Source organism: Emys orbicularis, chromosome 13 (assembly GCF_028017835.1).
Source record: "Emys orbicularis isolate rEmyOrb1 chromosome 13, rEmyOrb1.hap1, whole genome shotgun sequence".
Taxonomy (NCBI): Eukaryota; Metazoa; Chordata; order Testudines; family Emydidae; genus Emys; species Emys orbicularis.
In genome coordinates, this window is record NC_088695.1 from 2056042 (window position 1) to 2112273 (window position 56232).

At 64.4% G+C, this 56232-nt stretch overlaps 2 protein-coding genes across 2 annotated transcripts; both read right to left on the minus strand.

The window, feature by feature from the left end:
* Positions 1-10836: 10836 nt before the first annotated feature.
* On the minus strand, positions 10837-16424 carry DDAH2 (DDAH family member 2, ADMA-independent). The gene is made up of 6 exons (XM_065416111.1): positions 16125-16424; positions 13906-14005; positions 13457-13530; positions 13131-13250; positions 11760-11903; positions 10837-10953 (listed from the first exon to the last, which is right to left on the minus strand). Exons 1-6 carry the CDS (start codon positions 16422-16424, stop codon positions 10837-10839), a joined length of 855 nt encoding a protein of 284 aa, XP_065272183.1.
* Positions 16425-28132: 11708 nt separating this feature from the next.
* On the minus strand, positions 28133-41720 carry CLIC1 (chloride intracellular channel 1). The gene is made up of 6 exons (XM_065415645.1): positions 41636-41720; positions 33923-34032; positions 31625-31750; positions 31127-31233; positions 29852-30033; positions 28133-28294 (listed from the first exon to the last, which is right to left on the minus strand). Exons 1-6 carry the CDS (start codon positions 41672-41674, stop codon positions 28133-28135), a joined length of 726 nt encoding a protein of 241 aa, XP_065271717.1. The 5' UTR covers positions 41675-41720.
* Between the last annotated feature and the right edge of the window lie 14512 nt (positions 41721-56232).

A 56232-nucleotide genomic window follows, 5' to 3' on the forward strand; every position in this document is an offset into this window, starting at 1 on the left:
GGACACACACACACACAGCCGGCAGGGACACACATACACAGACCCAGCAGGGACACACACACACACACAGACACACACAGACACACACAGACCAGCTAGGGACAGAAGGACAGAAACACACACACACACACACACACACACACACACACAGCTGGCAGGGACACACACACACACACACAGACCCAGCAGGGACACACACACACACACACACACACCCGGCAGGGACACACACACACACACAGACCCAGCAGGGACACACACACACACACAGAGAGCCGGCAGGGACACAAACACACACACACACACACACAGAGCCGGCAGGGACACACACACACACACACACAGACCTGGCAGGGACGGAAGGACGGACACACACACAGCCAGCAGGGATGGACACACACACACACACACAGCCGGCAGGGACCAGGGCCGTAGCAACAAAGAACGTGGCCCCCTCCGAACATATGTCTGGGCGGGGCCCCTTACAATGCAGAAACTGGAATGCGGTATTTATTTTGCCACTTTTAGGGGCCCCCTTCCTTGCGGGGCCCCCTCCGGTCGGAGGGTACGGAGGGCGCTCGCTACACCTCTGGCAGGGACACACACAACCACACACACACACAGACCCGGCAGGGACACACACACACAGACAGACAGCAGGGACACACACACGCGCACACAGAGCCGGCAAGGACACACACACGCCTTCCCCGCCCCCCTCCTTTCTCGGCTGGCGGGGGAGGGGGGGCATGTCGGGGGGGCTCCCCGTGACGTCACTGGAATTCCCTGCGGGTGGGGGGGGGAGAAAATTTCCGCGCGCGGCCGGTACGTCACTGGGGCCGGCGCGGGGCGCAGCCAGACGGACGCGGCCGGGGTACCAGACACACGGACGGGCTGGATCGGGCGGTGAGCGACCCCGGGGCCGGGCCGGGCGGCGGAGGGTGCAGGGATCGGGGAGGGCATGTGGGGCTGGATGGGCAGAGGGTGAGCGGAGAGACGGGGCTGGCCCGAGGGAGGGGGACGGATGGGGGTGGGGGTCTGTCGGGCTGGCTGGGGGGAGGGGGATGGATGGGGGGGTCTGTGGGACTGGCTGGGGAAGGGGGGAAGGATGGGGGGTCTGTGGGGCGGGAGGGTGGGGAGATCTTTGGGGCCGGGCGGACGGATGGGGGCTCTGGGGCTGGCTGGGGGGGGAGAGAGGGGGACGGATGGAGTGGATGGTGGGAGGGGGGGTCTGTGGGGCTGGCTGGGGGAAGGAGGGGGGCAGATGGAGGGTCTGTGGGGCTGGCTGGGGGAAGGGTGGTGGACAGATGGGGGGTCTGTGGGGCTGGCTGGGGGAAGGGGGGCAGATGGAGGGTCTGTAGGGCTGGCTGGGGGAAGGGTGGGGGGATCTGTGGGGCGGGAGGGTGGGGATAGGGGTGTCTGTGGGGCTGGCTGGGGGAAGAGGGGGCAGATGGGAGGTCTGTGGGGCTGGCTGGAGGGAGGGTGGGGGACAGATGGGGGATCTGTGGGGCTGGCTGGAGGGAGGGTGGGGGACAGATGGGGGAGTCTGTGGGGGGGCTGTGGGGCGGGGGCGGCGCGGCGCCCCCAGGGGAAAGGCCCCGGCCGGGGCGGGGGATCCCCGCGGGTCTCTCCGGGAACCCCTGGGGAATCCCCCGGGGGGACTCGGGCCTCGTGGACCCGGGGATTGAATGAATGGACAGGAAAAGTTCCGGCCTCCCAGCCAATCAGAGCGCGGCGGAGGGTCTAGACCCTCGCTACTCAGCCAATCAGCACAGGGACAGAGTTAAATCGGAGACGCCGTTGTCTCTGAGCCAATCAGAGCCTGGGGAATGGGAAATACCACCGCTCCTAGCCAGTCAGCTCCGGGAGTGGGATATACCACTGCCCCCTGACCAATCAGAGCTCAGGGAATGGGATAGACCACTGCCTCTCAGCCAATCAGCTCAGAGCAGGGGCAGGAGGGCGCGCCGGCTCTCACCAATCAGCACCGTGTAACCCCTTCCTGTCCGGCTCTTTCTCCCGGCAGGCATCCCCTCCCCCCACCGCGATGAGTTCAATAATCTTCAGCCCCTGGGGCAGCGCCAAGCTGATCCCGGCTCCCAGCCCCGCCCAGCAGGGGGAGCCAGAGGGGTCCCCAGGGGGGGCGCCCGGAGCCGCCGAGGGGGGAGCCCCGTGCGACTGGTGCGAGCAGCTGGAGTTCGGGCAGAGGAGGGACTGCGGGCACCACGTCTGCCAACAGTGCGAGGAGGACTCGAAGAGGTGGGGGGCCCTGGGGGGCAGGGGGAGGGGCAGGGGGACAGCAGGATAAGGGGGCGGGAGGCACCAGGGGGTGCTGGGCAGCAGGGAGCGGGGCGGGAGGCACGAGGGGGTGCTGGGCTGCGGGGAACAGGGGGGGCAGCAGGGTAAGGGGTGGGAGGCACCAGGGGGTGCTGCACCGCGGGGAGGGAGGCACCAGGGGGTGCTGGGCTGCGGGGAACAGGGGGGGGGGGCAGCAGGGTAAGGGGCAGGAGGCACCAGGGGGTGCTGCACTGCGGGGAATGGAGGGGGGCAGCAGGATAAGGGGCAGGAGGCACCAGGGGGTGCTGGGCAGCAGGGAGCGGGGCGGGAGGCACCAGGGGGTGCTGGGCTGCGGGGAACAGAGGGGGGGCAGCAGGGTAAGGGGCAGAGGGACAGCAGGGTAAGGGGTGGGAGGCACCAGGGGGTGCTGGGCAGCAGGGAGCAGGGCGGGAGGCACCAGGGGGTGCTGGGCTGCGGGGAACAGGGGGGGTAGCAGGGTAAGGGGCAGGGGGGCAGCAGGGTAAGGGGTGGGAGGCACCAGGGGGTGCTGCACTGCGGGGAGGGAGGCACCAGGGGGTGCTGGGCTGCGGGGAACAGGGGGGGGGCAGCAGGGTGGGCAGCAGGGTAAGGGGCAGGAGGCACCAGGGGGTGCTGCACTGCGGGGAATGGAGGGGGGGCAGCAGGATAAGGGGCGGGAGGCACCAGGGGGTGCTGGGCAGCAGGGAGCAGGGCGGGAGGCACCAGGGGGTGCTGCACCGTGGGGAATGGAGGGGGGGCAGCAGGATAAGGGGCGGGAGGCACCAGGGGGCGCTCTCCCGTGCCAGGCAGTGCTGATACCCTCACACCTTTTCTCTCCTGGGCTTTGCAGTGCCGGGATCCTGTACTGTGTTCAGTGTTTGCAGGACCAGGAAACGCAGCTGCTCAAGGACCTGGACCGGGTACGTCGATCTGGGGGGGATGATTCCAAATTCAACCCCAGCCTGGCTCAGGGGGGCGGGGGAAGGGGCCTGTCCCCTCTAGGGGGCACCAGCTCCCATCCAACCCCAGGGCGGGGACTGGCTGGCTCAGGGGGGCGGGGGAAGGGGCCTGTCCCCTCTAGGGAGCGCCTTGGAGCCCCTCTAACCATTCCCCCCACCCCACTCCCGGGGACTGGCCTCCCCCATACACGCACTGCCCCGTGTCCCCGGAGGAGCTGGTTTCTTGACCATACAGTGCCCTGAGCTGCCACGTGCGGGTAAGTCCGCAGGCAGGCAGAAGGACGTGTGGCGCTAGTGCTTGGGCAAAAGCTAGTCCCCCCCTCAAAGCACTGTCCTAGCACGAGGCGGATGGAGATTTGGGGACTAGTATTTCATAGAATATCAGGGTTGGAAGGGACCTCAGGAGGTATCTAGTCCAACCCCCTGCTCAAAGCAGGACCAATTCCCAACTAAATCATCCCAGACAGGGCTTTGTCAAGCCTGACCTTAAAAACCTCTAAGGAAGGAGATTCCACCACCTCCCTAGGTAACCCATTCCAGTGCTTCACCACCCTCCTAGTGAAAAAGTTTTTCCTAATATCCAACCTAAACCTCCCCCACTGCAACTTGAGACCATTACTCCTTGTTCTATCATCTGGTACCACTGAGAACAGTCTAGATCCATCCTCTTTGGAACCCCCTTTCAGGTAGTTGAAAGCAGCTATCAAATCCCCCTTATTCTTCTCTTCTGCAGACTAAACAATCCCAGTTCCCTCAGCCTCTCCTCATAAGTCATGTGCTCCAGCCCCCTCATCATTTTTGTTGCCCTCCCCTGGACTCTTTCCAATTTCTCCACATCCTTCTTGTAGTGTGGGGCCCAAAACTGGACACAGTACTCCAGATGAGGCCTCACCAATGTCGAATAGAGGGGAACGATCACGTCCCTCGATCTGCTGGCAATGCCCCTACTTATACAGCCCAGAATGTAGTTAGCCTTCTTGGCAACAAGAGCACACTGTTGACTCATATCCAGCTTCTCGTCCACTGTAACCCCTAGGTCTTTTTCTGCAGAACGGCTGCCTAGCCACTCAGTCCCTAGTCTGTAGCAGTGCATGGGATTCTTCTGTGCTAAGTGCAGGACTCTGCACTTGTCCTTGTTGAACCTCATCAGGTTTCTTTTGGCCCAATCCTCTAATTTGTCTAGGTCCCTCTGTATCCGATCCCTACCCTCCAGCGTATCTACCACTCCTCCCAGTTTAGTGTCATCTGCAAACTTGCTGAGAGTGCAGTCCACGCCATCCTCCAGATCATTAATGAAGATATTGAACAAAACCGGCCCCAGGACCGACCCCTGGAGCACTCCACTTGAAACCGGCTGCCAACTAGACATGGAGCCGTTGATCACTACCCATTGATCCCGACGATCTAGCCAGCTTTCTATCCACCTTATAGTCCATTCATCCAGCCCATACTACTTTAACTTGCCAGCAAGAATACTGTGGGAGACCGTATCAAAAGCTTTGCTAAAGTCAAGGAATAACACATCCACTGCTTTCCCCTCATCCCCAGGGCCAGTTATCTCCTCATAGAAGGCAATTAGGTTAGTCAGGCATGACTTGCCCTTGGTGAATCCATGCTGACTGTTCCTGATCACTTTCCTCTCCTCTAAGTGCTTCAGAATTGATTCCTTGAGGACCTGCTCCATGATTTTTCCAGGGACTGAGGTGAGGCTGACTGGCCTGTAGTTCCCCGGATCCTCCTTCTTCCCTTTTTTAAAGATGGGCACTACATTAGCCTTTCTCCAGTCATCCGGGACCTCCCCCGATCGCCATGAGTTTTCAAAGATAATGGCCAATGGCTCTGCAATCACATCCGCCAACTCCTTTAGCACCCTCAGATGCAGCGCATCCGGCCCCATGGACTTGTGCTTGTCCAGCTTTTCTAAATAGTCCCGAACCACTTCTTTCTCCACAGAGGGCTGGTCACCTCCTCCCCATACTGTGCTGCCCAGTGCAGCAGTCTGCGAGCTGACCTTGTTTGTGAAGACAGAGGCAAAAAAATCATTGAGTACATTAGCTTTTTCCACATCCTCTGTTACTAGGTTGCCTCCCTCATTCAGTAAGGGGTCCACACTTTCCTTGACTTTCTTCTTGTCGCTAACATACCTGAAGAAACCCTTCTTGTTACTCTTAACATCTCCTGTTAGCTGCAACTCCAAGTGCGATTTGGCCTTCCTGATTTCACTCCTGCATGCCTGAGCAATATTTTTATACTCCTCCCTGGTCATTTGTCCAATCTTCCACTTCTTGTAAGCTTCTTTTTTGCGTTTAAGGTCAGCAAGGATTTCACTGTTAAGCCAAGCTGGTCGCCTGCCATATTTACTGTTCTTTCTTTTTCCAGGGGCGCTGTGGGGCAGGGAGCAGGGTGGGAGGCTCAGCAGGGGGCGCTGGCCCCATGGCAGTACTGGGGGGCCCGTGGGCTCAGCTCTCTCCTCTCACTCCTATCAGGTGCACATGGTGGAGGAGAGCGAGTCCCTGCCGGGCCCGTCCCGCCGGTGCCTCGGGGTGCAGGGGCCGCAGGAGGCTCGGGGGCGGCTGGACCAGCGGCTGGCCGAGGTGGAGGCTCAGCAGAAGACCTTGCAGAACATCGTGACGGTGCTGAGCCGGGAGATGGGCCGGCGCGAGGGGGCCAGAGGCTCGGCCAACAGGGGCTCGCCCAACGTCCTGGGGGAAGCCATGGCCCGCATCCTGTACCTGGAGGAGAAGGTCAGCGCTTGCCCCACAGCTGTGGGGGGGCGGGGTCAGAGCCCCCCCTTGCCAGCTCACCGTTGACCTCTGACCTCTCCCATTTGGCCCCTGCTCCCAGAGTTGACCTATGACCCCGGCTTGGACCAAGGATTTGACGTTCGAGTCATGAGCCCTGAGATTCAGCCTCCGGCCCCATGGTTTAGCCATGAACTTTCAGGGTTGACCTATGACCCCACTGCTCTCGACTTTGACCTCTGACCCCTCACCTTGGTCCCATGGTTGCCCCCAAGAGCTTTCAGAGTTGACCTGTGACTTCATGGTGACCTGTGAGTTCTCACCTTTGACCCCTTGCATTGGACCCGTGGTTGGCCCACGTGCTCTCAACTTTGATCTCTGACCCCTACCATTCGATCCAGGGTCCAAAAGTAGACCAAAGACCTTTCAGAGTTGCCCTACAACGTCCCCTATTGGCTACCACCTTTCACCTGCTCCCCCGTGGTTCAGCTTGGGCCCATGAAGCCTGAACCTTGACCTTAGCCACGTTGTCCTATCTCCTCCCTTGTGATATATTGCCCCCTGCCCATGAGCATCCCAGCCACCGACTTGACCCCAGACCTCAACCCCCGCCAACTTCTCAGTCCCCTTCCTTCCAGGTGGCCAAGCAGGACACGCTCCTGGCCCTCAAGGACGTGATGATCAGCAACCTGGGGGCCCGGGTCGAGGCCCTGGAGCACACCTCCTACAACGGGCAATTTCTCTGGAGGCTCCCTGACGTGAGGCGAAAGATGCAGCAAGCCCTGTCCAAACAGACACCTGCCGTCTACTCTGCCCGTGAGTGCCATTGCCGGGGAGCAGAAGGAAATCCCCCAGCATGCACCACACCTTGGCCACAGCAATATCATGTGGCAGAGAGTTCCCCAGCCCAACACCATGTGTGGGTCAGTGCAAGAGATAGTAAATCCCCCATAATGCACTTCAACAGGGATGCATCACCCTGGAGGATATCCTGGCTGTGCTAATATCCAGCAGCAGGGAGTTCCACAGGTTAATGCCAGCCTACAGCAAGGAAAACAGCGGCAGATGTTCAGAAATCCTCCGCAATGCTCTCCATGGAGGCAACATGCCTTCTGGGAATATTTTAGATACATAAAGATCCAATAGCAGACAGTCCTGCAGGCAAAACACCAAGACCAGATGGCGATGTTGAGGTCTGTGACCCTATAATGCCCCTCACCAGACAGCAAAGCCCCACAACTGGAATGTCCTCAGCACAATGATTTCCTGTTGTGGGGAGTTCCAGAGGTTAACAGTGGGCAGAGTATAGCCTAAATCCCACATAATGCACCTCAACGGGCATTATCCCCCAGAACACTTTGGGCATGGTGAAATCTAGTGGCAGGTAGTTCCACAGGTGAACACTATTCAAAGTCATTAGCTCTACGGCAGACAACCAGGCAACAGTAGTAGGAAGTAATAAATCCCCTCTGATGTGTGAGGCTTGGTCTACACTAAACCCCCAAATCGAACTAAGGTACGCAACTTCAGCTACGTGAATAACGTAGCTCAAGTTCGAAGTACCTTAGTTCGAACTTACCTCGGTCCACACGCGGCAGGCAGGCTCCCCCGTCGACTCCGCGGTACTCCTCTCGTCTAGCTGGAGTACCGCAGTCGACGGCGAGCACTTCCTGGTTCGACTTATCGCGTCCAGACAAGACGCGATAAGTCGAACCCAGAACTTCGATTGCCAGCCGCCGAACTAGCGGCTGGGTGTAGACATACCCTCAGTCTGCCTGGAACAGCCCTCGGCACAACAATGTCATGGGGCCTGGAGTCCCACAGGTTAACAGTGTCCCCAGGTCAGTGCACTTAGTGGAACATGGGGGAGGGAAGCAGAAATTCCCCCACCACGCAATTGTCTCCTGTGAAATAGCTTGGTGGGGTAATATCATGGGGCAGGAGTTCCACAGGCACACGCGTTTGTCAGTGGGAGAGGCAGATATCAGTCATCTCTCTCTCTCTGTGCCTCCGTCAGCCTTTTACACCGGCCGCTACGGCTACAAACTCTGCCTCAAGATTTACCTCAACGGGGACGGCACCGGGGCCGGGACGCACATCTCTCTCTTCTTGGTGCTGATGAGGGGCGAATACGATTTCTGGCTCAACTGGCCTTTCCATCTCAAGGTGAGAGGGGCATGGGACACAGGGCCTTTCCCCTCTAGGGGGCGCTGGCTCCCATCCGGCCCCAGGGCACGCGCCTGGCTGGACCTCTAACGACCTTTAATCTTTCAATCTGCTCCCCAGGTCACCTTCACGCTCCTGGATCAAGTCGGCGAGCGTCACTTCTCGAACTCTTTCCGGCCGTCGCCAGCCTCCTCTTCCTTCCAGCGGCCCGTGAGCAAGTGCAACATAGCCAGCGGCATCCCCGAATTCTTCCCCCTGTGCCAGCTCCACGCCCCGGGAGCCACCTACATCCACGAGGACACCTTAGCCTTCGAGGCCGTGATCGGCGACACCAACCTCTAGGGTGTGGCAGTTCGCCCTGTGGCCCACGGGACTGGGGCGTGGGCCTCACTCGGGCCTAGAGACATAGCCGACAGCTTGGACTCCCAGGTTGGTGTCTTTCAAGATGGCCGCCCGCACTGCCTCTCCCCTGCCAAGCTTTCGCCCGAGGTGGCTGCCCACAACACATCTCCCCCCGAAGCATTCGCCCAAGATGGCCGCCCACAGCAGCCGTCCACAACGCATCTCCCCCCCCCCCAAGCCTTCACCCAAGATGGCCACCCACAGCAGCCGTCCACAACGCATCTCCCCCCACCAAGCCTTCACCCAAGATGGCTGCCAACACCTCGCTTCCCCTCCGATGGCTTCAGCGAAGAAGCTGGCCATGAAAAATGGAGGTTGACCCTTCTTGGTAACCACCATGGAAGAGGTTTTCGAACAAGATGACCCTTAAGTCTCTTCCAAGATGGCCACCCATGAATATGTTCTACTTCCTTTGAAAGCTTGGTCCGAGACGGTGACCACAAATAATGGAGGGTGAGCCCTTGGGACAGCCATCTTGGAAGAGACGAAGGTGGAGGGAGACCCTTAAGTGTCGTCCAAGATGGCTGACCATGGGGACCATTGTGGCAGCCGTCTTGGCAGCTGTTCTGACAGTGGAAGAGCCCCATAAACACAAAGCCCCCCCAGTATGGAGCTCGCCTTCAGTGCCTGCAAGTACCTCCAGTGGGGAGACAATTCCCCCCACACCTCAGAGACCAGCTGCACTGCCATTCCCGGGGGGCTTGTTCCCCAGCTCTTATTTTCGTAGACCCTACACAAAGTCATACTGAACGCGACCTCAGGAGCAACGTGCCAAGCAGCTCTGGGCTTTTCAGGAGTCCGATGATCCCGCTGGGACGGGGAGCAGGATGGCCAGAAACGGGGCATTTTTGTATTCAATACCCCAAAGCAGATTGGAATATTTAAGAGGGAAAATATTTGTAACTAAATTAAACTCTTATTTATTTAGTTGACATTAAATCTATTTATGAATCGCAGCAGCTGCTCTCCAGGGTTGGCATTTTGCGCCGCCCCCCCAAAAAATAAACTTAAAGTGGGTCCAGTGGAGAGAATTGAAATTGAAGTGTGATGTTTCCCCTCTAGGGGACTGGCTGGCTCAGGGGGTAGGCAACAGGGTATGGGTGCCCCCCTAATTGAGACATAACTCAGAGGGAGCTAAATTGGTTCAAATCTTTATTGTGTCAAGGATCTCAGAGGCAGTGAGAAGCTAAACACCCCCTCCCTCTGGATCAACACCCTGGCTCTGCCCTAGGGGACGCTCCTACTCCACATCACAGGGGGCTCCTAGAAGCCCCCCAACTACTCTAACACACACACAAGGCACCCCTGTCTTTGGGGGGGCAGTCACCCTTACATAGCTAAAGGTCTGGGATCCCCAGCTGCCCCACAGCAGACCTATCCAGCCTGGTATCCCAGCGCTCCCACCAACGATCAGCTCCAAGGACCCACAGTTGTTACAGCTAACAGGGGAAGGGGTCGTGCTATTGGGGTGTGGCAGTGGGGAGTGAGTTGTGTTTCAAGGGGGTGAGAGGAGTTACCCCCAAAACACCAGCACCATAGATTAGTGGATGAATGGCGGGGGGGGGGCCGCAGGGGGACTGGAAGATCCTAACCACAGTGAAATGTCCCCCCTAATTCAGGGATCTCAGGTATCGGGGTCCTCCCATGCCCTGGCTTCAATATTGGGGTCCCCATTGCATGGTATAACATGCCGGTGTCCCCCAAACCTCCCCCCCATGGTGATATGATAAATCAGGGTCCCCAAACCCTCAACTATCCCAGCAGGACATAGCTGGGTTCCCCAAACCCCCATATGGGGATGGGCTCTAAGACCTCCCTCCCCAGGCCACCCACTAACTATAGATGGGTCGCACCCGCTGTTGCCCCTCCCGGAGAAGGAACCAAGGGACCCCCAACAATTTGGGGGGCCCCACCCAATGGGCCTTCCACCCTCTTCTGCTAATGGGGTACCCAGACCCCCTGCTCTCCACCTCCCAAGAAGGCAGGACCCCATTATTTTCAGGGTCCACAACACGTGATGTGGGAGGTTCCAAATATGCCCCCGGGCTGGGTCTCAGGGGAGGCTTCTGGGGGATCGGGGGACCCCACTTTCCAGGCAGGTTGGGGGGCAATAGGGGGAAGGGTGATTGCCACTTCCCAAATGGGGGGCAGCAAGTTGAGGGGCGCCCTGAGGTTTGGGGGTGCAGGGCATAGGCTGGGTAAGACATGGGGCGCACAGGGAGGATGGGGGGGTCAGGGGCTCCCCCACGTAGCTGGGGGGGGAGCTGGAGGCACTAGCGGTCGAGCTTCTTGTTGATGAGAAGGGAGCAGGAGCTGAGGGCCCCCCCCAGCTTGGCCACCTCGCTGCAGGCGGCGGGGATCAGGGTGAGGTCGGACAGCTTCTGGAACGGCTGCAGGGAGACACATGGGTCAGCACGGGGGAGCAAGGCATTGTGGGTAAGGAGGAGCCATTTCCATGCCACTCCCTTTGCATTGACAGCCCCACCCACTCCTAGCCCTGCCCTCCTACCGCAAACCCCGCCTCCAGATTGCCAAGCCCTGCCCCCATTCACTCCACACCACTGATCCCCTATCCCCCACCCACCCACTCCTAGCCCCACCCCCAGTTCCGCATGCCCCGCCCTCCTATCCCAACCACCACCCCCAGGTCTCCAAATTCCAGATCGCCCATGCCTCGCCCCATCCACTCCTAGCCCCGCCCCCACCTACTCCTAACCTTGTCCCCAGGACCCAGTCACAAATTCCCACGCCCACTCCTACCCCAAACTCCGCCCCCAAATCCCCCTGCCCTGCCCCCACTTACTCCTAGCCCTGCCCCTAGAGCCACATGCCACGCCTGCACTCACTCCTAGCCACGCCCCCACCCACCTCAAGCCTTGCCCCAGAATCAACTCCCCTCCCCCGTGAACCCCACCCAGTCCAACCCCGAGCCCAGCCCAAGAAAGCCCCACCCCTTGCCTCACCCCCTCCCAGCCTGCAGCTGCAAACTCCACCCCCAACCACCACCCCAAAACCCTGCCCCCACCCTTGCTACTGGCCTAAGCCCCACCCCCATCCAAGCCCCGCCCAGGGACCCCAAACCACGCCCCATCCACCCCCCACAGGGCCTTAAGGCAGCCCATGAACCCTCCATTCAACAAAGCCTTTAGCCCCGCCCCCAGTGCCCAAGAGCTCCGCCCCCACCCCGCCCCCTCACCTGTAGGCTGTTGGGGAACTCCTCGGGGCTGCGGTGAAGCAGGGCACTGCCCTTGGGCCCCAGGCGCACGTAGACGCAGTTCCCGGCGGGGTCGTCCGGCACCGTCAGTGTGTCATAGTGGTGATCGGTCAGCTGCTCCATGGTCTGGGGACGGGGGGAACGGGGGTGAGAGCAGGGCCTGGCGGCCCCCCTCCGCCACACAGTCCTTAGATCAGTGCCCTGAGCCCACCCAGCCCGGTCCCCACCGCTACCACCACCACTCAGACCCCTGGCCCCACCCAGCCTGGTATCCTAGCACTGCCACCACTGCTCCGCCCCCTGGACCCACCCAGCCCAGTATCCTACTGCTACCACCACAGCTCAGCCCCCCTGGGCCCACCCAGCCCGGTATCCTACTCCTACCACCACAGCTCAGCCCCCCTGGGCCCACCCAGCCTGGTATCCTAGCGCTGCCACCACAGCTCAGCCCCCCTGGGCCCACCCAGCCTGGTATCCTACTCCTACCACCACAGCTCAGCCCCCCTGGTCCCACCCAGCCTGGTATCCTAGCGCTGCCACCACAGCTCAGCCCCCCTGGGCCCACCCAGCCTGGTATCCTACTCCTGCCACCACAGCTCAGCCCCCCTGGGCCCACCCAGCCCGGTATCCTACTCCTGCCACCAAGGCTCAGCCCCCCTGGGCCCACCCAGCCCGCTATCCTAGCGCTGCCACCACAGCTCAGCCCCCCTGGGCCCACCCAGCCTGGTATCCTACTCCTACCACCACAGCTCAGCCCCCCTGGTCCCACCCAGCCTGGTATCCTAGCGCTGCCACCACAGCTCAGCCCCCCTGGGCCCACCCAGCCTGGTATCCTACTCCTGCCACCACAGCTCAGCCCCCCTGGGCCTACCCAGCCCGGTATCCTACTCCTGCCACCAAGGCTCAGCCCCCCTGGGCCCACCCAGCCCGCTATCCTAGCGCTGCCACCACAGCTCAGCCCCCTGGGCCCACCCAGTCCGGTATCCTACTCCTGCCACCACAGCTCAGCCCCCCTGGGCTCACCCAGCCCGGTATCCTACTCCTGCCACCACAGCTCAGCCCCCCCTGGGCCCACCCAGCCCGCTATCCTAGCGCTGCCACCACTGCTCCGCCCCCTGGACCCACCCAGCCCAGTATCCTACTCCTGCCACCACAGCTCAGCCCCCCTGGGCCCACCCAGCCTGGTATCCTAGCGCTGCCACCACAGCTCAGCCCCCCTGGGCCCACCCAGCCCGGTATCCTACTCCTGCCACCACATCTCAGCCCCCCTGGGCCCACCCAGCCCGGTATCCTAGCGCTGCCACCACAGCTCAGCCCCCCTGGGCCCACCCAGCCCGGTATAGGCTCCGTTACCCTCATGGCTTTCTTGGCAGCCTCACTGCTTCCGATGGCGACTGTGTCTGGCCCAGCCATGCTACAGAAACTCTTCAGATGGGAGGAGCCCGCCACGGGGACCGTAGAGACAGCAAAATCCTGGCACCCGGGGAAGGGTGAGAAAAAAAACAAGCCTGGACCCCAGCTCTGCCGGTGCCCCTCACTCCTGACCCTCAGCCCCCTGCCAGCCCAGCTCTGCCGGTGCCCCTCACTCCCGACCCGCAGCCCTGGGAAAAGGGAGAGTTGGGGGGTGGGAGCCAGGACGCCTGGGTTCTATCCCTGACCCTGCCAAAATTCCAGCTCACCCGAAAAGCATCCGCCACCGCCTCCGCCCCTCGGTGATTGGTCCATTTGGAGATGCCCACAAAGAACTCTCGACCTGTAAGGAGACAGGAAGGGGCGGGACAAGACTCATTAACCCTCGAGATGCCAGGGCCAAATTAGCTCCCGTTGCTTTGGCTTCACTCAGATGCACCCAAGCTGGAGCTGGCCCCTCGGGTGCCCCATCAGCCCCACCTCCCCTTGCCCCCCCCAAACCAACCTCCCAGTGCAGTCGGGAATTGATCAATGCCCTTTAAATGAAGGCAGGAGCGGGGCGGGGCAGGGAGCCAGGACTCCTGGGTTCTATCCCCAGCTCCGGGAAGTGAACGAGGATACAGGAAGACAGTTTGCTCCACACCGCCCCCTGCTGGTTCACACCCAGGGTACATGCCATGGCTACTTGCCCTCCCGCCGCCAGGGGTGGGGCACTCGCCTGTGAAGAGCACGTCGCTGCCGTCCAAGGTGGCCCCGTCATCCGTCACCTCCACCACCCGCATCTTCAGCTCCTCCAGGACCTTCTTGATGCTGCTGATCTGGATCGGGCCCCCCACCCCCAACAACAGAGATTAACTCTTTCAGGGGATTCCCCTGCACTCCCCACATTCCACTGGCCCGTCCCTTAGCAACCCCATGAGACGAACTACCAGACAGATTTCAGGGCCTACACTCAAGGAGAGAGAGATTGGGAGGGTTCCAAAATGGCGACCAAAACCCCCTTGCCGGCACCCCCCAGTTGAAACCCTTGTCCTCCCCAACCAACCCTGCCAACATGTGCTCTTTGACCCCATCCAATGGCTCCCAATCTAGGCCTCTGGCACCACTACTACTACTACTACGTGGTAGGCTTCAGCGGCCTACACCCAACATCAAGAAGAAATTGTGAAGGTCCAGAAATGGCTGCCAACACCCCCTCCCTGGTGACCCCAGCTGACACGCTCGCCCTACCCCAACGACGCAGGCCCTTTGACCCCACCTCACGGCTCCCAACCGAGGCCTCAAACTTCACTACTTCTAGGCAGGCTTCAGTGGCCTACACCCAACACCAATCAGAGATTGTGGGGGTTCAGAAAGTCAACATCCCCTCTTCCACGTCCCCGACCTACCCCGCCCGTGTGCGCCCTCATCCCGTGGCATTCAGCTCGCGCCTCCAGAGTTGCTACTACCAGGCAAGGTTCAGCAACACGGGCTGGGCTCAGGAGGGTGGGAAATGGGACATTGGGTTTTTTCCCCTCTAGGGGGCGCCGGCTCCCATTCGGCCCCAGGGCAGGGACTGGCTGCTCAGGGGGGCAGGGAATGGGGCAGGGGCCTGTCCCCTCTAGGGGACTTCCACGGGGCCCAGGGAAAATCAGCCCCCGCCGTCCCATGGACTAGGAGCCGCTCCAGCCACTGCCGTGACATTTCGCCAGCTCGCTGCCTCGTCCGCTGCGACAAGCTAAAGAAAACGTGGCCCTCGAGTCCTCAGCAGCCCATCCAGCCGCTTTGCACGTTATTGCCACCGGGGGGCGCAACCGCCCCCCACCCCCCAGCAACTCGCTCAGCCAGGGCCAGAGGGAACCCAAGAGACGGGGACACAAAGGGGACGAGGGGGGGGGGGGGGAAGAACGTGCCAGGATAGCCCCTCGGTCTGGGCCGTGTTTGGAGAAACCTCCCTGGGGCTTCTCCGAAAATAGATAGAGCTGAGCCGGGGTTTATCCAGCCGGGAATTCAGGGAACAGAGCCCGGGACTGGAGTAGCCAGGAGTTCCCCCCTCCCCCCCGCCACTCCCCCTGCCCCGCTCCCCACAGCGCCCCCTGCTGGGAGAGGCCAGGGCTGGAGTAGCTGGGAGCTCTCCCAACACACACACCCTGTGTTTCTGGTAAAGGGTCGTTAGCGTGGCTGAGAACAAATTGATAACAAATTATGTTAACGTGGGTATTCAGCCAACAAGGTCCACACCGATCCCAGCCTAAGAGCTGTTCATCAGAATCAAAAGGTAGGGGGCACCGGCTCCCCCCGGCCCCAGGGCAGGGACCGGCTAGCTCAGGGGGGCAGGGAATGGGACACGGGGCCTGTCCCCTCTAGGGGGCGCCGGCTCCCCCCGGCCCCAGGGCAGGGACCGGCTAGCTCAGGGGGGCAGGGAATGGGACACGGGGCCTGTCCCCTCTAGGGGGCGCCGGCTCCCCCCGGCCCCAGGGCAGGGACCAGCTAGCTCAGGGGGGCAGGGAATGGGACACGGGGCCTGTCCCCTCTAGGGGGCGCTGGCTCCCCCCCAGCCCCAGGGCAGGGACTGGCTGCGGAGGGGGGGGGGGGGGTCCCGAAAGGTCTCAGGAGGCATAAGGGAGGGGTTTGCATCACCGATGAGGTCATGCTGGGATGAGCAGTTGCCTCGGTAACTAGGGTCAGGTGGCCAACTCTCCTCTGGGGCGGGCGGGGAGGGAAGGACTAGTCCCAGGGTCTCCCTGGAGGAAGCAGATGGAGAATTAGCCTCCTCCCCAACCCCACTACAATAACTGATGGCTTAACGAACGGAGCACTGGCACTGCTAGACCCTGCTCCCCTCCCAGAGCTGGGGAGAGAACCCAGGAGTCCTGGCTCCCAGCCCGCCCCTTGCTCTAACCACCAGCCCCCACTCCCCTCCCAGAGCCAGGGAAGGAACCCAGGCATCCTGGTTACCTCTCCCCGCCGCGCCGGCTCCCAGGGCCGGGTGACGAGCGCCGTATCGCCCTGGATCACGGCCGCGTCCTCCACCAGCACGGAGCGGGGCAGCCCCTCGTCGGCCACCAACTCGATCACCTGCAGCCCCAGCTTCTGCCGCAGGATCCCGGTGTAGACCCCGTACTGCCGGTGCGCCTTGGCCAGGTCCACTGGCTCTGCCGGGCCCGCCCCGTCCCCGGCGGGCTGGGCGCCCAGCGAGTCCGGGACGCTGCGGACGATGGCGTGGGTGTATCTGCCGAAGGAGGAGGGACCGGCCATGGCTGGGAGCTCGCCCCTGCCCCAAGCGGGGCAATCTCCACGCCAGGCGCAGAGACCGATCGATCCCCGCGGAGGGCAAGAGAAACTCGGCTCACTTGTCTCCCCGCACGGGTCTCTGATCGGCCGGCGGATCTCCCCTCTCACCGGCCAATCAACGACTCGACCAAAGGCAGATCCTTCGGAGCAGCAGCGTTCCTGTTCTCCCTGAAACCGACCAGTTTCCCACTCAATGAGTCCGTTTCCTCTGATCAATTTCACGCCCTGGGCACCAACTCCCCAATCAGCTGATCAATTCCATCCATCTTCCGGTCAATATCGCATCCCTCCCCCAATCCGTTCTGCTTCCTGGCAAGCCCCGATTATCCAATCGAGAGCGTCTCCAGCCCCAGATCTCCGATCAATTTCTTCCCCCTTCTCTCTTCCTGACCTATGGCCACCTGCCAATCAATTTCCCCTGGGGACTGCTTCTCCCACCAGCTGATCCATTACCCCAATCGATCGCTCTTTAGCATTAACGACCCAAGCAAGCAATCAGCCACGCAATTTCTCCTCGGCTCAGTGCCCCCGCTCGGCCCCGCGTTGATCCATTTCTTCCGAGAGCCAATTTCCCCGTTAACTTCCTCCCGGGCACGACATTGGTCAGTCAACTTCCCTTTGGAACCAATTTGTTTCCTCCAGCACCAGATCGATGCGGTTTCTTCCTCGGTTAAATCTGACTGCCAATCCGCGGGTCAAATCCCGAGCGAGGGGAGTGGGTTGGAGCGGGGGCAGCTGGGAATCAGGACACCTGGGTTATATCAAGTTCTCTGCTCAAACAATCTTCATCCCAGAGTCCCTGACGCCAGGGGAAATTCTTTGCCTCTTTGTAAATCTTGCTTGCTCCAGACGGTATAAAAATAAAAATTCCCTCCCCCTTTCCAGGAATTTGGGGAGAAAAAAAGCTATTTATTGCGTCCACACAAACGAGAGTCGATCCGCCAGGACCTATGAGAAGAGAGAGACGCGCGCGGTTAGGGTCGGGGTCGGTTTTCTCAGCTCCATCCATCCCCTCGAAAAAACACTGAGGGGGTTTGTCCCCCCGAAACCCAGCCCCTCCAAAGTCAGTCTGAATTCAGCCCCTCAATAATGCAGGGCACACACGTCTGTTTTCTTCAGTCACCTCGTAGTCCCTGCCTGGCGCATGAGCCCCCAAATCTGTCCCAATGAATGTCACCCCCCAGATCCATCCCCCGAGTCCTGTCCCCCTCTAAGACCCCCCAAATCTGTCCCCATTAAACTCAGAAATACACCCCTCCACCAAGTCGTACCCCAAAGATCTGCTCTGAGTTCTGTTGCTCATGAACGGGACCCCCCCGCCGAAACAGGGCTCAGAGTCACCCTAAAAATCTGTCTCCCCAAACTGTCCATGACAAAGAGCCACACAAATCAGCCGGAATTCTGCACACCCCAAAAATCTGCCCCCAGGTCACCCCAGAGTCAGTCCCATGCTAACAGGGACCCCAAAAACTCATCCCCTTGGAAGTCACACAAACCATCTGCCCTGTGCCCCAAATCTCTATCTGCCACCAGTCCCCCCAAATGCTACCCCCCCCCCCGGGTAACTCACATCCCAAGCGCCCTGCTAGACTCTGCCCCCGTGAGAGCTTTGAGCCCAGATCAAACATCTTGGTAGTATCCTGGGTTCTCTCCCTAGCTCTGGGAGGGGAGTCGGATCTGGTGGTTGTGGGGGTTGGGGGGCTGGGAGCCAGGACTCCTGGGTTCTACCCCCAGCTCTGGCAGGGGAGTGGGGTCTGGTGGTTAGAGCAGGGAGGGCTGGGAGCCAGGACTCCTGGGTTCTATTCCAGGCCCTTCTGCAAATCTCTCCTGTCCCTGAGTCTCTGTTTCTCCCCCCCCTCTCGGGTCTGTCTTATCTTCAGGACAGCGACTGGCTGTGACTTGTTTGTGCCGCCAACACACAATGGGGCCCATGTCCAGCTGGAAAGAGAACTCAGGAGTCCAGAGATGGGGGTGGGGAGGAAAAGGGGGCTGGGAGCCAGGACTCCTGGGTTCTCTCCCCAGCTCTGGGAGGGGAGTGGGGGCTACTGGTTAGAGCAGAGGGGGCTGGGAGCCCGGACTCCTGGGTTCTCTCCCCAGCTCTGGGAGGGGAGTGGGGGCTGGTGGTTAGAGCAGAGGGGGTTGGGAGCCAGGACTCCTGGGTTCTCTCCCCAGTTATGGGAGGGGAGTGGGGTCCAGTGGGCTAGAGCAGAGGAGGTTGGGAGCCAGGACTCCTGGGTTCTCTCCCTGGCTCTGAGAGGGGAGTGGGGTCTGGTGGTCAGAGCAGGGGGGCTGGGAGCCAGGACTCCTGGGTTCTCTCCCTGGCTCTGGGAGGAGAGTGGGGTCTGGTGGTCAGAGCGGGGGGGGTCTGGAACCAGGACTCCTGGGTTCTAATGTAAATTGCGGTCTCAGTGGGGGCAGGGAGCAGCGCCCAGTGTGACGGGGGTAGGGCAGCGTGATGCCCGATGTGGGGGGGCGGGTCTGGGTGGTGTCCGGCACAACAGGGACCCCAATGTCCGGGGGGGGTCATTGCAGCACCTGGCACAATGGGGGCCCCCCCATCTCTCCTCTGAGACCAGCCTTAATTAATAATCAGTAGTCGGGACGCTAATTGTCCCATATGCCCTGTGTATGGAGGGGGCAGGACCCTGTCAATGGCACTGGTTCCCCGCCTGCCCCCCCCCCCCGATCTCCCCGGCCCGTTCCCCGCCTGCCCCCCCCGCCCCGATCTCCCTGGCCCGTTCCCCGCCTGCCCCCCCCCCCCCGCCCCGATCTCCCTGGCCCGTTCCCCGCCTGCCCCCACCCAGGGCCTGGGGAGCCGGGCAGGGGCTGGGCCCAGATTCGCTCAGGGCAAAAATATGCAACAGCTGGTTCCTTTTAACTGTGTATCCGGAGGGGAGAAGGCGGGGCGGTGGAGGAGAAAACACACACCCCCAGAGACACAACCTGACACACACACACCCGAGAGAGACACAACCTGACACACACGAGAGACACAACCTGACACACACACACACAAGACACACAGCCTGCGAAACACACAACCCCCCCTGCCAGCCGTACACCCCCCTGCACCTCACAAGGCCTCCACGCACACAACCCAGGGAAGAGAGAGACGCACACACACAACTGCGCTGGGCCCTGGAGACACACCCAGAACCCCATACACACACACACAACCCAATCTGCTTTCACCCAGCCGCAACCCGAGACAACACAAACTTCCAGGGCCCCGCTCCTCCCCCAGGCAGGCAGAGGGACACCCCCGACCCAGGACAGATGAATCCGTCCCCCAGCAGAGAAAACAGGCTTGGAACAGCCCAGGGAGCGAAGGAATAACTCCTCCCCCCCGCCCGCCCCCTGCACATGTTCGCAGCAGGGAAATCCAGGAGACCTTGGGGGGGGGGGTCCCCTCTTCTCCCCCCAGACTGTCCCAGCCCAGCTCCGAGGCCTTGTGATCCCTCCCCCAGGCAGCTGCTCCAGGTCCTTCCTGCCCCCCCCCCGCCCCCCAAAGCGGCCACCAGGATGTTGTTTGGGGCGGATATGTCCCCTAGGCCCATAAATAATAAATCTGGCTCCTTCCACAGCTCCTCGGGGGGGCCCTTCTGCTTCCTCAACTTCCCAGCTCCCAGCCAGGCCTGCTCCGACCCGCCACACCCAGGGAGAGAACCCAGGAGTCCGGGCTCCCAGCACACCCCTGCTCCAACCAACCACACCCAGCCCTCTCCTAGAACCTGGCAGAGAACCCAGGAGTCCGGGCTCCCAGTCCCCCTGCTCCCACACACCACAGCCCAACCCTCACCCGGAGCCGGAGAGAGAACCCAGGAGTCCGGGCGGCCAGTCCCCCCCACCACCACACCCAGCCGTCTCCTAGAGCCGGACAGAGAACCCAGGAGTCCGGGCTCCCAATCCCCCCTGCTCCAACCCACCACACCCAGCCCCCATCCAGAGCCAGAGAGAGAACCCAGGAGTCCTGGCTCCTAGCCCCCTTGCTCCCCATCCAATACCCTCCCTCCGTCTCCAAACAACCCAGCGACCTCCTCTGGGTCACCTCCAAATCCTGCAACACCCCCACAGCCGTTCCCAGCTCCGCCCGCTGCCTGAGGCTCACCCCCAATCTCAGCCCCCCCCAGTATCCCCGCTCATCTCAGCCCTCCCTAAACAGCACCCCATAACGGCTGGCCCCGGCAGAGAGCCCCACAGCCCCCCAAAATCCTCAGGACCCCCACAGTCACCCCACAACCCCCTGTAAGATCTGCCCCAAACCACAGGCGATGCCCCCAGCCCCCCTTCTTTGGGCCAGAGCACCCCAGTAACTCTGCCCCCCCCCCGAATCCACCCCCAACCCCGCCCCTCTGTCCGCCAACCCACCCTCGGCAGCGCCCCCACCTCAGCCCCCCTGAAACCACCCCAGTCTCCCCATAGATCGGCCCCCTCTCAATTCCCCCCCCCCGGGTCCTCCCCACATCCCCTCCCATCCCCCACCCACAGAATACAGCCTCTCCCCCCGCCCCCCATACCGACCCCCAGGGCTCCACCCTTAACCCAGACCCCCGGGCCCCGCCCAGCGCCCCCCGGCAACTCCCAAAGAGTCAATCTCAGCCCCCCCCCGGGTCCCCTCAGCCCGTAGCCCCCCTCCAAGGATCCCCCCAAAATCCACCCCCCCTGTGCGCTCTTACCTCCCAGCGGGGTCCGGGGGGCGCTGGGTTTGGGGGGGCCTCTCTCGCCGGGGGCCCCCGCCCCAGAATGCCCCGGGGCTGCTGCGGGGGCGGTTTCCTGCCAGCGACCCCCCCTGATCCGGCTGCGCCAAGCGGGGGGGACCCCGGGACGCGTCCGCCTCGCCCGCCACCGAGCGCAGCAGCCGCCCAGCCAGCGCCAGCCCAGCGCATTGTCTGGCCGGGAGGCGGGGCTAGGCAGGCCCCGCCGTCCGGCCCCGCCCACTCGGTCCCCAGGCTCCGCCCACTCGGTCCCCAGGGCCTTAAAAGGGGCGTGACTGGGCCCTTACTGGGCTTGATGGACCTGGGGCTTTACTGGGGACGCCGGAGCCGGACTGGGGGGCAGACCCCCAACCCACGGGCAGCAGCCGGCCAGGGGAGCGCTGGGCCGGGAGTCGCAAGGCCGAGGATGTGGCCAGAGGGGCTGGGCGAGCTGGGAGTCAGGGCCCCTCCTGCCCCTCCTGGGGGCACCATGGGGCTGGGGGGGCTGCTCCCGGCCCTGCTCCTCCTGCCCCTGGCGCTGGGGCTGCTGGCGCTGGGGCTGCTGGCGCTGCTGGGTCTCCAGCTGCTACTCCTGGTGCCCACCCTGCGGGCGCTGCTGGGCCTGGGCCTGCTGCTGGCCGAGGGGGCCCTGGCCCTGGCCTGGCTGCTCCTGCTCCGGCACCGCCCCCAGCTCGGGCTGCTTCTGCTGGGCCTGGCGCTGGGGGGCCGCTGGGCAGCGAGGGCAGGGGCTGCGGGTCGGGAGTGAGGGGCACCCTGCCCTGGGCTCCCCCCAGCCCTGCTGGGGCCCCTCACTCCTGACCCACAGCCCCTGCCAGCCCTGCCCCCCCCCCAGCCCTGCTGGGGCCCCTCACTCCTGACCCACAGCCCCTGCTAGCCCAGCCCTGCCCCCTCAGCTCTGCCGGTGCCCCTCACTCCCGACCCACAGCCCCTGCTAGCCCAGCCCTGCACCCCCAGCCTTGCGGGTGCCCCTCACTCCCGACCCTCAGCCCCTGCCGGCCCAGCCCTGCACCCCCAGCCTTGCGGGTGCCCCTCACTCCCGACCCGCAGCCCCTGCCGGCCCGGCCCTGTGATTCCATCAGTTCTGAACACAAGGAAACGTCTAACGGAGATTAATGGCGGAGGGCAGCCGGGGGACACACTGGAAGCCGGACAGACAGACACACGGATTCTCTCTCAAATTTCTCTCCCAGTTCTGAGGCTCCTCCCATCCGACAAAACCGAGTGCCTTTATCTTAGCTACCTGGAAATCTGCTATGGGCCAGTGCTAGCCATTCTAGGCCAGTAGTAGCCAATCCCTTAGGCTTCCTGGTGGTTTCCTTAGAAATAACTAACCTCCACTCACCAAAATAGTGTGCCCCTCCCCCGGGCCCTTCTGTGCCGTAGCCCAGCACCCGGGAGAGGTGAGAGCTCCTTGGGTCATGGTGCTGTGGCGTTAACTCTGGAGCCTACTGACGGCAATGACAGATGGCAGCGCTCTTAGATGGTTCAGCACAAACATCTGGGGAGAAGCTTGGGCTGGTGTGTCTCTCTCTGCTGCCCCCTCGTGGCTGGTGTGTCTGTGCGCACACTTGGGTCCCTGCTCCCCAGACGGCTGGTTGTGTCCGTCTCTGAGCTTGTTTGGCTCCAGGCCTGTTGTGCGTTTGTTGTGGTGCTGTCTGCGGTTTGGCTGCCCTGCCGTCTGGGGCTCCTCTCCCGGGGGCGGGGTGCGTCTGTGCATCCGTCTGTCTGTGTGAGACGTGTGTTGTCTCCTCGCACGCACCATCTGTGCCTGGCCCCCGTTGTCTGTTCACGGCAGCCGCGGCTGCCACCTTCCCCCTCGGGCGGCGCAGCCGCCCTGGGTGCGCGGCTGGCTCTGGGGGGTGGGGCTGGTGGGGCTGGGTGTGTGTGTGTGTGTCTGTTCACCTCCTGGCTGTGCTGGGGCGCGGGGGGGCTCCGGGCATGGCTGGCTCTGGGGGGTGTCGCTGGTGGGTCTGGGTGTGGGTGTGGGGGGGTGTTCACCTCCTGGCTGTGCTGGGGCGTGGGGGGGCGGGCTCCGGGGCACAGGGCCGGGCTTACTCGTGTGTGGAGGGGGAGCCCCCGGCCGGGGGAGCCCGTTCCCCGCGTGTCGGTGTCGCGCTGCAGGGGGCAGAGCTGGGGGGTCCCTGGGTTGTGGGTGTGAGGCAGGTCCCTCCCCCCACACTGCAGGTCTCATCCCTGCCAGCAGGGGGCAGAAGAGACACTTACACCACCACCCCCAGGTCATTTAGAGCCAGCTCAGTGCCAGGGTTCAGTATGGCCGGGGGGGGAGGGCAGTAACCCTCTGCCCCTGGGGGGTGGGGCTGGTCATCACACCAGCTTGGGGGGCTGAGATCACAGACCCCATGTACCCCCCAACCCCCCCCCCCCCCCCTACGGGCCCTGCTGCCTGAGCCGAAACACACAGGAAAAAATCACCAGACAGACCCAGACACGGCCCCAGCTCTGCCGGTGCCCCTCACTGCTGACCCACAGCCCCCTGGTATCCCCCCCAGCTCTGCTCCCCCCAGCTCTGCCGGTGCCCCTCACTGCTGACCCACAGCCCCTTGGTATCCCCCCCAGCTCTGCTCCCCCCAGCTCTGCTGGTGCCCCTCACTCCTGACCCACAGCCCCCTGGTATCCCCCGCAGTTCTGCCCCCCCCAGCTCTGCCGGTGCCCCTCACTCCTGACCCACAGCCCCTGCTAACCCAGCCCGGGTGATATCATTGGGGACGGGGGTTCCCCATGGGGCCTCTTTTCCTGTAGGGTGATAAATGGATGAACGGCCCCTCCCCCACTTTACGCTTCCTTCAACCCCGCACCCCCCCCCCCTGCCAGCCCCCAGGGGAAATAGCTCATCTGTGACTCGCCTTCCTCGGCTAATTTCCAGCTCAGCAGATGGGGACCCCCCCGCCTCCTCGCCCCCCCCCACCCCGTGACCGTCAGGAGGGAAAAGGAAAAATAATTAAAACAGACACAGCTGTGGGGGTGCCCCTCACTCCCGACCCGCAGCCCCTGCTAGCCCAGCTCTGCCCTCCCAGCTCTGCCGGTGCCCCTCACTCCCAACCCACAGCTGCAATTACAGGATACTGAACAAGGTTGAGCGCACGTGGCAAACTCTCCTGGCCCACTTGGTGAGCGTGTGTCATGTCCCCTCTAGTGCACGCTGTCCAAGGAGGATCGTGGCGGTGACGGAGCTGGCGAGCGACAGGGCGAGGCCAACACGTCTCCGGGCTCCGGAGGGACATCGCTGAATTGCTGAGGGTTCAGAGAAGACGAGTCCAGGCCTAGAAAAACCTGCCTCAGCGCAAGAGGCTCCCGGCCCGTGATCGATTTCACGCCGCGCAGGGAAGGTGACGGACTGGTGGGAAATGTGAGAACGGGCTAAATCGACCCGGCGTCAGGCCCTGGGCCCCGCGTTAGCTAGGAGGACGGACGACAGCAGTGTCATCGGCCTTTCACTCGGCCGTGCCCAGCCTGCTGCCCCGCCTAGGGCTGGCAATCGAATTGCAGCGTTAATTGGCGGGTGCTGGGCTTTCATTAGCAGCATGACAGCGGGGGAGGGAGCGATCGGGTGCCCCTGCCCCACCCCGGGCTGGGACCCACAGGCATTCGGAGCAGGGAGGGACGAGGAGGTGGACAGACGCCGGACGGACAGAGCCATGAACGCAGCCCTGGGCTTGGCCTTGCTGGGCGGGTTGCTCGTTTTGCCAGCCGGTGAGCGGGTCAGGTCTCAGCTCCAGACATCTGGGGAAAACTCAGTGGGGGCTGCAGGTCGGGAGTGAGGGGCACCGGCAGAGCTCGGGGGGGGGGGCAGGGCTGGGCTAGCAGGGGCTGTGGGTCGGGAGTGAGGGGCACCGGCGGGGCTGGGGGGGCAGGGCTGGGCTAGCAGAGGCTGCGGGTCGGGAGTGAGGGGCACCGGGAGAGCTGGGGGGAGCCCAGGGCTGGGCTAGCAGGGGCTGCGGGTCGGGAGTGAGGGGCACCGGCAGAGCTGGGGGGAGCCCAGGGCTGGGCTGGCAGGGGCTGCGGGTCGGGAGTGAGGGGCACCGGCAGAGCTGGGGGGAGCCCAGGGCTGGGCTAGCAGGGGCTGCGGGTCGGGAGTGAGGGGCACCGGCAGAGCTGGGGGGAGCCCAGGGCTGGGCTGGCAGGGGCTGCAGGTCGGGAGTGAGGGGCACCGGCAGATCTGGGGGGGGGCAGGGCTGGGGTAGCAGGGGCTGCAGGTCGGGAGTGAGGGGCACCGGCAGAGCTGGGGGAGGCAGGGCTGGGCTAGCAGAGGCTGTGGGTCGGGAGTGAGGGGCACCGGCAGGGCTGGGGGGGCAGGGCTGGGCTAGCAGGGGCTGCGGGTCGGGAGTGAGGGGCACCGGCAGGGCTGGGGGGGCAGGGCTGGGCTAGCAGAGGCTGCGGGTCGGGAGTGAGGGGCACCGGGAGAGCTGGGGGGGAGCCCAGGGCTGGGCTAGCAGGGGCTGCAGGTCGGGAGTGAGGGGCACCGGCAGAGTGGGGGGGGGGGGGCAGGGCTGGACTAGCAGGGGGCTGCGGGTCGGGAGTGAGGGGCACCGGCAGGGCTGGGGGGGCAGGGCTGGGCTAGCAGAGGCTGCGGGTCGGGAGTGAGGGGCACCGGGAGAGCTGGGGGGAGCCCAGGGCTGGGCTAGCAGGGGCTGCAGGTCGGGAGTGAGGGGCACCGGCAGAGTGGGGGGGGGGGGGCAGGGCTGGACTAGCAGGGGGCTGCGGGTCGGGAGGGGCACCGGCAGGGCTGGGGGGGGCAGGGCTGGGCTAGCAGGGGCTGCGGGTCGGGAGTGAGGGGCACCGGCAGGGCTGGGGGGGGCAGGGCTGGGCTAGCAGGGGCTGCAGGTCGGGAGTGAGGGGCACCGGCAGAGCTGGGGGGGAGCCCAGGGCTGGGCTAGCAGGGGCTGCAGGTCGGGAGTGAGGGGCACCGGCAGAGCTGGGGGGGGACAGAACTGGGGTAGCAGGGGCTGCGGGTCGGGAGTGAGGGGCACCGGCAGGGCTGGGGGGATGTCAGGGGGCTGCAGGTCGGGAGTGAGGGGCACCGGCAGAGCTGGGGGGGGACAGAACTGGGGTAGCAGGGGCTGCGGGTCGGGAGTGAGGGGCACCGGCAGGGCTGGGGGGATGTCAGGGGGCTGCAGGTCGGGAGTGAGGGGCACCGGCAGGGCTGGGGGGATGTCAGGGGGCTGCAGGTCGGGAGTGAGGGGCACCCCCCAGTCCCATTAATAGTTTCTTTAGTCACATGCTCTCAGGGCTGCTCCCTTTCAGGTGGGTTGCGCTGCCCCCTGGTGGCCGCTCTCGCCAATTGCAGTCACTGCACACAGACTGGACACCTGGGTCCCAGTCCCCCGCCCGGACATCTGGGTTCACTCATCCTCTCCCTCCCCTCTAGGGGAGGCCTTGCACTGCTACACCTGCCTGTTCCCCACCATCGCGCCCCTGGACTGCCTGAAGTTCGTCACCCCCTGCGCCCCGACGCAGCGCTGCCTCAGCTCCGTCGCCATGGGCCGCCGAGGTCAGTCTGGCCGGGGGGAGCGGGACACAGCACGGCCTGTGGAACTCCCTGCTACTGGATTTCAGCAGCACAGCAGGGAGCCAGGGGGCTGAGCCGGGGTTACTGGGACGGTTGATGGTGGTAGCGGTGGGATCCTGGCCACGAGGGATGGGAAGGGGTGGGGGGCTGCACTTGGTCTCTGTCTCATCCCTCCCTCCCCTGCCCCTCAGGTGCCCTGGAGCTGGTCGTCTATGAGAAGAGCTGTGGGGAGGCCAAGCTCTGCGGGGCCCGGGGGACACGCTGGCTGCTGGGGGCCAATTTCACCTACTCCACAGTCTGCTGCTCCAGTGACCTCTGCAACGGAGGGGCCCACCCGGCCTGGGGGGTGCTGGGGATCGCCCTGCCCCTCGCCCTGCTGCTCTGAGACCCCCCAGAGCCACTGCCCGGGGCCTCAACCCCTGACCTGGCTCTCAGAGCCCCCCACCCAGCTCCGGGACCCCTCCGGTCCTCCAGCAGCTCTGAGACCTTCTCTCTAACCCCCGCCCACCATCCCAGCTCCTTCTCAGCCCCACTGCCGGGGCTCTGCCCCCTTCCAAAACCCATGGAGAGCCCCCGCCCTCCTCCCAGCCCACCCCACAGCACCTGGGAACCCTCCTCTTCCCCCTCTGTGTCCCCCCCCCGCATTGAAAGCCCCATGATGCCCCCTCCAAGACACTGACTCCTCCCTTTGAAGATGTGTGCCATCTCCCCCCCCCCCCCCCCCCCCGAATTGTGCTTGGGAAATAAAGAGTTAAAAGCCGCCCCGTGGGGGTGACTGATTGGGGGGGGGTGTGAAACTGGGGGAGGGGCTACAGAGCACTGGAATTGGTGGGGAAAGTGGGATCAAGTTAGTGATGGTTTCAAGGCTCCCCCTGGTGGCTCTGCCCCACCTCCTAGCGCTAGCCAGGTGGGGCATCGAAATGTCCTGCTACCTCGAGCCATGTGACCGCTGCCAACCAATCAGAACCTCTGAACCCCCCCACCACCACCACCACCGCTTCAAGATTCCTACCCCCAGCGCCGGTCCTGGTCTCTCCCTGCAACGCAGGTGCTGGGAGGGAAGCAGGGTTCCTAGGGGTGAGCGCCCTGCGCTGCCGTCCCGGACCCCTGGGTCTCATTCTTGGTCTCCAGCTCCCTAGGGGTGAACGCCCTCCATTGCAGTCCCGGACACCTGGGTCCTATTCCCCATCCCCCTCTCCAGCTTCCTAGGGGTGAGCGCCCTGCACTGCCGTCCCGGACGCCTGGGTCCCATCCCCTCCCCCCGACTCTCATAACTTCACCAAGGGGAGTTTTAAAGGTTTATTTAATGGGTTTAACATTTCCGCATGAATCCACCCCCCCCCCAGACCGAGTACAGCCCCCCAGAAATCAGCCCCCCCCTCCGGGCTCTGCAGCCCCCATGCTGGGGGGGCCCCGCCGGCCCCCCAGGGCTATTTCAGGGCTTTGGCCACCGTCTCGTAGGCGAGTTCGATCTCCTCGGCGTCGGGGCAGGTGCTGGCGAATTCCTCGCGGGCATAGGCGTTTCGCAGGTACCGGTGGATCCCCTCCAGCGCCTCCGGGATGGTGAATCCCCGATACTTCTTACACACGACCTGGGGGGGGGGGGGCACGGGGGTCAGGCCCACAGAGCGCCTGGCACTGATGGGGCCACAGCCCGACCCACCGACCTGCAGCTAGATCCACGGCCCGACCCACAGCCTGACCCACAGCCCCGCAGCTCCACGGCCCGACGCATGGCCCCACTGCCTGACCCACAGCTCCACGGCCTGACCCACAGCCCTACAGCTAGATGCACGGCCCCATGGCCCAACCCACAGCCTGACCCATGGCCTGACCCACGGCCCCACAACTCCACGGCCTCACCTACGGCCCTATAGATAAACCCACAGCCCCGCAGCTAGATTCATGGCACCACAGCCTAACCCACAGCCAGCCCCATGGCTCCACAGCCTGACCCATACTCCTATAGCTAGATCCATAGATCCACGGCCTGACCCATGGCCCCACAGCTAGATCCATGCCCCACGGCCTGACCCACAGCCCCACGGCCTGACCCATGGCCCTATAGCTAAACCCATGGCCTGACCCACGGCCCCACAGCTAGATCCATGCCCCACGGCCTGACCCACAGCCCTACAGCCTGACCCATGGCCCTACCGCTAAACCCATGGCCTGACCCACGGCTCCACAGCTAGATCCACGGCCGGCCCCACAGATATAGAGGTTGGTAAAAGATCGAGAAAGCACCAGCCAGGCCCACCCGTCCCGCGCTCACCGGCCGCTCCCAGATTCTCAGCCGGGAGCCGGAGCCCCCAAGAGCAACAGAGCCGGGGAGAGAGAAACACCGACACCGAGCGAGAGACCGAAAAACAGCCCCAGAGAGAGCCCGGCAGCAGGATCCCGAGCTACCGAGCAGGGCCCTGGGGCCAGAGGAGAGCGCCCCCCGCTGCCCCCCACCCCCCAGCACAGCGCCCCCCGCTGCCTCCCACCCCGCTCAGCACCGTGCCCCCCGCTGCCCCCACCCCACAGCACAGCGCCCCCTGCTGCCCCCCACCCTGCTCAGCACCGTGCCCCCTGCTGCCCCCCACCCCGCTCAGCACAGCGCCCCCTGCTGCCCCCCACCCTGCTCAGCACCGTGCCCCCTGCTGCCCCCCACCCCGCTCAGCACAGCGCCCCCTGCTGCCCCCACCCTGCTCAGCACCATGCCCCCTGCTGCCCCCCACCCCGCAGCACAGCGCCCCCTGCTGCCCCCGCTCCCCACAGCACAGCGCCCCCTGCTTCTCCCACCCCACAGCACAGCGCCCCCTGCTGCCCCCGCTCCCCACAGCACCACGCCCCCTGCTGCCCCCACCCCGCAGCACCGCGCCCCCCGCTGCCCCCCACCCCCAGCACAGCACCCCCCCGCTGCCCTCCACCCTGCTCAGCACAGCGCCCCCCGCTAGCCCCCCGCAGCACAGCGCCCCCCGCTAGCCCCCCGCAGCACAGCGCCCCCCCGCTGCCCCCACCCCGCAGCACAGCGCCCCCCGCTGTCCCCCACCCCACAGCACAGCGCCCCCCGCTGTCCCCCACCCCGCAGCACAGCGCCCCTGGCGCCGGCCGTGGCTGGGAGCGGCGCCCCCTGGTGGCCGGCCCCGGCCCTGCGCCCCCACCTGGACGATGTGCAGCTTGGGCAGCAGGTTGCAGTCGGCCAGCGTCAGCTCGTCCCCGTCCAGGAACTTGCGGCTCGAGCGGGTCTCGTCCTCGGCGCTCGTCTCGTCCACCTCGTCCGGCAGCGGCGTCATCAGGTAATTGTCCAGCACCTTGAGCGCCTTCAGCAGCCCCTTCTCCAGCACTGGGGGGGGAGGCAGCCAATGAGACGCATGGGCAGATGGAGGCCAGCCAATCAGAAGAGAGGGTGAAGGAAGCGGGGCAGAAAGAGAGAGGCGGCCAATGAGAACAGAGCAGAGATGGAGGACAGCCAATCGGAAGGGAAGGTCATGGGAGTGGGGCAGTCAGAAGGGCAACCAATGGGAATCCAGCCAGTCACAAGAGGGTAAAGGAGGGGAAGCCAATGAGAATAAATAAGGAGATATGTGGCAGCCAATCAAAAGGGGGAGAAGCTCATGGGAGCAGAGAGGCAACCAATCAAAATCCAGGGAAGCCAGCCAATGAGTGTCAAGGCGAGATCGGAAGCAGCCAGTCAGAGGAGAAGGTAACCCAGGAAGGCCAGGGAAGTAGCCAATGAGAATCTAGTGCAGATGAGGGGGGCACCAATCAGAAGAGAGGGTAATGGAGGCAACCAATGAAAATCAAAGCAAGATCAGGGCGAACCAATGGCAGACAGGAGCAGCCAATGAGAACCAAGGGGAGACAGGAGCGACCAATGAGAGGCGACAGAGGGATTGCAGCAACAGAGAGAAGGAGGCAATTAGAATGAGGAGGGAACACAAGGGGCAGCCAATGAGAGGACAGAGCTGGAACCAATCAGAACCAAGGGGAGAGGAGCTGGCAAAGGGACACAACCAATCAGAACGGAGAGGAGACAGATACCGCCAAGAGAGGGAGCCAATGAGAAGCAGGGGGTGATTTGAGGTGGGAGAGACACAGGGGAAGAGACACAGAGGGGCCGACCAATGACAAGGGGCAGCCAAGAGAAAGAGCCAATGAGAACAAGAGAGCAATAAGTAGCAGCAGAGAGACAGCCAATGAGAATGGAGGGGCAGAGGGTGTTGACTGAGAGGCGGCCAATGGGAACAAAGTGGAGTCAGAGGGGCAGCCAAGGAGGAGATGGAGGTTGGTGAAGGTTTGCCCACGAGGCAGCCAATGGAAAGACAGAGAGCGACCTGGGGCAGCCAATGAGAAGTGAGGGGTTTCCCCGCCCCCTCCCGCAGGGGGATTCCCCCCCGCCCCTCCCCCCGCCCCAGGGATCCCCCTCCCCCACTCACCGGGGTCCTGCGCCGGGTTCGAGTTCTTGATGTAGGCGGAGAACTTGGCGAAGATGTCTAGCCCGGCCGTGTTGGACTCGGGGTTACGGGCAGCCAACCTGGGGTACCTGGGGGGGGCAGTGAGAGATGCAGGCATGTGGGGTCCCCCCCTCCTTTATCATCCACCCCCCAGACACTCCCTCCTCACACACCCCAGCCCCTGCCACACCTCCCCTCCAGCCTCCAAAACCTGCCCTCATACCCTGCCCTAGTGACCCCCACACCCAGAGGATCCAGCTCCCCCACCCCCCCCCAAACCAGGAAACACACCCCTCCCCCACCCGGAGGTCTCAGATCCCCCCATTTCAGTGAACTGGTGGGCGGAGCTGCCCACGGGCGTGGCTGAGGATTGGTCCTTCCCCGGTGGCCGGCAGAACTCCCTGCCACATGACGGGGTCCCATCCCGCACTTCCCCCGCACACGCCCCCTGCCACCCCGGACCGGGTCCTTGGCACGTACTTGGGGGGGCACAGCACCTCCTCCAGGAACTCCTCGATCTTGTTGGTGTCGGTCCGGACCTCGGTCCCATACATCAGGAAGGGGAGCTGCCCACCCGGGCAAAGCTTCTGAACCGTCTCAGTCCTCCTGCAATGAGAGAGGGGGGCTGCAGGTCGGGAGTGAGGGGCACCCGCAGAGCTGGGGGGAGCCCAGGGCTGGGCTGGCTGGGGCTGCGGGTCGGGAGTGAGGGGCACCGGCAGAGCTAGGGGGGGCAGGGCTGGGCTGGCGGGGGCTGCGGGTCGGGTGTGAGGGGCACCGGCAGAGCGGGGGGGGGCAGGGCTGGGCTAGCAGGGGCTGCGGGTCGGGAGTGAGGGGCACCGGGGGAGGTGGGGGGGGCAGGGCCGGGCTGGCAGGGGCTGCGGGTCGGGAGTGAGGGGCACCGGCAGAGTGGGGGGGGGCAGGGCTGGGCTGGCGGGGGCTGCGGGTCGGGAGTGAGGGGCACCGGCAGGGCTGGGCTGGCAGGGGCTGCGGGTCGGGAGTGAGGGGCACCGGCAGGGCTGGGCTAGCAGGGGCTGTGGGTCGGGAGTGAGGGGCACCGGCAGAGCTGGGGGGGGCAGGGCTGGGCTAGCAGGGGCTGCGGGTCGGGAGTGAGGGGCACCGGCAGGGCTGGGCTAGCAGGGGCTGTGGGTCGGGAGTGAGGGGCACCGGCAGAGCTGGGGGGGGCAGGGCTGGGCTAGCAGGGGCTGCGGGTCGGGAGTGAGGGGCACCGGCAGAGCTGGGGGGGGCAGGGCTGGGCTAGCAGGGGCTGCGGGTCGGGAGTGAGGGGCACCGGGGGAGGTGGGGGGGGGCAGGGCCGGGCTGGCAGGGGCTGCGGGTCGGGAGTGAGGGGCACCGGCAGAGTGGGGGGGGGCAGGGCTGGGCTGGCGGGGGCTGCGGGTCGGGAGTGAGGGGCACCGGCAGGGCTGGGCTGGCAGGGGCTGCGGGTCGGGAGTGAGGGGCACCGGCAGGGCTGGGCTAGCAGGGGCTGTGGGTCGGGAGTGAGGGGCACCGGCAGAGCTGGGGGGGGCAGGGCTGGGCTAGCAGGGGCTGCGGGTCGGGAGTGAGGGGCACCGGCAGGGCTGGGCTAGCAGGGGCTGTGGGTCGGGAGTGAGGGGCACCGGCAGAGCTGGGGGGGGCAGGGCTGGGCTAGCAGGGGCTGCGGGTCGGGAGTGAGGGGCACCGGCAGAGCTGGGGGGGGCAGGGCTGGGCTAGCAGGGGCTGCGGGTCGGGAGTGAGGGGCACCGGCAGAGCTGGGGGGGGCAGGGCTGGGCTAGCAGGGGCTGTGGGTCGGGAGTGAGGGGCACCGGCAGAGCTGGGGGGGGCAGGGCTGGGCTAGCAGGGGCTGCGGGTCGGGAGTGAGGGGCACCGGCAGGGCTGGGCTGGCAGGGGCTGCGGGTCGGGAGTGAGGGGCACCGGCAGAGCTGGGGGGGGGGCAGGGCTGGGCTAGCAGGGGCTGTGGGTCGGGAGTGAGGGGCACCGGCAGAGCTGGGGGGGGCAGGGCTGGGCTAGCAGGGGCTGCGGGTCGGGAGTGAGGGGCACCGGCAGGGCTGGGCTGGCAGGGGCTGCGGGTCGGGAGTGAGGGGCACCGGCAGAGCTGGGGGGGGGGCAGGGCTGGGCTAGCAGGGGCTGCGGGTCGGGAGTGAGGGGCACCGGCAGGGCTGGGCTGGCAGGGGCTGCGGGTCGGGAGTGAGGGGCACCGGCAGAGCTGGGGGGGGGGGCAGGGCTGGGCTGGCAGGGGCTGCGGGTCGGGAGTGAGGGGCACCGGCAGAGTGGGGGGGGGGCAGGGCTGGGCTGGCAGGGGCTGCGGGTCGGGAGTGAGGGGCACCGGCAGAGCTGGGGGGGGCAGGGCTGGGCTGGCAGGGGCTGCGGGTCGGGAGTGAGGGGCACCGGCAGAGCTGGGGGGGGCAGGGCTGGGCTGGCAGGGGCTGCGGGTCGGGAGTGAGGGGCACCGGCAGAGCTGGGGGGGGCAGGGCTGGGCTGGCAGGGGCTGCGGGTCGGGAGTGAGGGGCACCGGCAGAGCTGGGGGGAGCCCAGGGCTGGGCTGGCAGGGGCTGTGGGTCGGGAGTGAGGGGCACCGGCAGAGCGGGGGGGGGCAGGGCTGGGCTGGCGGGGGCTGCGGGTCGGGAGTGAGGGGCACCGGCAGAGCTGGGGGGGGCAGGGCTGGGCTAGCAGGGGCTGCGGGTCGGGAGTGAGGGGCACCGGCAGAGCTGGGGGGGGGCAGGGCTGGGCTAGCAGGGGCTGCGGGTCGGGAGTGAGGGGCACCGGCTGCGTCTCACCCACCGTTTCGTGTCCACCGTGGTGACGTTGAAGGTGACGCCTTTGAGCCAAAGCACCATGAACAGCCGCTGGGAGAAGGGGCAGTTCCCGATCTTGGCCCCATCGCTGCCGGCCTGGCACAGAGCAGAGGGGTCTCAGCAACCGCCCAGTGCCCGGTCCCACCTCCCCCAGAGCGTCCATCTGCCTGCCCCCGGCCTGCCCTGGAGCTGCCCCCGCCCCCCCCCCCTCCCGCCACATGGTGCAGGGCTGCCCAGCCTCCCTCCCCCCCGTGTTGTCTAGGCTGCAATACCAGCAGCCACCACCAGGGGGCGCCCCCAGCTATAACGCCTGATAGGTTTCCTGCTGCCATACCCCCCTTGGCCACCAGATGGCGCCCCATTGCTAGACAGACCCCATGGGGGTGTGGCTACCATACCAGCCTTGACCACCAGATGGCGCTCTAGGCCTGCCCTATAGGGACCCTGCAGCGGACTCCCCTTTTGCAACTCCCCATAGCCCCCCTCAGCTCCCCCAGGGGCTGCGCTCTGCCCCCCACCCCCTCCTGCTCGGTACCATGGGGGCGGGGTGGGGACTGGATCTCAAGGGATATGGGGGGGAGGCGCACCCCATGGGTTGGGGGGAGTCGCTGATTGACAGGCCCTCTCCTGACAGTGCCTTGGGGGCCGATGGGGGGCCTGGGGGAGGTGTCGGGAGGGGGAAGCAGCAGGAAAGGGAAGGGCCTGTGGGGTGAGGTAGGGTCTGCGGGGGGGCAGGGGGGAAGGAAGGAGGGTGTCTGGGGGAACAGGGGGTGGGGGTGCGGAAGGAGGGATGTTTGGGGGTGGGAGAGGATGGGGTGGGGGCAGAGAGGAGAGTGTGTCTTTGGGGGGCAGGGGTGAGGGCAGGGAGGAGGGGATGTGTATGGGGGTGTGGGGGGCAGGGAGGCGGAGGTGTTTGTGGCAGAAGGGGATGGGGTGGGGGCAGAGAGGAGGTGATGTCTATGGAGGGCAGGGGGGCAGGGAGGCGGGGGTGTCTGGGGCCGGAGGGGGTGTATAGGGGCGGGGCAGGAGGGGGTGTTGGGGGCTGGTAGGAGTGTGAGGTTTGGGGCAGGAGGAGGGGCACAGATCTCTGGCTGTTGGGGAGGGAGTTGGCTGGGGGGCAGCACCGCAAGGGTTAAGCCCCCCCACCCCCTCCAGTTCAGGGGGTCACAGGACACTCTGCGCACCCCCTCCCCCCACACACACACCCCCAACGCAGGGGTCACAGAGCGTGGCCCTGGGAACAGGATCCCGGCTCCCCAGCCAGATCCTGCTGCCCATTGCCAGCACCCACCAGGCCCCCAGCCAGTTGCCATAAAGACGCCCGGCAACCAGCCCCCTCCACCAGGTGACAGGCAGAGCCAGTTGCTGGGCAGCTGCTTCACACCCGCCCTTTCTACCAGCACCCACAACTGGTGCCTTTGGATACACAACCTGACACACACACAACTACCCCCACAAAGGGTGGCTACAGTGACACAAGGCCCCGCTCCTCTCAACTGGGCCACACCCACAGCCGGTTGCTGTAGAAACAGGTCACACCCACACACAAGGTGACTTGCCTGACCGGTTGCCATGGAGAAACAACACACTCCATCCAGTGATGGTTATTACAGAGACGCAGCCGGCCCTCCCTGCCACAACAGCCGTAACCGGCAAACCCGGACATCTGGGTTCTCTCCCTGGCTCTGGGAGGGGAGTGTGGTCTAGTGGTTAGAGGGGGGGGGCTGGGCCAGGACTCCTGGGTTCTATTTTTTGAGTGACTACCTGTCTCTGGATGACGGATGGGACACGGGGCCTTCCCCATCTTGGGGCCACCAGCTCTGACCCAGCCCCTGGGCAGGGGCCCAGCTGACTGGGTGCGGGGGGGGGGGCACAGCGGGGGGGATCCGACTTGGGCTGGGTTTATGGGTTTACCTTGAGCCGGGGAGGGGGAGGCAGCCGGTGGCTTTGAGGACGATTCATCCCTAGCCAAGTCCCAGAAGAAAAATGTTAATGCTGGGCAGGGAGTAGCAGGGGGTTGGGAGTCAGGGGCACCGGCAGAGCTGGGGGGGGGGGCAGTGCTGTGATATCAGGGGGCTGCGGGTCAGGATTGAGGGGCACCAGTAGAGCTGTGTGTCTGTCATATGCCCTATACCGTGAAATGCTGCAGTGATTCCCCTTTGACTATCCCCTCCCTGCTGTCCCCCGTGGGTCCAAGCCCCCAGCATCCACCCTCACCCAGTCCTCAAACAACCAGAGCCCCGAGATAACGCCCGGCACCCACATTCCCACCTCCAATCCGTCCCCCCTCCTCCTGGGCCGGCAGGCCCCATCCCTGCCCGACACTGTCTGAGAAAAGGAAATGCAGGGCCTGTCCCTTTAAAACCAGCCCCCCTTTCGTGTAACGCCCTCCTGGTCCTTACCCCAGCCCCGGAGAGACATTCCAGCCCCAGGGACTCCAGGACGGTTTTATAGGGAGACTCGCCCTTCCCAGGTGCAATCTGGCCAGGCGGAGCCAGGAAACGTTGAGTCAACCTGAGGCAGGTTCTTTACTGCACTGTGTTTGGAGCCCACTCACCCCTGTCCCTGCAGTGATGTCACCCCAGAAAGTTCTTTCATTCACATTACTCCACCCCCTTGGGTTAATTAGTTCCTTCCTCTAACTTCAGTGTCCCCCCCACCCCGGTCATGGAACTGCTGCGGGGAGCCGGGTGGGGGTCAGCAGGGGGCGCTGGGCTGCGGGGGTCAGGACGGGGGCTCAGCAGGGGGTGCTAGACTGCAGGGAGCAGGGCAGGGGGCTGAGCAGGGGGCGCTGGGCTGCGGGAAGCAGGGTGGGGGGAGCAGGGGGCACTGGGCTGTGGGGAGCGGGGTGGGGGTCAGCAGGGGGCAGGGCAGGGGGCTCGGCTGGGGCCTTTCCAGAATCAGCCCCCCCCCCCCCCCGCACCAGGTGCTGCACAGACACATAAGGAGAGAGGCAGGCCCTGTCCTGACGAGTTTACTCTCTACCTAGAGAAACCAGAGAGAAATCAGGATCCCCATTCAACAGATGGAAAAACTGAGGCACAAGAGATCAAGTGACTTGCCCAGGTCCCCCCTCCTAGGACTGGGGAGAGAACCCAGGAGTCCTGGCTCCCCACCCCCCTGCTCTAACCCACTGGACCCCACTCCCCTCCCAGTGCCAGGGACAGAACCCAGGAGTCCTGGCTCCCCCCTCCAACCCAGCAGACCTCACTCCCCTCCCACATCGGAGTCCTGTTCTGCCATAACTAAAGTTACACTAATTTGCAGCTGCGCTGAAGTCCCAGGCGCCGCACCCCAGGGAGTGGGTGAGCCCAGCCCAGGGAAACCAGCCCTCAGCCCTGTTTGGATTTTAAACAGACAAAGAAAATCTGGTCTGGGAACCTGCTGCAGGGGAAAACAACAGGAGACAAGGAGGGGTAGCTAGGAAGGAAACCAGACACAGGAAGGACCATGCACAGCTGAAGATGGAACCCAGGAGTCCTGGCTCCCAGCCCCCCTGCTCTAATCACCAGCCCCCACTCCGCTCCCAGAGCCAGGGAGAGAACCCAGGAGTCCTGGCTCCCAGCACCCCCTGCTCTAACCACTATCCCCCACTCCGCTCCCAGAGCCAGGGAGTGAACCCAGGCGTCCTGCCTCTCAACCTTCCTGCTCTAATCACTAGCCCCCCCCCCCCCCCCGTCCCCTCCCCTGGGAGAGAACCCAAGAGTCCTGTTTTGTATCCCTGCCCCACCCTGATCCAGACACACACACGGAAGAAAGAGATAGAAAGAGGGGAACAGAGCAGACACAGAAAGAAAGAAAGAAAGAAAGAAAGAAAGAAAGAAAGAAAGAAAGAAAGAAAGAAAGAAAGAAAGAAAGAAAGAAAGAAAGAAAAAGAAAGAAAGAAAGAAAGAAAGAAAGTCGAAGGAGGAGATGCAGATCAAAGTGGAGCAGAAGGAAAGGTCGTGGCTGCGTTACTCAACTACTGGGGCGTACGAAGCTCGTACAAAGTTTGGATTAAGATCTCCCAGGGGTGAGATTTGAGGGGGGGCTTCCTCCTAGGGAGGGAGAGAAAAGAGGAGTGGGAAAGACCTGTGAAAGAGACAGATGGTTTAACCGAGCCCATACCCAATCACAGCCCAGTTAAACTGGCCAGAGAGAGAGAGAGAACAAAAGACAAGCAGAGAAGGAGGGAAGGAGAGCGAAACAGAAGAGGAAAGGGACAGAGCCCCTGGCTGTGTAAACAGAAGCAGCCCCAGTTTGATTGTCCAAGGGGATCTTCAAACCAGTTGAAAAGTTTTCCTCCATTGACCTTTTCCCCAAATCAAATGTTTCAAACTGGTGGCAAAAAATTGTTCCTGCCGAATCATTGTGTTGGGTTTTTTTTTTTCCAAACTGGTTTAAAAATTGCCCCAGTTTTGGGTGTTTCAAACCCCACTCTGGGCACACTGCTTTCCGAGTGGCTTTATTTCGGTTTAACTTAGTCCAGTTTCTCAACACCGGCCTTGTTTACATGGGAAATTCGCTGCAGTGTTTGAACGGATGTAGGTGCTCCACGGATGCTTTAGAAGGCCTGGTCGTGGTTTCATGTCACTACGTGAAGAGAGTTGAGTCTTTCAGACGGATGTACAATTAATTCGAGTTGGCTGCATTCGAGGTAGCGTCTCCGGGCATAGCCTAGCTCCAGTGAGATTGTCCACAGGACAAATGAACTCCCAAGATCCCAAGAGCGGGCGGATTACCGCTGATCGGTTGTGCCGTTTCAACCCGAAGCCTCAGACTTGACCCGAAACGGCTTTCAAATCATGCGCGAATTTGAGAGTTTGAACATTTTTCATTCCCGAAGTGGGAGGAAAAGCCAAAATCTCAACATTTTACGCCACCCGGAAATCTGACCAAAACCCCCCCAAAAAACCCGCTTCCGGTCAATCAAAACATTTGGTTCATATCAAAGAGTTTCATTTCAGTCTGGATCTTTTTAAAACTCAAACTTCCAGCCCAAAAGTCATTTCCAAGCGAAAATCGAAGCTTTTCATTCCAAGAATGGCAAAAAACGGGATGTGTCAACATTTGCCAAACTTTTCCCCCCCAATTTTTTCGCCCCGGAACAGAAACGTTCATTGAAATTGACACTTTCACAAAGGAAATTTTGGTGCTGAGAAACTGAGTGTTCCCCCCGCAATGAAAAATGTTTCATGGAGAAAATTCTCCTGCACTCCATACAGTCGTTGGGCCAAGCCAGGCACAAGTAACACCGCACTCAAGGGAAGATTAATCCAGGACTTAAGTGCTTTCATTAACCCTACAGCCAGTCGTGATTTTCCAACAGCTCTTTTTGCGTCAAAAAGTGTCGCTTTGTTGAAAACGTTGGCAAAACAGGGTCGGTTTTGACAAATCGCCCGACTCAAAAAAAAACCACCGATAAAAGTTGTTTGAAAGTTTTGTGGCTACGTTTTCAAAACAAAACAAAATTCCGATTTTACGATTCAAACCGACTTTTTATCGGGACACAAGCTAATCAGACTGAAAGAAGTTTTTTTAAAAGTTTGAAAACGGGAAGACAACATTCGATTGACCCAAACCGACCAAACGTTTGGGTTTTTTTCATTCACGTCTGGTGGAAATGGCCGCTTTTCTCTCCCAATTCAGGACCGTACAACTTTTCAAAGCTCTAAGATATTCGTGGGCTGGGGAAGCCAGCATCAACCCACTTCGGCTGTGCATGGAGCGATTTCAAATCAGGTTAGAAGCGTCTCAAAGCAGTTTGTATCAGAGGGAGGCGAAACTGCTGTAAGACCAGGGCTTCACGTGCTCTGCCGTGGGAATTCAGATCTAGCAGGGGCCTACGGCTGGAAGTTGAAACTTGACAAAGTCAGAGGGGAAATAAGGTGGACATTTTTTAACTGGGAGGGGAATTAACCAGTGAGACAACTTGCTGAAGGATGGTAGAGTCTCTGTTTTTAACTCAAGACGGGCTCATTAGCGCAAAGATCTGCCCAGGCTGGGCCAGGAATCGACACAGGGAAGTGCCAGGCCTGTGTCAAACAGACGCTAGATCACAATGATCTTCAAATCTAGGAATTTCTCCGCCCCTCTGGGGGCTGAATATTAAACTTCAGGAGTCCAGGTGCTGAATAAATGGGTGGAAGTCAACGGAGAGCAGCTAGATCAAGCGGCCAGATCAGGGCTCGTGACGCTCAGTGGTTTTAGATTTGGGCGTAGGCCAGGCCGGAGAGAAACAAAACACGCCCGCCGAGGGAATGAAAGCGATGCAGAGAGGAGGCCGTGTGTATTTGCATGCGGTGCTAACTTTAGCTTCTATCCGTCTGACTCTCCCACCTAGGCCAGTCCTGTAAGAGGGTCTTCTGCCAAGCCCGTGACATCCAAGCCACGCTTTGGAAACGTAGTTCAGGGATCTACACGCAGATCTGAGAGCGGGAGCCGGGGCGGCCGCAGCAGATTGTTCAGTTCCTTGGTCATTTTGAAAAGGTGGTGTTGGGGGGGGGGGGGGGGCTAGTTGGGGGGGGGTAGGAAAACCTTCTTTCTGGTCGAACGCCCGGCTGACGAAGCAGTTTCATTTTCAACCCTTTCAGCGTCGGAGGAGAGGAAGGATGCAGGCCGCAAAGTTAATTTCCCCCCCGGCCAAAAAAAGAGAAATCAATCAAAAAGCTTCGAATTTTTCTAAGCCACAAAGTTCGTCTCACCAGCCCCGAATTCGGGGAACGTCGGGGGTCCCCCAAGCTGCAGTTTTCACACACACGCACCCCAAAAAACAGTTGCACCCCAAGAAGTGCACCCAGCGGTGGTGCGGTTTTGTAACTGATCTATAGGGTACGGGACAGACCCTGTGTGTGGTGGTGGGATCCCGGTGTCCCGGCCCAGCATAGCTTCTCCCACGGCCCACCCGGGCGTGGCCGGCTGGGGCCACGGCATTTTGGGGCCGGCTGGCCGCATGGGCCCAAGTCCGTTGAAGACACTTCCCCAAACGGGGCAGACGTGAGTCTCCGAGCGACCCCGGGAAAGAGTGAGGGGGGGCGGGAAGGCGGGACCCACCCAGAGGCCGGGGAGAGAAAAGGGGGAGCGAGGCAGAGCCGGAGAAGGAAGGCAGGAGAGGGAAGGAGGCAGAGGAAGGAAGGAAGTGGGGGGGGAGGAAAGAAGGGGGCAGAAAAGGGGCCGCGGGAAGGGAGGAAAAGAGAACCGGGGCCAGGCGAGGGGTGCAAAAAGGGGTGTGAAAAAGAGGGAAAGGAGGTGTGAAAAAGAGGGAAAGGAGGTGTGAAGAGGGAAGGACCCTGGAGGGAGACAGGAGGGGTGAAAAAGCGGGAAAGGAGGAGAGGGGGTGTGAACGGGAGGAGAGAGGAGTGTGAAACAAGGGCAGGGGGTGTGAAAGGGGAAGGAGAAAAGAGGGGGGCAGCGAGAGGAGGGGAACAGGAAAGAGTCGGAACCCCCCACTTCAGGGGGAAGGAGGAGGAAAGTTGATCCCCCTCCCCCCCAGATAACCAGCTCCCCCCTCTCCCCTCCCCCACCCAGTCCCCGACCCGGAGGGGGGGGATTCAGAGGAGTGAAGGGGAGCCGGGGGGGGGACTCTCTCCTCCTTCCCGGGTTCTCACTCTCCTCTGGCCCCACTCCCGTTGGGGGACGGGGGGAGCAGGCCGGGCTCCCCCCGGGAAGGGGGTCAATACGGAGCGGCTCCGGAGTTTAGGGTGCCCCCCCCCGTGCTTACCTTGACGAACAGCTCCACCTGCGTCTGCTCCTCGGCCATGGCCCGGGGCTGGCTCCGGGACGGGGGGTTAGAAACGGACAAATCCCCCCAGCTCCGCGGCTCGGGCGCGTGTCAAGGCTCCCCCACGGGGCGGGAAAAGCCGGGGCCGGGCCGGGGGACGCGAATCGCCCCACTTCGGAGTCCTACGGGCAACTCTCGGCGCAACACGGAGCCGATCCGGAGCGCGGCGGGTCCGCCCCGCGGGCCCCACCCAGGAAGAGAGTGAGTCACCGGGGAGGGGAGGGGGCAGGCTGGGGCGTGGGGGGGGGCTGCCTCTCTCTCCTGCCAGCCCCGCCCCGCCCCCTTCCCTCCCCTACACCTCCCTCCCTCTGCCCCCCGTCCCCTCCCTCCCTCCCCATCTACCCCCTACCTCCGCGCCCCCTGCCCCCCACTTTCCCCCACCTCCCGCCCTCTCTCCTTCTCTGCTCCCCCTGTCCCGGCAGCTCTGAAGTTTCCCTTCCCGGGACAGACAGACGGTGCCAGTGAAAGACTCGCGTCCTGAGTGGGCAGCTGCAGGCAGACAGACAGACAGAGCTGCCCCACGGATCAGGACTCCTGGGTTCTCTCCCGGCTCTGGGAGGGGAGTGGGGGCTGGTGGTTAGAGCAGAGGGGGCTGGGAGCCAGGACTCCTGGGTCCTCTCCCCGGCTCTGGGACCAGCAGCTTAGAGCAGGGGGTTGAATACAGGGAGGAAAGGCCCGTGTGGCCGTGGCAGGGCGGAGACTTGAAGCGACACAATAAACCGCTGTCCTCGGCTATGAATGGGGAGCCCCTGGCGAGAGGCCACGGAAATCCGGTGTCAGTCATTTCAACGGCTCACAGACCGGGTGGGGGAGGAAAACTGGAGGGGGAGGGCAGAGATTCAAATCACCCCCACACTGACAACCGACAACCACCCCAGGGGCTGCGGGTTGGGAGTGAGGGGCACCGGCAGAGCTGGGGGGGGGGGCAGGGCTGGGCTAGCAGGGGCTGCAGGTCGGGAGTGAGGGGCACTGGCAGGGCTGGGGGGGGCCAGGGCTGGGCTATCAGGGGCTGCAGGTCGGGAGTGAGGGGCACTGGCAGGGCTGGGGGGGGCCAGGGCTGGGCTATCAGGGGCTGTAGGTCGGGAGTGAGGGGCACCGGCAGGGCTGGGGGGGGCCCAGGGCTGGGCTAGCAGGGGCTGCAGGTCGGGAGTGAGGGGCACCGGCAGGGCTGGGGGGGGCCCAGGGCTGGGCTAGCAGGGGCTGTAGGTCGGGAGTGAGGGGCACCGGCAGGGCTGGGGGGGGCCCAGGGCTGGGCTAGCAGGGGCTGCAGGTCGGGAGTGAGGGGCACCGGCAGGGCTGGGGGGGGCCAGGGCTGGGCTAGCAGGGGCTGTAGGTCGGGAGTGAGGGGCACCGGCAGGGCTGGGGGGGGGGCAGGGCTGGGCTAGCAGGGGCTGCAGGTCGGGAGTGAGGGGCACCGGCAGGGCTGGGTCCCATGTCCCCCTCCCTCCAGCTCTGTTGTTTAACTGGGTCAGGGGGAGGCTGATTACAAAGCTCCCCCCCTCCCCCCCTCCAGTCCTTGGGGCGTCTCAGGCCTGGCCCAGTGCCATGGGGACCAGAGCCGGCCCCCTGCTGCCCCTCCCCCATCACCCAAGTGTATCCTCTCTACCCAACCCCACCCCTGCTACCCACCCCCCTACCCGTCCCTCCTCCCATCCCTCTATCCATCCATCCACCCCACCCACCTCTGTCCATCCCCCATCTAGCTAATCCCCAGCCCCCCATGCATCCTTCCATCCGTTCCCTGCCCCCCTCCACTCCAGCACCCCCCCCCCCAGCTGCCCCGGCTCCGGCCCCCTCCGCCATGCCAGCCGCCTCCTCTGTCAATATTGACCTTGGCAGCTGGGCAGCCTGTGACCCCTGCCGGAGGCCTGGGCGCGCAGCCCGGATCTGGGGGTCTGGGGGACACCCCGGGACTGTGAGCTGCTCCCCGAGGGGCCCAGCCGGGCTCCTGCCCATGGGGGGCTGATTTAACCCCTCGTAGCCCATATTCCCCCCCCCCCCCCGCACACCCCTGGGCTGCTGCTCGGCCCCGGGTTACCCATTAACCAGCAGCAGCTTCCCCTGCCCTGTGCTGGCCCCCGAGTTACAGTCCCCGCGGGCCAGCCCTGGGCGCTCAGCCGGCAGCTCCGGGCCAGCACTGGCGTCCCTGTGTCGCCAGCCGCTGTGCCCCACTCCAGAGGGGCTGCACCTCTGCACCGGGAAAGGGGTCCCCGTGTCATCCGCCCCCACACATCCTAGAGGGGCTGCGTCTCTGGGCCAAGCGAGGAGTCCCTGGGTAACCAGCCGCCGCGCCCCACCCAGGGGGGTCCCCGTGTAACCAGCCCCCACCCCAGAGGGGTCCCCGTATAACTAGCCCCCACCCCACAGGAGGCTGCGTCTTGGGGTCAGTGACTGGGGCGGCAAACGTAGGGACCCGGCGAGACGCGAACGCGAATCCTCAGATGTTCGAGAGCCACGAGACACCCACAACCTGCCCCGCGGGGCGGCGCCTCCCAGGGCCTGGGGCTTCTGCCCCGATCTCTCCCCCCCCCCAGGGCAGAAGCCCCGAACTCCCCCCACCCAGTCTGGTAGGCAGAGAAAGAGGGGGCCCTGGGGGGCTCCGTGAGCTACTGTTCGGCCTTCCCGAGCTATAACATGACAGGGGGTGAGGCTGCAGTTCACGGCCCGGCCAGGAGAGGGCAACAGATCATCAACTGCACCCGTAAGCAACCCAGCTCTGCCGGTGCCCCTCATGCCCAACCCGCAGCCCCTGCTAGCCCAGCCCTGGCCCCCCAGCTCTGCCGGTGCCCCTCACTCCCGACCCGCAGCCCCTGCTAGCCCAGCCCTGGCCCCCCAGCCCTGCCACTGCCCCTCACTCCTGACCCGCAGCCCCTGCTAGCCCAGCCCTGCCCCCCCCCAGCTCTGCCGGTGCCCCTCACTCCTGACCCGCAGCCCCTGCTAACCCAGCCCTGCCCCCCCAGCTCTGCCAGTGCCCCTCACTCCCGACCCGCAGCCCCTGCTAACCCAGCCCTGCCCCCCCCAGCTCTGCCGGTGCCCCTCACTCCCGACCCGCAGCCCCTGCTAACCCAGCCCTGCCCCCCCCAGCTCTGCCGGTGCCTCTCACTCCCAACCCACAGCCCCTGATAGCCCAGCCCTGCCCCCCCACCTCTGCCGGTGCCCCTCACTCCCGACCCGCAGCCCCTGCCAGCCCAGCCCTGCCCCCCCCAGCTCTGCCGGTGCCCCTCACTCCCAACCCGCAGCCCCTGCTAGCCCAGCCCTGGCCCCCCAGCCCTGCCAGTGCCCCTCACTCCTGACCCGCAGCCCCTGCCAGCCCGGACCTGGGCGCCCCCCGTCCCTGCTGCCGCCAGGTCACTGATTTTTTCTGCCACTTTCCTCCTTTGTCCTGAGGCCCGAGGCTGGTTCCTAGGACTCCCAGTCCCAGATGCCATGAGTGGCAGCTGCTGTCTTGGCTGGGCCCACGTCCCCCCCACCTCCGCCCCCCGGCGCCCAAGGGGAGATGAACAGACGGTCCCCGGGCCTGAAGCCGACAGCTGCTCCCTGCCAACCAACCAGAGCCAGGAAACGCGATCCGGAGGCGCCAGCCCTGGGGACCAGAGAGAGAAACAGCCAGACATCGAACAGCCAAAGAGTCCCCCTGGGCTAGCAGGGGCTGCGGGTCGGGAGTGAGGGGCACCGGCAGAGCTGGGGGGGCAGGGCTGGGCTAGCAGGGGCTGCGGGTCGGGAGTGAGGGGCACCGGCAGAGCTGGGGGGGGGCAGGGCTAGGCTAGCAGGGGCTGCGGGTCAGGAGTGAGGGGCACCAGCAGGGCTGGGGGGGCCTTGCTGTCGATAAGGTGCAATGCTGCTACTGGCCACAAGGTGTCAGGCTTGTGCCACTCAACCTCCCTCCCCCCCCCCGGCCGCCCCCCACTCTAATTCCTCTAGCCCCCCCCCCCGAACCCCGTTCCCCAGGGGTCTCCCCCAGGAGCTGGGGGCGGATTCTCCGGTCGGACGGAGGCTCCTGCTGCCCCCCGGGGGAGGAGGGGTGATGGGGGGCAGGGGACCGTGTGCGGGGGAGGGGTGGAAGGCCAGAAGGGGGCCCGGGCTGAAGGCCCCTCGCTCCATGGGGGGCTACAGGGGCCACCAGTCCCTGGCTTGTGCTGAGCTGCCTTTACAGTAGGTCCTACAATAACCAGCACTTCCACAAAACCGGACCCCAATGAACCAGGGAGACCCGACCATAACAAACCAGCCACCCCCCAGTACTCATGGGAGACCCTACCATAACAAACCAGCCACCCCCCAGTACTCATGGGAGACCCTACCATAACAAACCAGCCGCCCCCTAGCATGGACGGGAGACCCTACCATAACAAACCAGCCGCCCCCCAGCGCTCATCGGAGACCCTACCATAACAAACCAGCCCTGCCCCAGCGCTCATCAGAGACCCTACCATAACAAACCAGCCCTGCCCCAGCGTGGATGGGAGACCCTACCATAACAAACCAGCTGCCCCCCAGTGCTCATGGGAAACCCGACCATAACCAACCTTTCCCACCCCGCTTTTGATACAGGAGACCCTACAATAACAAAGGGCGCCCAGGCCCGGGGAGCAGACAAGGGGGTGAAAGGGAGGGCAGCTCATTTGGGCAGGGGCTGATTTCTTTGGGTCTCCCCCCCCCCCCCAGGGGGTTGACCCCCTGGCCCCGATCCCGGAGTGGGGAAGGTTCATTAGCCAGAGCCGCTAATCAGCTGGCCTGGAGGATTAAGTGGACAGGCTGGTGAGTCACGTGACCGGCTCCCAGCTGGGATCACCCCACCCCCCCCCAGCCCCTCTGACTCCGAGATGGGCTGGCGAGGGACAGAACGGACAGACGGACGAAGCCACCGCCACGGAGAGAACCCAGGCATCCTGGCTCCCAGCCCCCCCTGCTCTAACCCTCCAGACCCCACTCCCCTCCCAGAGAACCCAGGCGTCCTGGCTCCCAGTCCCCCCTGCTCTAACCCTCCAGACCCCACTCCCCTCCCAGAGAACCCAGGAGTCCAGGCTCCCAGCCCCCCACCCCGCTCTGACCCATGACCTCCCTGGTTGCCTCCCCTTCCCCTGCTGCCCCCGAGGACGCTGCCCTGGGCCTGGCCCCACGGCTGCCCCGGTCCTTCCTCCGCAGCCTCCGGACCCTCTTCGAGATCCTGGACGAGCAGCGGAGCGGGGCCGTGCACCTGTCGGAGATCGAGAGCCGTTGGGGCCGGGGAGGCCCGGGCCTGAGCCCCCTGGGGGGGCCGCAGCATGAGCGCCTGCCCCCGGGGGTGCTGCCCGCCCTGCAGCAGGTGGCGGGGCCCAGCGGGGGGTTTCTGAGCTTCCCCTGCCTGGTGGCGGGGCTGAGAATCGCGCTGCTCCGGGACCGGGAGGAGGAGCAGGGGCCCGGGCCGGAGCCGGCTGAGACCGGACACAACTCGGCGCAGGAGAGGACGAGCGGGAGCCAGACGCGTGAGTGAGGGGGGCAGGGCGGGGGCCCTGGACTCCTGGGTTCTCTCCCCGACTCCAGAAGGGGAATGGGGGCTGGTGGGTTAGAGCGGGGGAGGGGAGCTGGGAGCCTGGACTCCTGGGTTCTCTCTGACTCCAGAAGGGGAATGGTGGCTAGTGTGTTAGAGAGGGGGAGGGGGACTGGGAGCCAGGACTCCTGGGTTCTCTCCCCAGCTCTGGGAGGGGAGTGGGGGCTAGTGGTTAGAGCAGGGGGGGCTGGGAGCCAGGACTCCTGGGTTCTCTCCCTGACTCTGGAAGGGGGGGTGGGGGCTAGTGGTTAGAACATGGGGGGCTGGGAGCCAGGACTCCTGGGTTCTCTCCCTGACTCCGGAAGGGGGGTGGGGGCTAGTGGTTAGAACATGGGGGGCTGGGAGCCGGGACTTCTGGGTTCTCAGGGGAGCAGGGGGCTAGTGAGGAGGGAGACCCAGAGAGCCACGGGGTGGGTGGGGGTGGAGGAGGAAGGTTCAGACACACCCGGAGCTCGGGATCCTGACCCCCCCGGGCCCTTCTCAGGCCCGTGAGTGACCCCGAGGCCCCAGTGGCAGCTCCCAGGGCTGGAGGTGATGGGAGGGTTGGGGGGTGGGTACAGGCTCTGTAGGGGAATGGAGGGGGGGATGGGCAGCCAGGAGGCTGTGGGGCCAGACCCCTCCCCCCGGTCTCTCAGGAGGGGGGCTTCAGCCTGGCAGCATACGGCCGGGGACTTAGCAGAGCTGATCCTGTCTGCCTGGCCATGGAGAGCCCCAATCCTCTTAGAGCCGGGCCCGCCCCAGCCCCACGGCCAGCCAGAGCCCTGGGGAGCCGGCCCCATGGCGGGGGAGGGGCGAGCCATTGATTTCAGCCACGAGAGGGGCCCGATACTGCCCCAGCCCCCCTACACCCCGCACACCGACCCCAGCTCCCGCGGGCGCCGCTCCCAGCAGCTCCCCCCGGCCTGGCACCTGGCAGATTTCACTCGGGTTAAACCGCAGATTAAGGCGTCTAATCCGACCCACCGGCCGGCCGAGCGCCAGCCCCAGCTGCTGCAGACGCCTCCCTTCCCGGATCGCCGCCTTCGGCCCACGAAACTCCCACCGGAGAGTACAAGCAGCCGCCCTACCCCAGAGGTGGCTGCATCTCAGCACCGGGGGAGGGGCTGTATTTGCTCCAGCCTGGGGCCCATGGGCATGAGGAAGACCCGAATCCATGAGATAGACGGAGCTAAACTCACCTCAAACAGCCCGGGGCTGTGGGTCGGGAGTGAGGGGCGCCGACGGGGCGGGGCAGGGGGCTGCGGGTCGGGAGTGAGGGGCGCCGGCAGAGCTGGGGGGAGCCTGGGGGGCTGCAGGTCGGGAGTGAGGGGCGCCGGCCGGGCTGGGGGGAGCCCGGGGGGCTGTGGATCGGGAGTGAGGGGCGCCAGCCGGGCTGGGGGGAGCCCAGGGGGCTGTGGGTCGGGAGAGGGGGCGCCGGCGGGGCCGTGGGGAGCCCAGGGGGCTGCGGGTCGGGAAGGGGGGACACCGGCCGGGCTGGGGGGAGCCCGGGGGGCTGTGGGTCGGGAGTGAGGGGCGCCAGCCGGGCTGGGGGGAGCCCAGGGGGCTGCGGGTCGGGAGGGGGGGCGCCGGCGGGGCTGGCTTAGCAGGGGCTGCGGGTCGGGAGTGAGGGGTGCCGGATGGGCCGTGGGGAGCCCAGGGGGCTGCGGGTCGGGAGGGGGGGCGCCGGCGGGGCTGGCTTAGCAGGGGCTGCGGGTCGGGAGTGAGGGGCGCCGGCGGAGCTGCCTACGTGCGGCTGGGCCATCGGGCAGCACAGCTGTGTCCACGGGGGGGTGGGGGGGTCGCTCCTGGCGCCAGGCCCCGGCTGCCCTGTTCCTGCTGAGTCGGCCGGGCTGGGCCACAAGCCCCGGCTTTGTCCCTCGGTCTGTCTCCATGGGAACCCAGCCCCATGGCCTCCCAGCCCCACAGCCAGCCCTAGAGATTCCCATCCCCCTCAATCCCCCCCATCCTCTCCCCCACCCCTTAAATCCCTGCCCCCCCCCTTCTCTACCATGCATGGCAATCCCGAGCTGAGGGGCTGAGACACAAGAGAGGGGGGGGGGGAGGGTGACCAGATGTCCCGATTTTATAGGGACAGTCCCAATATTCAGGGCTTTTTCTCATATAGGCTCCTATTACCCCCCTACCCCCTGTCCCGATATTTCACACTTTCTATCTGGTTACCCTAGATAGGGGAGCCCAGGGCTGGGCTAGCAGGGGCTGTGGGTCGGGAGTGAGGGGCACGGGCAGGGGGCTGCGGGTCGGGAGTGAGGGGCACCGGCAGAGCTTGGGGGGGCAGGGGACTGCGGGTCGGGAGTGAGGGGCACCGGCAGAGCTGGGGGGGGCAGGGGACTGCGGGTCGGGAGTGAGGGGCACCGGCAGAGCTGGGGGGGGCAGGGGACTGCGGGTCGGGAGTGAGGGGCACCGGCAGAGCTTGGGGGGGCAGGGGACTGTGGGTCGGGAGTGAGGGGCACCAGCAGAGCTGGGGGGGGCAGGGGACTGCGGGTCGGGAGTGAGGGGCACCGGCAGAGCTGGGGGGGGCAGGGGACTGCGGGTCGGGAGTGAGGGGCACCGGCAGAGCTTGGGGGGGCAGGGGGCTGCAGGTCGGGAGTGAGGGGCACCAGCAGGGCAGGGGGCTGCGGGTTGGGAGTGAAGGGCACCAGCAGAGCTGTGGGGGGGGCAGGGGACTGCGGGCAGGGCCGGCTCTAGGATTTTTGCCGCCCAAAGCAAAAACAATTTTGCCCCCCCCCCGTTTTTTAATTACCCCACCCCCGGCCCCGCCTCAACTCTGCCCCTTCCCCAAATCCCCAGCCCTGCCTCCTCCCCCCGGCTCTCAAGCCTAGGAGGGAGTGAGGGAGGGGGAGCAGCGGCTTGCGAAACGCCGCGGCCGCTCGGGATCTCCCCCTCCCTCCCAGGTTTGAGAGCCTGGGAGGGAGGGCGAGTAGCGGCGCGCGAATCAGCTGTTTCGCGCGCCATGGCAGCAGCAGCGGAGGTGAGCTAGGGCGGCCGGGGCACATTTTTAGGGGCAGCATTCTGGCGCCGGCCATGCCGCCCCTAAAAATGTGCCGCCCCAAGCACCAGCTTGTTTTGCTGGTGCCTAGAGCTGGCCCTGACTGCGGGTCAGGAGTGAGGGGCACCGGCAGGGCAGGGGGCTGCGGGTCGGGAGTGAGGGGCACCGGCAGGGCAGGGGGCTGCGGGTCGGGAGTGAGGGGCACCGGCAGAGCTGGGGGGGGCAGGGGACTGCGGGTCAGGAGTGAGGGGCACCGGCAGGGCAGGGGGTAGCCCAGGGCTGGGCTAGCGGGGGCTGCGGCTCGGGAGTGAGGGGCACCGGCGTGGGACGCCCGGGGCCAGTTAATGACATTGATGAGGATCGTGTCTGTGTCTCCAATACGAGGATTGATGGATCAGTACAGGCCCAGCCAGGCGATAAATGAGGCCCTGGAATTAATTAGTGGTTTAATTACAGCAGCGAGGACAGGACAAGGGGACAAAGGCCCCAGGCCCCATTCACCGCCCCCCTGAGCCAGCCAGTCCCCGGCTGGGGAGAGCCGGTGCCCCATACAGGGGACAGGCCCCGTGCCCAGGCTGGGGCTCACCCCCCCTTTTCCCCCAGGTGAGGGGGAGCCGAGGGGCGTGACCCGATCCCGCAGCATCAACAGCGCCCTGAGCCAGGCCGGGCGGCCCCGGAGCCTCCGCGTGCAGAAGGAGCCGCGACGCCACACGATCACCCACGGCATCGACTACGGGGCGGTGAGTCCCCTCGGCCCGGCCCTGCGCCCCCCTCTCCCAACCCGCAGACCCCTGGTATCCCCCGGCCCAGCCCGGCCCGGCGCCCCCCTCTCCCGACCCGCAGTCCCCTGGTATCCCCCGGCCCAGCCCGGCGCCTCCCACTCCCAACCCGCAACCCCCTGGGCTCCCCCCGGCCCGGCCGGCGCCCCAGACTCCCGACCCGCAGCCCCCTGGGCTCCCCCCGGCCCTGCGCCCCTCACTCCCGACCCGCAGCCCCCTGGACCCGGCCCGGCCCTGCGCCCCTCACTCCCGACCCGCAGCCCCCTGGACCTGGCCCGGGCCTGCGCCCCTCACTTCCGACCCGCAGCCCCCTGGGCTCCCCCCGGCCCGGCCGGCGCCCCCCTCTCCCGACCCACAGCCCCCTGGGCTCCCCCTGGCCCTGCGCCCCCCACTCCCGACCCGCAGCCCCCTGGACCCGGCCCGGGCCTGCGCCCCTCACTCCCGACCCGCAGTCCCCTGGACCCGGCCCGGCCCTGTGGCCCTCCCTCCCGACCTGCAGCCCCCTGGGTTCCCCCCGGACCGGCCGGTGCCCCCCACTCCCGACCCGCAGCCCTCTGGACCCGGCTCGTCCCTGCGCCCCTCACTCCCGACCCACAACTGCCTGGGCTCCCCCCGGCCCGGCCGGCGCCCCTCACTCCCGACCCGCAGCCCCCTGGGCTCCCCCAGCCCAGCCTGGCCCGACGCCCCTCACTCCCAACCTGCAGTCCCCTGGTGTTCTCTACTGGTGAAGAACAGAAATAATTACTGAAGTCCTAGAGGATGGGGGGGAATGGGGCCCGAGGCCTGTCCCCTCTGGGGGGCGCCGGCTCCCATCCAGCCCCAGGGCAGGGACTGGCTGGCTCAGGGGGTCGGGGAATGGGGCAAGGGCCTGTCCTCTCTAGGGCCGGGGGGGAGACAGTTTCTTTCCGTCCCCGTCTCTGTCCCCCCCTCCCCGGCCCAGCCGGGCGGAAGCCGGGGCTTAGGGGCCATTGTCTCGGCGCCGCGGGAAGTGCTGCGCTCAGCGGCCGGGGGCTTAGCCAGGCACAGGGTCCCCCCCCCCCCCAGTCTGGGCTCCCCCGGGGCCGGACCCCTCAGTCAGCGCCAGGCTGGGCTGCCGACCGGGAGCCGCGCAGAGAGGAGATGTGAAGGGGGCAGCGCGGAAGGGGAAGGACACAGGGGGCTCCCCCGCACGGGAGCGGGGGTTGGGATGAGGGCGGGGGCTCCCTGCCAGCCCCCCCACCTCGCCATGCGGCGCTGCCCCCTGCTGTCGCTGCTGCTGGCCCCCGGGGCAGTTCAGCGCGGCTACACCATCCTCATCCTGCCCCTGGGCACCGGGCTGCGCAGCTGGGAGGCGGAGCACTTCTTCCTGGGGGTGAGTGACAGCTCCGCCCTCGGGAACCCAGGCGTCCGGGGCGCCCTGCTCTAACCACCAGCCCCCACTGCCCTCTCAGAGCCGGGGAGAGAACCCAGGTGTCCTGACTCCCAGCCCCCCCTGCTCTAACCACTAGACCCCACTCTGCTCCCCGAGCCGGGGAGAGAACCCAGGAGTCCTGGCTCCCAGCCCCCTCTGCTCTAACCACCAGCCCCCACTCCCCTCCCAGAGCCAGGGAGAGAACCCAGGCGTCCAGGCTCCCAGCCCCGAGCCGGGGAGAGAACCCAGGCGTCCGGGCTCCCCGCCCCACGCTGACCCCCGTCTCCCCCCAGCTGCAGCGCAGGCAGGCGCGGGAGCGGGAGCGGGACGCGCTGCTGCAGGGGCTGGAACTGGCCGAGCGCCTGCGGGGCTGGTACCGGCGCCACCTGCTGGAGGCCCAGCGCAGGCAGGAGCAGGCGGGGGCGGAGCCGGTACGTACCATCGCCCCCTAACGGGGTGGGGGGGAATGGGTCAGGTCATTGTCTTTGGGGGGGATGGGAGGGGTCAGATCGGTCCATTGTCACAATGGGGGGTGGTTCGTGTTTTTAATTGAGGGGTGGGCAATAGATCAGTCCATTGTTTCTAATGGGGGTGGATAAATCCATTGTTAGCCTGGGAAACATGGATCAACCATTTTTATTGGAAGGAGAGACGGATCAATCCATTGTTATTGTGAGGGGGATTGGATTGATCTGTTAGTATTAATTAGGAGATGGGGATGGATCGATCTTTGGGGTGGATCAAACCATTGTGATTAGAATGGGGATGGATCAGTCCCTTGGGGGGTGGAAGGATCAGTCCTTTAGGATTATGGGGGGAATAGATTGGGCCATTGGTATGAATAGGGTGGTAATGGAGCAGGCTGTTGTTACTGGGGGACGCGGGGAGCAGAGCTCAGTCCATTGTGTAAAGGGTGAAGGGAGTGGTTTGGTTCATTATTAATAATGGGGGGGATGGAGCGGTCCATTGTATTTAATGGGGTGTGTGGAGAGAAGAGATGATTTCATTATTACTGTACAGAGGGGTGAGGGTTACCAGGTGTCCGGTTTGCGACTGGAACACCCGGTCGAAAAGGGACCCTGGGGGCTCCGGTCAGCACCACCGACTGGGCCGTTAAAAGTCTGGTCGGGGGTGCTGCGGGGCTAAGGCAGGCTAGTCCCTGCCTGTCCTGGCTCCGCGCTGCACCTCAGAAGCAGCCAGCAGGTCCGGCTCCTAGGCAGGGGGGCCACGGGGCTCCACGCGCGGCACCGGCTATGCACTCCCATTGGCCGGGAACCATGGCCAATGGGAGCTGTGGGGGCGGTGCCTGCAAGCGAGACTGGCGCGTGGAGCCTCCTGGCCCTCCCACCTAGGACCCGGACCTGCTGGCTGCTTCCAGGGTGCGCGCAGCGCAATCAGAGGGGCTGGGAGAGGCTGGGACCCTGCCTTATCTCCCCCCACCCCATTGCCCCACTGACCAGGAGCCGCCCGAGGTAAGCCCCTGCCCCGAGCTCCCTCCCACCCCCTGAACCCCTCACCCCCTCTGGCACCCCAAACCCCTGCCTCAACCCGCAGCCCCCTCCCCCACTCCAAATCCCTCTGCGCCACCCTCCTGCACCCCAAACCCCTCATCTCCAGCCTGACTCCAGAGCCCTCACCCCCTCCTGCACCCCTACCTCCTGCCCCAGCCCAGTGAAAGTGAGTGAGGGTGGGGGAGAGCGAGCCACCGAGGGAGGGGGAATGGGTGGGGGCGGGGCTTTGGGAAGGGGCGGGGCTAGGGTGTTCGGTTGTGTGTGACTAGAAAGTTGGCAACCCTAAGAGGGGTGGGTTGTTCTGTTATAAAAAGTAGGTGGGGTGGATCAGTCCATTGTTATCATTAGGGGTGAATGGACTGATCCATTGTCACTGTCTTATGAAGGAGAAATGGACCGATCCATTGTAATCGCTGCAGGACAGATGGGTCCACAGTATTATTGGGAGGACGCAATGAGTCATTCCATTTATATTATTAGGGGGATGAAGGGGAGGAACAATCCATTGTTACTGTTGGATGGAGGATATTGGCTCATTCCATAACTATTTAGTGTGGATGGATCATTCCATTGTTTAGTGTTGGGGGGGGGGAGTGAAATGGATCATTCCATTGTTCCCATGACGGAGGGGTGAACTGTGATATGGGATGCAGTGGATCAGCCCAAGCTGCCCAGGGTGGGTACAGGGGACCCAGGCGTCCGGCAGGTGACGTGCACGCTCGCGGCAGGAATTTTCCCCATTGACTATTTCTTCTCCCCCCCAGGATTATTTCCCGGATTCGTGCCCCAATCAGAGCTGCCTCCTGCTGGCCAAGATCCAGGAGGTGAATCTCGGGCTGCGAAACCTACTGGCCAGCCCTGGAAAGGTCAGTGGGGGGGGGGGGCTAGCAGGGGCTGCGGGTCGGGAGTGAGGGGCACCGGCGGGGGGGCGGGGGGAGGAATGGGGAGCTAGGCACTGTCTTGGCTGGTATGAAAAGGTTTCAGAGTAGCAGCCGTGTTAGTCTGTATCCGCAAAAATAACAGGAGTACTTGTGGCACCTTAGAGACTAACAAATTTATTAGAGCATAAGCTTTCGTGAAGAAGTGGGTTGTAGCCCACGAAAGCTTATGCTCTAATAAATTTGTTAGTCTCTAAGGTGCCACAAGTACTCCTGTTATTTTTTGGTATGAAAAGGGACTCCACTGATCTGTTCTTCCCCCCCACCCAGGCTGACCCCCCACCCTGCTTCCCCTCCAGCCGGTTTGGGGGCCCCCTCTTCCAAATGGGAAAGCAGCAGGAATTTCAGCAGCAAGCCGTGAACGTGCTGAAGGAGCAGAACCGCCTGCTCATCAAGGTACGGAGGCGGCCATGGGCCCAGGAGGGGGAATTTGGGACTCGGAAAACGGCGGCAGAGAAGGGTTCAAGATGGCCGACTCTGCAAAGTCCACCCTGCCTCCCTCAGGGTGCGGCAATTGGTCAAGATGACCAACTCTCTCGGGGTCTCTGCCCTGCGCCCTGGTGGCTCGGTTGGCTGAGAAGTCGCATAACAAGATGGCCACCTGATTGTTCTATTCCTAGAGTGGCAAGGGGTGAGATTCAAGATGGCCAACCGCACCCAACTCTGCCTTGTGGCAAGGTTGGGTTTGAGGCCCGGATTCAAGATGGCGGTCTAAGGTGCCTAGCAGTGAGGTTGGGCGGGGGGGTAGGACAACGAATGGAGAGCTCTTCGCTGCCATGTTTTGACAGTGGGTTCAAGATGGCCGCCTCATGCATCTTCATTGCCAGGCAGCCAGGAGGTGAGGCAAGGAGGTAGCGCCCCAAGCTGGCTGCCTGGGGAAGAGGCAGTGCCACCAAACGGCCACCAGATCGGTCTTCCTTGATAGATTGGGTGAAGGCCCAAGATGGCCGCCTGAGAAGCGAAGGCTGTCGACTAGCGGCAGGGATAAGCGACGGGCAGCACAACAAAATGGCCGCCTGAGACATCTTCCCTGCCCCAGAGCATCCAGGTTGGGCTGGGGCAGTGGGCTCAAGGTGGCTGGGAGGTTAGCGCCACCTGCTGGCTGTCCGAGGAGTCCGTGCTTCCCCCTTCCCATCCAGGGGGGCGGCTGGGGGGCTGGGCCAATATGGCCACCCGAGCGTGACCGCTGTCCTCTCGGCGGCAGGAGGTGTCGGAGAAGAGCGACCGCATCGCCCAGCTGGAGCAGGAGAAGGCGGCCCTGTGCAGGCAACTCCAGGAGAGCCGGGGCTACCGGCTGTCCAGCCACAAGGAGTCCACCTTCATCTGACGGACGAGGTCACTTCCTCCTGCAGACTTACCTGACGAGGTCACTTCCTTTCTCACACCAGCCAGACCCTTCTGAG

Bases quoted from the DNA above. Each gene is read 5' to 3' on its own strand.
- DDAH2 (XM_065416111.1), bottom strand. From the start codon at position 16,424: ATGGCCGGTCCCTCCTCCTTCGGCAGATACACCCACGCCATCGTCCGC. The intron at 14,006-16,124 runs GTAACCAGGATG...GGCCCGATCCAG, and splicing joins AGCCGGCGCGGCGGGGAGAG to ATCAGCAGCATCAAGAAGGT. The intron at 11,904-13,130 runs GTAACGGAGCCT...CCCCGTCCCCAG, and splicing joins CTGCCAAGAAAGCCATGAGG to ACCATGGAGCAGCTGACCGA.
- CLIC1 (XM_065415645.1), bottom strand. From the start codon at position 41,674: ATGGCCGAGGAGCAGACGCAGGTGGAGCTGTTCGTCAAG. The intron at 30,034-31,126 runs GTGAGTGGGGGA...CTCCCCCCCCAG, and splicing joins GAACCCGGCGCAGGACCCCG to TGCTGGAGAAGGGGCTGCTG. The intron at 28,295-29,851 runs GTGGGGGCGCAG...CCCCCCCCCCAG, and splicing joins CCAAGCTGCACATCGTCCAG to GTCGTGTGTAAGAAGTATCG.